Here is a 72,089-nt window from a genome sequence, read left to right on the forward strand (position 1 = left end):
TGATTGTTTTCTGTCATGAGCCTGGTCCTGTAACTGCTTCTATTCACCACATCATGCATAACTACCAAACCCAAACTAAAGCTGTGTCATGTTAAAATCAGTGGTTTGAGGTTGTCACTCTTTTTCTATTTTATTATACTACACTACTTTTAGTCCCCCAGGGTACTGTGCAGTACAGTACAGTACAGTACACAAATCAGCCACAACATGAAAACCAGTTACAGGTCTTCATGTTGTGGCTTAATTGTGTGACATCTGGGGCTTTTGGACAATCAGGACATTAGGTTTCTTCATATTTACTTCAAGGGCTGAAAGCTGGCAGTGTTTTTTTTTTCTTTTTAATGATGTATTGCTGTTGTTGTAGTTTCTGATCAACATGAGATACTAATGTTGTTAGCACTAGGAGGGAGAGGCCAGGAGCACCTCACTGATCCAACTGAACAACAAGTTGATTTATAAATACACATTAAATAGAGTTGGGCTTAAATTGCAGCTTTAACAAACACGTCCTCTCTGGGTAAAGAACTCAGTTTTCCAAAAATTATTTTCCTATTTTCCAAATTCACTGATTCCAGATCACTCTGTAATGGAGTCCTTCATGTCAAAGCCTTTTTTGAAATCAGTTAAAGATCAAACTGTCATTGTCTGGCGTTCAAGTTTGTTAATTAAAGTGTGGTGGACCATATAAATGGTCAGTGGTGTGGTGTTTTAGGAGGAAACCAATTTGGAGTGTTCATCGAGGAAATCTTGGTACAGTTATTCTGGAGCCAAAAGTAGAGCGCAGACTTAAAAACAGGATGTAAGTCAGATAAAGGCTGTTTACTGTGATAGTGATAAAGTCTCCGTTGGTGGAGCTGGGCAGGCTAGATAGTGGAGTGGAGCCAGACCTGATGACAGAGCTGAGCAGGCTGAGATGAGGGTGATAGGTAGACAGATACTGGTGAACCTGTGGCACAGGTAAAACAATGTGTTTACAGGAAAAATAACAAACACTAGTGAAACTATTCGGCCAAACACAAAGACGAACTGGCAAGCTGGTGAACAGTGGAATGCAGAACTGGTGTTTAAAAAGAGCTGCCTTTAGACCTGCAGGTGGGGTTGATCAGTTGACTAACTGCAGGTGTGTAGGACAATTAGCTGAAGACAAACTCCGTCGCCATGCCCAAGCTGGAACACACACACAATCAGGGAGTTAGACAAACAGGGGGACAAACAAGAAACACAAGGGAGTGGGAAAAACTGTTTGACCCTGAGAAACCTAGTGTCATTTTATTGACAAGGCTACAGAATCATTTGCCTAACACCTGCTGACACAGATGCCACAGTAGTTACTTGCACCAGATGTCAGAAAAATGTGACTGTAATATGACACTGAACAGCTTCAGCACTTCAGCCTGCATCTCTGTGGTGATACATAAGAGCATTTCATTTTTAATGCTGTCTGGGCCTCAGGCTTTCCTTAGCTGGATGGATTAAATCTGTGTGCTCGATTATTCCCAAGTAAATGGGAAATCAAGGGGGTTTTGGTTGTCTTCTTCTTCTATTGTTTATTTTTTTATAATATCTGATCTGAATTAATTTGATTTATCTGTATGTCTTTGTACAGATTTTCAAAATGTGCTCTCCAGATGTCACTTTCTTGGGCGAGTGAGGCTTGCGGCTGCTTTGCATTGACGTTGTTCCACAGATCCCAGAATAGATTTTAGATGCTGGCAATCTTAATATATTTAAGTTTCATGTGGGTACAGTTTTGCTTTCTGTTCCTAATTGTACTGGTATATTTATACTGGTATAAGTTTATTGTACCTGGTTTGTAAGTCTGGGTTGGCCGTGCTTTTGGTTTGATATTTTTCTCAGGTCTTTTCTGATTGTCTTGCAGTCTTTTGTCAGGTTTCTGTTTCTGTTTTCTAAAGTCAGCTTAAACAGCTGCCTTATGAAATATCCTGTTGCTGTCATCAGTATCCTTGTTTACACAACCTCTGGAACACATTGATTTTGGTCACATTATGTGCACATGTCAGATTAGGTGAGCTTAAGGCCACAATTCATTTGTCTCCACTGTCTGAGGCCCATCTGTGAGTAAGATTTCATTTATACAGCTCGCTGAGCTCTCCATTTTCTGCCTCTCATTTGATGTCAGAGTTTAAAGTACATATTTATTTGTGCTGGTGTCTGACAGTGAATGCATTGATAGTGGAGGGGCCCATGTCAGTGATTGTATAGTCTACTACACTAGATCCAAAGACTGTGAGATGCACTACCTCCCTGTCAAGGTTGTTTTGATGGGTGATGGTGAACAGGGGAGACACAACAAACACATAGGTGTTGCAGGTCAGTGACATCAGGTTCAGGTCCTGTTCTGCTATTCAGATTTCCAGTTTACAGTACATTTCCCTGGGCCTGGGAATATGGGATTTCTGAATGTAGAGTTTCAAAAATGTCCTCTTCAAAATGAGGAGAATCTATATAAATAAAATAACTTCAATCCAAATCTGCATTGACCTTGTTAACTGGTATCAGGCACATTTGTTTTAGTATTCATTCATATCATTCTCTGTCTGTCTTTCTCTCCTTCTCAAGCTCTATCTCAAAAACTGACTTGTCTCATATAATGTATGTTTCTTCATGCACCTTCAAGCCTTGTAGCATTTGTGTCAGGTGGAACTAGGTGTTCTTGATTTACTGTGACTTGTACCTCATTGGTATGTTGGTTTGGGGAAAAAAAGGTCTGCAAAATAAATGGAAATGTACTGTCACATCATCAGAACAACCACATAGTCGCCGTAATACATCAGGGATCGAGTATTGACCATTATTTTAACTGAGGCAGCGCATGAGATTTTGTCAGGTCAGACTCTGTTAACAAAGGTTGTCTTCTGGGAAAAGCTTCGCAAACACAAAGGCCATATTCAGTATGCTGGCGATCATCCCTTCACATCATTGTCTTATGCTCGCTCATTGGTGGCACTCTCACATCCACATGACTGCAACAGTCCAGGCTCATCGCCCACCAGTAACAAACAGGCTCTCAGTGGATTTGCTGTTCCAGAAATTCACCAGGTCTGTTGTCATGGGGATGAAACCTTAATAGTTTAGTCACCACTTGTTGACAAAACAGCACATTCACACTGATCCAGAGCTTCACTGTGGTTGAGTCAACAGGAGAGGTGAGACTGTTACAACCTCTTCAACAGTCTGCCTGGATTTTTGGTTTGCTTTGCTTTGTAGGAATGCAGTTTAATATGTTGATATGTTTGCAGGACACATTTCAGGATGTTTTAGTGTTTTAGTGTTTATTTTTTATCTTGAAACATACTGAAAAAATGCATTGATGGGGTAACTCATCTTTATATTGATCTGTCACCATTGCTTCTATCTGTCTGTCTGTTGTATCAATCCTGATTTGAAAAGTGGTGTGTGCACAGGGACGGCATGCTGGCAGCTCGTCTCACCAGCTGGGCCTGATTTGTAGCATATTCCCTTTCTCTTACCGCATTCTTCACAGTACTCAAGCGAAAATGACCCACTTTTGTTTTAATGTTTGGAAAGTTAAATGTGCTATTCTGTGAGGCTTAGTATTACTACACAGCTTGTGTAGTAATACTAAGCCCGGGAATAAACTGAGCAGACACAGAAACTGTGAGAAAATACACCATCAAGCTCGTGATGGTTTCACCAGGGGCTCATCTGAACCACCACAGAGGGTCTGGGAAATCCCCTCTGGTTTACTTCCACACTCAGACTAGTCAGACTCGCCATCTTGTGGGCAATTCAACGAACAACAAAGGAGTAAAAGTAAGCCATACAGTGGCTTTCAGCGAGTATTCAGACCACCTCTCTCTGCACAATACCTTACTGTATTGTACATTTCATTGAAAAGCTCATGTATACAGCTCATAATGGGAATAATGCTGACTAAGTGTTTTGGAATATGAATTTAATTCGTTATGCGCCCAAGCAGGTGGGTCAGTGGGTGGGGGTGGGGGCTGTAACTGATCTCTCTCAGCTGGTTGGCTGGAGGAGCTTGATCCCTCAGCACTAGACGTGTGGGTAGGAAATTTCAGATTGTGGGATTCACATTTATGTGAGGTTATTTCTGCAACAGATTTTTTTGTTTGTAAAACATCATTTTTTCACTCTGTGTGTTTTTGATACTTGTTCATTTAAAGACTGTACTATTGAGTATGAACCTCTCATCGTACAACACATTAACACTAACTAAGGAGCTAATAACATCTTAAAAAACTAAAGCAGTGCTGACTTTTTTATTTTTACATCCAATAAACTGATACAGGATTTCAGTAGATTTTCTGATTTAGTTCGGATGATTGAATTTTGTGCAGAACTAGTTCCATGCATTTATGACTATTTACAAGTGATCTGTACAAGAGCTACGTTCTGCTTGGCCCTTTATTATTTCTTTATCAAATCTTCATTTTAAAAATGTAGCCTTATGTTTTGTTGCCCAGGACCACTGAGTTTCATGCACTGAATTCTAACAGTGGTACTTTGTACATTGTGTAATAGGAATGTGCTTGTCTCTGATTTAGTTGTGTGTATACACTCTGCGTGTGTTTTTGTGTGGCTATGGCGTAGAGGTCTGAGTGACATTGGTAGGGATGACTCCAGTGGCCAGCAGGACGATGATGAGGACGATGATGAGGACCACCACCACAATGGCCACGATCAGCTTGACGTTCTTCCACCAATAGGAGCGAGCCACTTTCTGAGACGTCTGCTTGAAGTGCTGAGCCTGAGCACGGAGAGAAACAAGACAATCCACTGAGGCAACACACTGTGTGCTCCTGACACATTGGTCCACCCTTCTCTGAGATCCCAGACTCATGAATAAGTCCCTGAGAGTTAATTGGCTCAGTCCTCTCACAACACATGAATCACATTCTTTTAGAACAGCTTGGTTCAGGAAGTATCTGAGGAACGCTTATTTTCTGCTCTAACAAACTTTCCTCAGATGTACAGGTGATAAATACGTTTCATGCAAACCCACAAGTTTATACTAACAGACCTGTTTGGCTTGTCAAACACAGATGTAACTGATAACAAGTAATGGCTGACTCCCTCTCAAAGCTAAATGGAACACAGCCATCATAAATGTTAGAATATATACGGCTGTGCTTTTCCTGCTGTGACAAACCAAGATGTCAGCCTGAGACAGTTGGAGGTGCCAAACTTCCAGCAGCTTACTGTGAGGAAGTTAATGTGATGACAATAAGACTGTACTGTAAGAGACACATTTCCTGGAATGAAAAAAGAAGAATAGCAGGTAGTGCCTTTTACAGAAAGAGGTTCAGTCATAATCAGGCAGTTTCTGATTATGAGCATTACAGGCTGTGCTGTGACTCATTTGCACCCCAGACAAAAAGTTGCTGGGTTAATCACTTAATCACCTTCATGCACTGGTTTACTGGATGATGATGACGAACACTGAGATCATAGTTTAACAACCTCTTTATCTGACCTGGCATCCCACTGTAACTACACAGTACACAAGATGCATTAGTGGAAGAATATGTGGAACAAAAACAACCGACAACACAACCCACTTTCACACAAATCATAAAAGGATAAACTCCTGGAGTAAGACTGACCCCTGCTTCCATTTCCTCTGACTGGGTGACAAGGTCGGCCGTCTTTAATTCTCGTTCAATGATTCGTTGCATATTCTCCTTCATCTTGTCTGTGACTTCATCTATCTCATTCCTCAAAGTCTGTACTTTGTTCTGTGGTGCTGGCTCAGCTGCCACTGCTCCCTGCTCCTGGGATGGGGTAAGACAGAAAGGTAAGATGAGCATGCTTATTGGGCACTGAGGCCCTAAACATGTCTCATGAAGTTGAAGCACTGAAGGGGTTTGAAGTGTCTGCTGAAGGGTGAGAGCTGTTGAACCTTTAGTTTCATGAATAAGCCCTGCAGGCAGATGAATTGTCAGTTTGTATGTAAACACTTGGAAACAGGAGAACTGTTAGCTGAAGAATAAGTGATGAAAGCAACTAAACTGTCATTCAGAGCGAAAGATGAAAGCAGCTGAGATCCTAGCTGTCAGTTGAAGAGTAAAATTTTTGTGTGTCAGCTGATGTGTTGAGGCTGAAAGCAGAGAAGTGTGTGTGAGGGGTTATAAATGATATCTCACTGAATACTCCTGCTGAATGATCCTGACTGTGCCTAAGCACAGTTTCACACAGCTGTAGATACCTATAACTTAGGTAACCAGACTTTTAATGTCTTGCCACCTTGGCTTTGAAAGAATTTTTTTAAAATAACTCAGGACTACTGAATCAGTATCATCTTCGTATCACACATTTTCACTGTGTAGTTATTTCATCCTATTTGTTGTCCCTTCTCCTGGATTGATTTATTTATTGCTTTTAGATTTAGCTTATTTCACTTATGTTACTACAGTTGACTGAATGTTATCTATTAAATCAGGTAATGGAACAGAAATGACTTTTGATTGATCTTTCCTCAGCACTGAATGAGAGTTGTGCTATTGAAATGTACTGAGGTAAAGCAGGTTTCCCCAGATCACAAAGAACGTTTACAGTAACATTTGTTTCCTCTGAGGAAAAAACAAACAAAACCCAAGGGCCAGGATAGTAAATAAACAAAACAACAACCTGTGTAGCTACAGATCGGTGAGAACCCTGGACTGGTCTGACCTCAGGATCATTAGTAGCTTGACAGGTTTCTCCTTCACCTTTTGCCCTCAGAACCGTGAAAAGAAGCCAAAATCTCAGGAAGAGGAAACCAACAGCACAAAACTAGCACGTTCTCAGCATCTTGATTGTCAGAGGGGTGTAACCCATTTTGCTGGTGACAGCTCAGTTTAGCCAGAAATGTATTTCATATCACTTGTTAGAGAGACTTCATAAATTGGCTTCATCTTGAAAATATAAGAAATACAATGGACAGAGAAATTTACTTAGCTTTATGTCTTGTTTACTGTCTGGATCATGATTCCTCATGTAAATAAGCAGACACTGCAGTGGACAGCAGCAGTGCTGTAGATCTTTGCCCACAGATTATGAAGGATTGGAGCATATATTTTTTTAAAAAGAATTCTACAAAAACAAATATTCCTCTCTGTGTGTCTCTCTAACTTTTCTAATAAAATATTTAGCCAAATGAAAAATTAGGATGCCATTCACTTACCATGTCTGCCTGGTCTCCTGCTGTATATGTGCCAAGCCCGTCATGTATCCGGTGGATTTAAACCTGAACTGCTGGAAGAACAGAGCATCGTCAGTGCTGACATCATCCTGCATCAGTAAGAAAATAAGAAGTTCAACCAGTGGGTTAGTCAGCACATGCTTTTTTCTAACAAGCTCACCTTTTCACTCATCCTATCAAGTCTAACTGCCTTTCTCTCCAGAAGCGATGGTCAGTTGGTTTACATTTAGGACTGAACCCCCACCGATCTGTTTTAACAGGGAATGCTTCATATTCAGGAAGTAATCATGTCATTTCAAGGCATCTTTAAAATGTGTCTGAAGTCAGCCTCGGAAGCAGAGACAACCAGCCAACACTTGGTATATGATGTATAGTGTGTGAGGATCTTTTCTCTGTGTGGGAGATTCAGTCAGCGTCTCCTTATATCTTGGACTCAGATTTGAATGGTTTTCACTCAGCTGCTCATATGTATTGTTCTCATTCCTCACATTGTTTTATTGTCTTACTGTTTTTCATTTATGTGCCAGGGCATAGGAGTGAGTGAATGAGTGAACTTGGTGCAGGCTGTGGCTGTTGGACTTTCTGATCTCTTTGTGATTGCTGTATTCCCACAAAGGTTACAATTACAAAAGGTGGTCACATGACCACCCTAACTAATGTCAGCTTTTATTTCTTACTGTTGCTTTGCTGTGTATGTACTAACTAAAGCCTGGGATTAAAACAGAGGCATTTCTATAGTCTCAGGTCAGCCGGAGCGTCTGTCTCCATCTGGTGGCAATTCAACAAACAGCAGCGGGGAAACCATCACAAGGAAGCTGGAGTAAATACTATTTATTTCATATCAGACCATTAAAACTATTAAATGCCAGTCATCCAGTCATCAGTATAAGACCCTTAGTTAACAACATTGTAAAAAGCCTTTCAACAGCGACAGACAGCTGGAGCCTGTATGAACAGATACAGGACAGTGGTCACACACAGCATTGATCAGGTCAGAATCAGTGGATTAAAAAGGCGATGACATTAGGACTGCATCCCAGAAGCATGTAAAAAAACACAAACAGTGAAGAATTTGTTCCAGCACAGCTTCCTTTTATACCTACTTCTAAAAAGTGATTGAGCAGCAGAGTATTTGAACTGTCCTACTTTATAATGAATCAGTCTGGACTATTTGCTCTTCCAGAAATCACATCCAGCTTTCATTGGCCCATTTTTGATTAAAAACAAAAAAAAAAAGAATGAACATGAGTAACATAAAGCATTAAATAAATAGCCTCTATGGAACAGATACTTTCATTAACACACTGGTTAAAAGCTGCTGCAAATACACAGAGGTGAGAATATACTGACTATATACAGTTCATAATGGGTATCACTTTGACCTCTTTGAAGCTAAACTGGTACTGTGACAGCAGAGCAGGTTTTTTTTTTTTTTTTTTTAAGCTGTCCTTTGTAATTTTCCATTTTTAAGCTGCTGTAACTGTGAGGGCTGTTAGGTTGACACGGGCCCAGCAGGGGGAGCCATCAAAAGGACTGTAAATGATCTCTCTCAGCTGGCCGGCTGGAGGAGGCCGATCCTCCAACTTTAGAGCAGAACTTTAACAGCTCACCCTGGTTTTTGTTTTTTTTTTTCTTATTAAGTCAAGTACCAAAGCCCTATGTTCAAACTGCAATATTTCTAGAGTTAAGACACAATGAGGGAAAGAGCTAAGATGATCAGTAAAAAAGGCTGATGATACTACACAGCACAAATGTACAAATCTACAGTTCTGTGTTTTCTTCCCCTCTACAGGACCACTCACTTCAGGTGAGCAGAAAAAAAAAAGGCGTCGTCTTCACCTTCATGGCCCAAATTAAACTCTACGTACATTTAAAGATAAACTCCTGGATTCTGTGTGGTAGCCACTGCTGGTGTTTTAAATCCCAACACACTTCAAAATATATTATAATTACGTGATTTACGACAGATGTTTTTTTGCACATAAAAACTGTTTTTCAACTTCCACTGTGTACTATTGACAGAGCAGGAACATCTCCTCAAACACCAGTTAAGGAGCTATACAACTAAAGCAGTGCTACGTGTATACATTCAATAAGCTTCTCTTTTTTTTCCTAGACGTCTGAATACAAAGAAACTGGAAGCACTTTAAAAGGGATACGCCCACAAATGGTAACACACATTTCCAACACACAATTTCAGCCTTTCATTAAATAAACTGTGACCTAAAATTGTTTGTGCTTGGTGCATTTCTCCAAAGAAAAAAAAATCCTTTTAGACACTGCATTGTTCATCTTTTGAACTGTTTCGAACCGTCCTCTGTAGTGCACACAAGTGACAAATAGAATGTCTAGAAAGAGACTGGAGGCAGCCACCTTCATTATAAAGTGACTTCCTCTTTGTTAGGATTAAATAACCGCTGGTGGTGAAACAGTTAAACAAAGAGCTGACGGTGGTGTTATGAAACGTCCTTTGAGAACGGGGACAAGTGTTTTTCTTCTGCTGTCAGGTGAGGACCTCCGACCTTACAGAGACCTTTTGTTTAGTTCTGCACAGATTCAAAGATGGCTAAGACAGAACTGTGTTTGAAAGTTTCAAAAGTTTAAAGTTCCTTAAATCAAACCATGAAGTCCTTGGATTCCAGTATAAGCGTGAAAATTACCAGTAGAAACAAACTAAGAAATAGAACAGGTTTCACCAGACAGCAGTGATTTGCTTGAGTTTATATATTACTTTGTTTACTGTGCAAAAGGAATGTGTTTATGATTTAATTGTTTCAATATGTACATATGTGTGTGTCTGTGTTTATGGCTTGTGGGTGGGATTGACTACAGGAGGCAAAGGGGCACTGACAGGGATGACCCCAGTGGCCAGCAGGACGATGATGAGGACGATGATAAGGACGACTATCACGATGACCACGATCAGCTTGACGTTCTTCCACCAATAGGAGCGAGCCACTTTCTGAGACGTCTGCTTGAAGTGCTGAGCCTGAGCACGGAGAGAGAGAGAGAGAGAGAGAGAGAGAGAGAGAGAGAGAGAGAGAGAGAGAGAGAGGGCAAGAGAGGTGGCGTTGGTATGAAGACTTGCACAGCAACACACACACAACACAGAATGAATGGGCTGAAAAGTAACAGCCTGATAACACTCCTGTTACCACAGAAGAAGTCTGACATGTTACAGTAGGAACAGCGCAGGTGGAAATAATAAAATTAACATCAATCATCAAATTAAATATGGCTCTTGCTGCCACAGCTGAATGGAACCGATTTCACACATATCAAAGTGAAAGAATAAACTCCCGTGGTCAGACTGACCCCTGCTTGCAGGCCCTCTGATTTGTCCATGAGGTCATCCAGTCTCTCTCCTCGGGCCAGGATGCGGTCCACATTCTGGGTCATGATGTTTTTCACTCCATCTACCTGATCCTTCAAGGCCTGCACCTTGTCCTGGGGCTCTGGTGCTGCCGCCACTCCTCCCCGCTCCTTGGATTGGACAGAAAAGTCATTTCAGAAAATGAGCTGAGGAACAAAGTATAACATGTCTCGACTTTATCAGTGTATAAGAAAAAAACACACTGTGGAGCTGAGCTGACAAGACAAAGCTTATTTGGTTCTGTATAGTTATAACTTCAGGCTGGTGATATAGATTCAGTGTGGTGTCAGCACAGACACTGGTCTTTCTGTTACTTAGCCTGCTCTCATTGAGGTAAATAGGGTGGATAAAATAAAAGAAGCACCTGTCAGTTTAAAGCAATACAGTTCAACAGCATCTCAAATGATCATACAGTTGAATCAGCACCTCACAAACTGAACATTATAACCTTCATGAAGGAGGAGTTACTGCAGGACGGTTCTATCAGGCTGAATCCGTTTTAGCTAGGATCCAGGTTTGTTCAGAAGGTGGTGGCAAAAGATACTGTCATCAGAGTTATCTGAGTTTTCAACTCAGGTGTGCAGTCTGAAAAACGGGAGCGTTTAAGGAGCAGGGAAGGTCTAATGAAAGACTAGTAAACTGGATTGTGGATCGGAATGCAACCCTAAACCTAAGACATGGAACTGAATATCCTTTGCAAATATGTCTTTTTGAACTTGACATTCACTATGAACGTGTGTGCAGGTGACTAGATTTCTGCTGTCACAGCATGAGATGACTTTCATGAGGAGCTCAGAACAACTAAGGCTTTCTCATCGAACAGATCTCTTCTCCTGACACACTTTTACCCCTTTAGATCTTTAATTTGGTTTTTATTTCCTCTTCCCTTCTCTTTTATCCCACTGGCTGGGTTCATCTGTCAATGTGCTACCAGAAATCAAATCATTCAGTGCAGCCTTGTGTTTTCAGAAAGCTGGTGTTGGCTCTGAGAGTCCTTTCATTCCCTCGGGCTGCTGCACGTGACAGCACACCCTCCCGGCTGTCAAACCATTGTTTTTACATCTCTGGGAACGCCTGCTACAGCGTGTCTGCATTCAGCAGCAAGATAAGCTGGGATTGCACATGGTCGCAAGTGTAATTTCAAAGCAGAAATGTTGTACAGTGTGTGAGTGTGTGTGTTAGTGTACATACAGTAACTTAACAGTTCTATGGGCCAGCAGCAGACCACAAACAAAGCCGTCTCTAGGAAACAGAGCAGGTTTTGCTGCGTCATCTGCCGTCTACACTCGCTCCTGTTACCCTCCCTTTCTTCTGTTCCTTCCTTCGCTCCTTCTCTACCGTGTTTCTTCGTTCTTTTAATTCCGCCCCCTTTTTCTGTCCATTATCTTCCTTCCTTCATTGTTCTCTTCTTTAGTCTGTTTATTCTTTGCTGTTGGTTCAAGCGCTAATCATTTAATTCACCTCTCAGAACAACACTTCCCTCAGTGTAGCTGCTTTTGATCATGTGCATTTTGTGTTTGATTACAAACATATTTTTCTCTTCTTCCCTCTGCATTATACCTGCAGACATTTCATCATCGTTCCCAGACGCTTTGCTGTATCTCCTCTTTACCTCCTGTCGTTTAAATTAGGTTTTTCCTCTCTCTCCTTCTTCTGTACCAGTGACAGCAGTTCAGTGAGGCCCGCTGAATGGCTGACAGCTATCGAGTATCAACATTCACAGAGAGGAGCAGACAGAAACACGCGCAGCACAAGACGTTCATGCACTGACGTCTGTAAACTGTATCCTCCTCAAATATTTGAACTGATGAAGGGCTCGTAGAGGAATTCACCCAGAAATGTCTCTGCCATGCAGGGAAAATGACTTCTTGTCCTCCTTTCTTTCTTCCAGTAAGACTCAACAACTCAAACAAAGCACATGGTAAATATTTAGCGGATACATGAGGAAAAATGATGATACATAAGGAAAAATGCTGTCGAAAACGCGAGTGAGATAAATCAGATCTTTTTCGTGAAAATGTTTGACTGTGGCTGTGTAAATGCAAAGGAGGGACTTGATTTGCCTTGGTAGGCCACATGAAATCCACACTGCTCACATCCTAATCTAGTCAAATGTGAAGTCTAATGTGTGTACTCTAATCTGTGAATGCACACGTCAAGATCTGAACAGGCCACATGCAGACGTTAGACGGCTAGTTCGACTTTCCTTTGATCGAAGCGCTCTAACAAACTGCAGGAAAACGCTGTGTGTTGGTTCAGCTCTTGCCCTCAACACAGCTGAGTCAGTACGGCTCGAGTTCAAAGGTTTGACTGGACCTTCACAGTTTCAAAACCACACAAGTCACAGTGTTTAACTGTTCAGCAGAGGAAGCGACAGTTTCGTGTCAGTGACCTCCAGCAGATACGTTAGACCCTACAGACCCTGTGTGTGAAGATCTGTGTGAGATACAAGCTGAAAAAATGATCACATGGCTGTTTATAGCTCAGCAGAGAGAGAACACGGAAAGAAAAACAGTGAACACAGGTTTGTACTATTTCCTGCAATTCTGCCAGTTGAAATAAAATTAAATAAGGTTATTAATAATTCATTTTAGTCCTTGAAGATCCTGGGACTTACTGGAAGACTTTCAAGGACTTGAAGCCCTGATTGGTAAAGTTGGGTAAAAAAAAAAAAATGTTTGGTCAAGTTTGAAAAAGTTTCCAAATTCAAAATGAAGATAGGATAACATTAGGTACAGAGAAGTTTCTGAAGCCTCTTTTCAGTCCAAATATGTGAGCAAACCAGACTTCTTTAAACAGCATGACCACATGCCAAAGTCTCCTCTCAGCTCAGAGGTGTTCATACTAAATATCCCCTCCACTTTGATCCTCTCGTGTTAATGGTAACAGTCCTGAAAGTGACAAACACCTGGAGATTTATAATATGAGGAAAAGCTGTTATTTGAAAGTGCCTGACTTCGCTTTTAAGTGAAAAACACGTCGGTTTTACCACAGACTGTGTTTTCCGGCAGTGGATGTTAATTAGGCCATTTTGTCAGGCAACTCTGGGACCTCCTGTCTTACCAATGAAAACTTAATACGCAGACTTCACTCACTTCCAGAGCTGCTTTAACAGTTTTAAGTCAAATGTCACCTGTTATATCCGGAAGCACACCTGTTGCACGTCGCGCCGGACGTTAAACAGTCTTATTCAACAACAAAAAAACACAAGCTTCAGCCATTATCACCTACCGGATCAATGTCCATCTTGTTGGAAACAATGTCCTCTGACCGCAACACAACGGATCAACTTAGTTTTAAGTTGACGTTTTTATTTGACACCTCATAAAAACCTTTTTAAGGACGTGAAAGTTTGATGCTCGGCCGAAGCGACTATGTTTCCTCCTCTGTTTAACTTCCTGGTTGTTTTTTTTCCCCTTCGAACTGAATTCCGTAGCTTCAGGTGTCAAGTTGAACATAACACAGCCGCTATTTCCTGAACATGCTTTAACAATAAAGCAGTTGTTGTAGCTTTTTTTTTTTTTTTTACGGTTTTCAAGTACCGTAGTAGTTTTGTGTTCAGAGTCTGGCACAAAAACTTTTATCCAACATCCCCAAAGCAAAGGTGAAAATTAAATACTCTGATTACTCGTAGGATGGGAACTCTAAAACCTTTAAAATCCAACAAAGAAAATATTTATATTTTATAAAATGCATTTTCTGTAGTCGTATATTGTCATATTGTCTCTTTGTCCACTTCATAAAACATGTATTCCTGCTGCACTATGAAAAGCGGTTGTTTTTATTTTGAAGGCACCTGTCTGAATTTCCTGTATTGTTATAAAATACACCAACTTGAGGTAGCTCTACCTTTCATCCTGGGGGTGGCGTCACACAAAGGTGTTCCCACCGTGTATTGGCTGTGTGCCCGCTTACTGAATCACAGATAAACCTATCAGAAGATTTCATAACATGTTGAATGCTTCTCGGCTGCACTCGGACTTATGTCATCTTTTGTATTTATAATCAAACTAAAGGGTGTGAAGGAGCGCTGAGGCACACAGACTAATTCACAGGGAGCCCGCAGCAAGCACACAGCTACTACCCACAATTCAGTCCACTGTTACTAACCTAATGACACTCACTCATAAAGATTTTGATCAGCTGACACAATGGGATTGTTTCGCCAAGAAAAATAGTTCCTCCAGAGAAGTGTTTAAATACTAGAAACTAGTGGACTGTTTGATGTGATACTGTACTGCGTACTGAGAATCTACCTGTATAACATGAATGTAGCTTCCTTTGAATGCAGAAAGATTTTTTCTGGACTGGGTCTAGATAAGCTCAGTCTGTGCAGGCTTGACTTATAACATGCAACTCTCTGTGGTGCCATTACTGCATCAAAATAACTACATTTCCTGATCCTACAGTTTGTCTCCTGTTCTTTTATGTGATGTTTTTGTTTCATTGTTAAATGTTATACATCATCTGTCAGAAATCATGCAGTGAATACACCATCTTTTCAATGATTATAATTGTAGCTTTTACAATTTCTAACTCTTGAGGAGCAAAGGCTTTTTCCCGCTTGGCTCATCATAGACTCTTAGGCTGAAGACTTACACTTCCTTCACAGGAACACACCATTTCTAACTCTCTAATTTTCATATTAAGTATTTCTCAGTATGTTGTATTGCAGATGGCAAAATGAAATCCAGGCCCCCGTCAGTCCTGTGCAGCTCATTCCTCTGCACAGCTATCTGTAGATCAGCAGCAACGTTCTGTCATAGATCTGATTTTATTAGATAAAGCTGTTGTTTCAGTGTATTGATCCACAAGAAAAACTGTTAGTGGTGAGTGAAGGATTACCATCAGTCATTCCTATGGCTTTTCTAAATAAATCAGTGAAAGAGTAAAACTGAACTGCTGCCTCTGATGAACACCTCAGGACGGTGTGGACTCCAGTGTTTTTCCCAGCTGAGCGACTCCTCCCAGTTCCACAGCTCCTTGACGTAATGATGTTATACTGGGTCCCACCCAGCCAGCAGCAGCAGCCCCGACCAACCGGTTTCACCTCTACCTTGGGAGGCGGCGGCGAGGTTTAAATACTGATTAGCTGCTGTCGTGTCAGACAACTGCTGCAGGCTGCTCTGAATCACAAGCAGCTAAAAATAATCCAGGCCATTTTGTCCATTAGGAAAAACAATTTGCCTGCTAGGCATTGCTAAAGGTTTGCTAAAAATACTGTTCATTGCGTTCTTGGAAATATGAATTGTCCGGGTAAAAGGCCTAATGTTTTGGAATTAACCTCTACATTGTGTGTAGAAAAAGGCTTTTATTTCTTTTGACAATATACATTTCTGTGCGGTGGTTGAGCAGATAAATTATCTACACAAAGGAGAAGGATCAAAAGTACAGGATAAAAGGAAAGACAAATGTTTAAACCACTAGTCAAGGAATAAAGGCAGGTTCAATTTTCAAAAACTTCTTTTTTACATATTAGCTAGAAATGGATAAAAACATAATATCTAAAGAAGAGAATGTCCCAGAAAAACATCAGATATTACACAAAGTAAAAGAGATGAACAAGTAGAGAAGAGCATAAAAGAATAACAGTGATTTTCCATACAACATCCCACCATTCATTTCTCCTCAGTGGCCTTGTCTGATGATGATATCTGACATATCATCAACCTTCACCAGCTCCAAATTCTGTTAGGAAAAAAGAAGAAAAAAAAGAAAAGGCACTCAGTATCTGAAACACATGTATAACTCTGAGATGAATAAAACATGTAAGGCGTGTTTCCACTCCATATGGTTCCCTTCTTTCTACATCTTAGGTTTTAAGTATTTTATGTGGTTGAACGTAAACAACATGACTATAATGACATAAGAGATAAACCTTTAATAGTCCCACAATGGGGAAATTGCACATAACTGTGTACAGTAGTTTTATACAAAACATATTGGAGTGTACAGTTGCACTTAGAGAAAGATAAAAAGGCTATTTTCAAAGCAGCCATTTAACTTAACTAAGCACAAAGACTGGAAACTGAAACCGATAGCCTGGCTTTGTAGGAAAGTAAAAAAATCCACCCATCAACACCTCTAACGCTCACTAACACATTCTATCTTGTTTGTTTAATCTGTACTAAAACTGGATTGTAACAGTGATGATTCACAGTTTTTAGGGCATTATGTTCAGTACTATTTCTTGGTCAGCAAAGAAACTGGCACTTAACCCTCTGCAAAACAGCAAATTACACAGAGCCAGGCGAGCTGTTCCCCAGGCCTTTGACCAACAGAACATCATTTCAGTTACTCAGATAGGAAATGCTATCTTTTATGCCCAATAAACACCCAGCCGTAATGTTTAAAATAAACAGACTCACTTTTTCATTGGCAAGATGAAGCAAAGCGACAAACGCCAGCGGCACCGACAGGTTCTGGGCCATTGTGTTGGGCAATCTGGACCACCACAAAGAAAGAGAGGGGAAAGAAAGAAAAACATATATTATACATTTTTACATTGGTTCAATTATGCTGTTCATATCTAGTGCCTTTAAGGAAGCTGTACTTTTAAGTTCTGCTGCCAGCTGCTTCACAGCAGGATTCAAATTATCTGCCGGGCTAACACACAAAAACATATCCACCCACACAAGTGTGTTGGTTCACAGGCCACAAAATACAGGGCTCCTGCACAAGCCGGTGTCATTCTGTGGATGTAGATTATTCTTCACACACATCTAGACATGTTGGAGAAGACACTGTCTTCTTCACCCCAACAACAGTGAAGAAAGGCAAAACACAGCACGTACACATGTATTTACATGCACTGCTTTTCTGGTGAGTGCTATTGAGACATTATTACTGCTCATTAGTGGCGTGCCATGGCTGGCATGGTGGGAGGTCTGCTGGTACCTTTGAAGCAGAGCCTTTGTGGTTTCACTGAAGACTTTCTCCCCACACACCTCTGGTTTCTCCACAGTCTCCACCACCTGCAGGGAACATGAAGGCAGAACTAATAAAATGGACCTGCACCCACAGAATCACACAGAGCAGAAGAAACAAAACAGCCTGAAACTGATGAATTTAACATCTTATACACCTGCAGACATAAAAGCTGATGCATAGCTACTCTGTCAGAGTCATTTACCTCTGTGGGTTTTTCTGGGCTTTCAGTGAGCAGAGTCCACATGTTATTCTTGAGTCTCTTCATGTCCATTTTCTTTGCCGTCTTAGCATAGTTGATTTCAATCTTGTTGACCTACAGGAACAAGCAACAACATGAGTACAAAACTACAAAGCAAAAACCTAAATTCCAGTCAGTTCCAGCCCATGATAATCTGAGTTTTGTTATGTTCAGAGTTGCTGACTCTAACTGATGCCAGGTTCAGGCATTCAACTGTCAGGAAGAACGTTTGACTAGAGAAGGTAAAGCAGCTTTAGTTCCAGCCACTACTGTGCAAAGTTTTCCCATGTATCTTGAAAAGATGATTACAGAAGCCTCTGAGCAGAGATCTGCTCCTGTCAAAGATCCATAATGCACTATAACCTGCACAGAAATCTCAGGTTACTCACCCGGTGTGGTTCAGGAACCAGATCCTCCTCCCCATAGGTGGAGATGCCCTCTAGATCTTGAGAGGGCGGAGGTATACTGTCACCTGAAGGCTGTGTATCGTCTGAACCAGCAAACCCTTCAACATCATCATCGCTGTCGCCGCCCTGAGGAGGAGGATGGACAAAGGCACACCAAAAGGATGAAAATTTGAGACGTGGTTACGTATCAGGTTTTGACTTTGCTGTGAGAGCCTGCTGGTAATACTGCTTATATCATGATATTTCAGATGCTGTGTTTTGCTGTATTTACATGATGACTGTACAAAGTGAAAGTATTGTTGCTGTCGGTTTGGTTGTGCAAGTGGTTTATTTACATTAAGCTTGACTCATCACTCAGCAAGGCCACGTACAGCATCATCTGAGAGCTAACTGACCGCGAGACGAGATATGAAAAGATCCGATTCAGCTGAGGTGGCCATGACTGATCGATCAACACCACAGTGCTTGCCTAATTAATCTGACTTTAACCCTAAATTGGGAAAAGTAAAGTCAAATGGCTCAATCATTTATATTCAGAAGGTGAAGCCAACCTCACAAGTGGAGGAGCACAAAACACTTCAAACACCAGAGTGAGTAGCTGGATAATCACCATCCAGACACATCTGATCGGATTATAATGTGAACAGAGTTTAAGTTAGTTATAGGTTTAAACTGATCAGCTGGACTCAGCTAACTAACAGTACAGCAGGCCCATTTCATGTTTTAAGATTATCACCCAGCTCTACTCCTTAGATAAACAAAGTCTGTTACAATACAGCAAAACCAAAATAAACAAAAGCAAATTCAATCCAAAGTCATATGAAAGGTGGGTTTCAGACCTCAAGACCTGGACAGAAGTTGGCTGTGTCGTTGGCGTTGTTGTAGTCATAGTCCCCGATGCCTTCTCCAAGCTCTCCAGACAGCCTCTTCTGTCCTTCTTGACTCAACTAGGGTAAACAAAACCAAATACAGGACATAAGAGATGTTTATTTAGTCGTGGGTACTCAGGGCACATTACCTGGTGACTGTAGTCTCCATTTTGCCAAATTTAGTATAAAAAGCTGATGACCATGAGAATTATGTTCCAACAGCTGCTGTTGTTGTACATTTTTTCTGGTCTTTGTATGGGCTGCACTGATAATGTGGTCCTTCAGCTAACATCTGACTCATATGTGATATCAGAGCTGAAGAGGATTTCAGGCAGTAGTATCTGACCCCAAAGATCCACATGTAACCTGTAAATAATCAGTCAGGAAAGCTATTTCCTATGTGTGCACTCATTATATATTCTAGACCACTACAGGGCCAAAAGGAACAGTGTCTCATTTCTATTCAGTGGTGCCATACTAACTCCAATTCCCTCCCGGTCTGCAAAAATAATGGACCACACCGGTGTTTGCGATTCTACAAATAAAAAGAGTTTGTTTGTGCATCTTTGCTTTCAATCTCGTCAACCAGCCCTGTCAGCTGACAGGAGCAGTGAGGTCTCACCGAGCTGGAGGGTTTGAGGCTGAGCTGGGAGAGTGTCTCTGGGGGAAACTGGAAGTCTGCCGGTAGAGTCGTCTTCTTATTACTGGCACTGAGGGCAGACTTGCTGTTAGTGGTGGCAGCCTGCGAGGGGAAAGCAGACAATGTCAGACTCAGTCCAAACGTGGCTGTCCTTACATGTTCATGACGAATAAAAACTCTTTGGTGGGAGGAAAAATGTCAGAGTGTTTTAAATTCTGAAATGCTGTCAGGTCCGGTTCACAAGCTGAACACCCACACTGTTAAGACCAGCGTCATGCTGGTTTATTAGCTGTAACGACCACACTGCTCCTGCCATCTTTTTTTAAATGGTCAAACCATCATTTAATCAGACACACAACAAAAAGTGAAACTGTTTCTGTAACTTTTCAACAGCAGGTAGTATTACTGATGACAAATTCAGCTAAACTTTATTAAGTATTCATGCTGGTCAAGGCAACAGCTAAAACCAGCCTCCCTAAGCTGAGACATAAAAGACTCCCTGAGCTGATAACTGTGACACCAGCTGGATCAGAAATAAGTGCTGAATGCTGTGTTGCTATGGCTACTACAACAAAAGTGCCATGTTATAGCCTTAATGCCTCCACATTTTGACAGATGAAACCTGTTTGAACAGACCACCTCTGACTCTGTAGGTAGATGTCACAGCTCTGGACTGCAGAACATAAAGCCCGTCCACATAAATGATGCTAGAGCTTCATTCTACCATCACATGCCCATTACAAGTGCAGAGAATCAACATCGTCGTTAGCATGAGAAAGATGAATGTTATGATGTGTAACCTGTCCATTAAGATGTGACACATTTTGTTTGACTACCTACTGTATTTAACAATAAGAAATCTTTAACCTGTAACAGCTCTGATGTGACCTTTTGATTAAATTACACTAATGCAGTCTTTTAAACTACTCGCATCCAGGTTAAGTAAATTTTCATTCGCATGAATACTGTGCACTAACCAGCTGCTGACTCAAGATACACAGTTGCCCTACAGATATGATGATGGTATCAATTTTATCTTGGCAAGAAAGTAAATAAGTATATTTCCCCATATGCTGAGCCATTCCTTTAATACTAAGCACTAAGGTGATCACCAGATGATTTTCTCCCACACGGAATATGATGTGTCTGGAATAAAAAAAAGCAGCAAAGCTTTTTACCCTTGTGGTACGGAAGTAGGTGTCAAAGTTGACATCGTCGCTGAAATCTATTTCATAGGTTTTCTTTGGCTTCCTTTTACGTGTCTCCTTGTCAGGCAAATGGTCCACTATAGGAGATTAAGTACATGAAAAGACAGACAGACAGATGAGACAGATAATTGGTAGTCTGCACACGTCCAGCAGGGGAGGACAACCATTAGAAAATCTCAGCTGTTAGAGAAAATGTGAAAGCCTAATTTATCCCCATATCCCTCAAAACACAAAAAAAGCCCAATGTGTATACATCATGCTGTCATTATAACACAGCATCCACACACACTGCTGCCATATTTATGGCACCATATAAAAAAGGGATGGCTACTGACCCAAACTGAAAACAGCCTGGAAAGCTCCAGATTAATAACAATAAGTAACATATCTTTCTAAAGGGCCCTGTCTCTAATTACGTCTTAAACCATGAATTTCACTCACACTTGTGCTTCGGCTTGAACTGCCAGTAGCCTGGTCCAGCCCATGTGGCCATGGTCTTGGGGCTGAAGTATGAATACTCCCTGGGCTGAGAGGACAGGTGCAGACACATAGTGGCGATGTCTCCCTCTCCGATGGGAATTACATCTCTGGACCACCAACCATCACACCATCACACCCACACCCACACACACACACACACACACACACACACACACACACAGAAACCTTCAATTAGCAGAGGCTGACAGTGTTGGACTTTGACCCATTAGTGTGTTCTAATGAATTAAATACCTACTCTCCTGGTGATAATGGGCATTGCCATTACTTCTACCACATAATTAAGTAATGCATTTTAAACATGCAGTCTTAAACAGGCATTAAGGAAAGGAAGCTCTTTTTCTGTGTAGAACTTAATGGAGGCCTTGTTCCAAAAAGTGAAGCAGAGTACAAAGAAGAGAGACATCATGAGAAACTTTTGCCCATTTGCCCTAAGACTATAGAAATGACAAAACAAAAACAGAAAAAAAAAATCAATGAATCAGAAGATTTGTAGTAAAAGGGAGAGTTCTTCCATCTCTAAGCAGAAAAAAACCCCATCACTGTTCAATTGCTCTGCAATCCATGAAATTACCTTCCTTTGCCGGAGCCAGAGGCCTCACAACCCTCTCTGTGCTCCTTGGATCCCTCCTCACAGTCGCCCAGTCCGTCCTCATAGTCTGCGTCAAAATCAGGGCAGTCGTCTTCTTCAAGTTCGGGCTCGGGCTCAGCGTTCACATCAAACACGTGTTCGCCCTGCTTCATCTTCTCCAGGAGCTGATTCATGGTCTGAAAGAAGAGAGACAGATGTTAGATGACAGATATTACATTTTTTCAGTACTTCCTAGCAGCACAGAACAATAATTCCTTATGATGTAATTCATTCAATTAATGCAGATCAGGGGTTTAAAGTAGATCGAAGGATTAACTAATGAAAAATGATTCATCAAGAGCATCAGCTTCCTATCGACTGTAGCCAGCAGTAACAACAGTGTTTGCAACAGATGTGATGGTGCTGGCTGAAACGCCAGGAAAACAGTTTGAACAGCTTCCTGCAGCTCAGTCCACTGTCTCTGCAATCCAACTTATACATTATAGGTGTATAATGTCTCCTGACAGCCCACAATCACATTCAGAAATATTTTATAACTAATGTTACTGCTACAGCGGGCAGGAGAAGACTTCAGTAAATGAAAAGCAAGACTTTTTAATACATTCTAAGACTTTTTTCTGAGGGAACTAAGTTTGTTGCTTTTTGAGACCTTTCAGGACCAGCAGATACACTGTCCAATGACTTTTTATGCAAAATTTGCAGCTCGTAAAATAAAAATATTGCACACACTTATTCTAAGTGAGTGTGAACAAAGTCATCTCAACACACAGCCTTAATTTGAACGTAGTGATGATACAGACAGGAAACGCAGGAAGAGAGGGGTATGACATGCATCAAGGGTTCTCTGGTGGGGACTTGAACACTAGATGTTGCTGTCATGTGTATGTCCTTTAACCTTTAAGCTAGGCTGCTGGGAAACCCCAAAGATGGTAAACTTTTGAGAACAATTGGTGGTTCTATTACCACTTAATCTGAGTAATAAAAAAGAATTCCTTCCGAATAATTCACAATATTAGTTTCGGTGGTTATGTGCTTTCTCTGACCTGCTCAGGGTTCCAGCTAGTGAAGGAGAAGTCCTGCAGTGAGGGGCAGATGGAGCTCTTCTCCTGGGAACGCTGTAGTCCGGCTGGCAGAAACACAGCACAGAATTATGTGGTTCAACATACAGGAACAAGCTCAAAAGATGAGACACAATTAATTGGCAGTAAGGTTCAGACAAACACCAGTTTTTAATGGCTACCTAACAATTTATGTCAATGGAACAACACATTTGGTAAATTCTTTTTACCCATGAATGGAGAAGCTGGGACTCCCTGCGGAGGTGGAGGAGAATAGGAGGGTCTGGACTGAAGGAGGGTCATATAGGAGGGAAAGTGCAGCTCACAGCGACTGTCCTCACTGAAGAGAACTGACAGGAAGACGCCAGCTGTGCTGCTCTCATCGAAAGATGAAGCCATCCGCTGAAACATGGGGTCCACCTGGGAAAGGGGGACAGTTTGTTATGTTCACAGTCATATGACAACAGAACTGAGGTCAAAAATAACTTTAACTGTTGAGTAAAATATCCTTCATTGATGTTCATGGCTTTTAGTTATATGAGCATGAGGGTCTTGAAAGGTGATGCAGTCATCATGGAGACGAAAGATATAAAAATAAATAAATAAATAAAAAAAGCCCCAGAAAAGACAACATGACCCATGACTAATAACTGATGTTAATCGTCAAAGATTAACTTATCAGTCATCAGTCTGACTCAGCGGATATAAACTGATTATGAAGTTAGATCAATGACAGAATGATATAACTGCACTGCAAACTGTTTTTATATTTACTGCTGTATATTTACTGTGAAGCAGAGGTGGAAAAGGAGAGTGAAAGGACACCTTACCTCACACCTCCTCTCAGACTCGGCACTATTGATGTTGCTCAGGTTCTGCTCCACCGTCCTCTTAGGAGGCCTCTTCTTCTTCGGCTGTTTCGCGGTCAATTCAGCCCCGGCAACCCCCTCAGCATCTCTGTCCTCCTCCCCAGGACCACGGTCTGTTTATACACAAAAAAATTAGACCCCCCCCCCAAAAAAAGCTGAAAACAATAACATTTCACATTCTGTAGGACGAAGCCCAAAAACTTGCCTCCTAGCTCCAGTGTAATACAGTGTATTGAAATGAAAATCCAACAACACAAAGTGCTGAGGTCCTCACCCTCTCCAGGTTTGGTCTCAGCCCCGAGGCCACCCAGCACCCTGTAGGCATCGGCATGAACAGCATCCACCCTCACAGCATAGATTTTTGTACTGGCATCCAAAGTGCCAGCTGCAACCTTTAGTAAGGACAAACACACACAGAGGAATGCATCATACACAATACCTGTACAATAAATCTTACAATAGTCATCTTCTCATATGAACCCTGGTCAATGTCTAGAGATCATATTGGAGTATTTCACACATGATGCACATAACCGGCGACTGTTCGTGTGAGATGTGTTTAGGTGAGAGGTGACGCCTGGGTAGAGTGTACAGAAACACTCACTGTGAATTCTCCAGACATTGACCTGTTCTATCCACACATCGGGTCAGTCATACAGTACAATGACATTAGACTAGGCAGCTGACAGGGTAAAGTCTGTCTGCAAGACTCAGCAGACTGAACAACCATTCACACTTGGCTTCATGTGACTCTAACAACTGTTACAGCAGCAAGCAGCACTGATGTACAAAGTGACGTCAGTGGTTAAATAGCTGGGACTCCCCATCTGTCTTCAAGTATCTACAACCAAGACTTTTAAAAATGAGTTCAAGACTTGAATGCTCTACTTCACTGGATTCCAGACCTTTAAAGGAAAATATAAAACCTTTTCAAGATCTGCAGGAACTACCGGTAAATCTAACCAGGCCAATTATTGTGATCAGTGTCTTCAAAGTAAGTCATTTTGATGGTTATCACCTCTGATTTGAAGAAAAAAAAAAAAAAATCCAATCTACATCTTTAACCCTTTTTTGCCAAATGACCGCGAAGTCTGTTTCAGATTACAATGAGGGAAATAGCTCCAACAGATAAAGTATGACACATTTGATTCAGATTAAATAAATTAGTCAAATGGTCAAAGACTTTTGGGGAAACACAGGGAGTTAGCCAGGGCTCATAAAGTGGATGAAACAAACGAACAAAAAAAAAATCATACCTTGAAGTTTGTGAGCTCAGAATCCTTCTGTTTGAGAATATCAGCCATGTAATCAATCAGATGCAGCCCAAAGGCATTTTTGGTGGTGATTTTCTGCCACAAACAAAAAGACACACATTAGTCTTTGATTTTTCCTTTTAGCTCTGAACACATACTGAATCTGTTCTCTGTGGTCCAGACGCGATATGCGATTGCACACAGTATACATATACTTACGTTCTCTGTGGAGAGTTTTATGCAGGTTGAGTAATGCTCTGAGATCTGTGCATTTGACAACTTGGGCACGGCAGCAGGAGTCCCTGTGGCGCTGCATACAAACACAAGATCATCTTTAAGCTCTCAAGATACATACCTCGTATTAGCAGGGCAGACAGAAATTGGCTGTTAAAGCCATGATTTAAAACGTTTTTTAGAAATCAAAGCAAGACCAGATTTACACTTCAAACGCCATGTGACAGACTACAACTGAAGTTATGCTGAAGACAGAGTCAAGAGCATGATTTGTAAAACCTCCATCTCTACAGCTTACCTGTGAGATGCAGAGTCATTGAAGGAGGAGTCAGTGGCAGTTTGAAGGTCAATGACTCTCGACCTTCTGCGCTGACGACGTTCCTTCTCATCATCGTTGCCAGGGAAGGCTGCAAGCAGCGGGGTGCTGCAGGCTGCAGGGGACAAACCCTTGTTCTTCAAGGAGGATGATGTCCATCCTGGACGCACCCGAGAGACAGGTGTAGAGGCTGCACTCATCTTATCTACAGATAGATAAACACGTTTCACCTAAAAAAAAAAAAATAGCTGGGACAACATTTAAAATAAAGCTTAGAAAGATAAAAAATAAAGTAGGTAGCAGATAGTTACACATGCGTAAAAGTTTCTGTATTTCATCTGTGTTGTATAAGATTTCACTCTTACACAACATGTGCAGATGACATTTATTTTAAAATACTTACTAAGCCTTGATTTCTGAAATCACACTTCTAAGCTGTGAAGCTGAGCATGTGAATAGAAAGAAAGGATACTTTTAGAGCAACATGCAGTATTTTGACTGTTCAGTTCAGGGTTTGAAGTGTGAACGTTTTACAGTGGTCTTTCTTGGGGGAGAAGCTGATTTACAGTATTTAGTCATATGTAAACAAAACGATTTAGCTGGAAATTGCGAGAGAATCACATACGGAATCTATCAGTGTTCACATTATATTTAATTTTCTTCCTGTAAGCCTTATTTAATTTCTACAGTCACTTTATGAGGAATCCACACTTTAGTCAATAAGATATTACACAGATCCTTTCACTGTTCACTAGCTAAAATCTGTTCACTTAACAAAGTTCAAGCGATATCTATCTACCTACAGCATTTTGAAAAAGTTGTGCTTTGTGAGTTCTACGTATGCAGATTGTGACTTGAGTCGTATTTTCTCTTTAACTTAGCTTTAACTTTGTCTGACCGTCACATGTAAACAAAAGGACTCCAGTTAAAAAAAAGCTTCAAGCTAGCTAAAAGGTGATATAAACTAACGGTAATGGGCGTTTTGAGAAATCAAACGTGAGCTTAGCACCGCAAGTTATCTTGCTAATCAGAAGTTGAACTAAACAACCACAAGAAAATCGTTTCACCAGCACAATGAGCTGCTAACGTTACCTACGCTACTTTTACACGCAGCTGAGCATAACAACGCTTAGGCTAGCATTAGCTAATAAAAACGGACTCTCACTATCATTGTTTGCTAACTGGTTTACTGACACACAAAAGCTTTACCACAACACTTGCTTTGTCTACTCAACATACCTCCAAAGGTGTAATATCCGATGTGACTTTACTGCGACTCCTTATAATTTATTAAATGACATGGGAGGTCAGACAGAACAAGCTGTAGTTTATCTTCCTGTTCAGCGTTTGAATTTTTGCGCCGAACGGTTTACGTAACACCACAACACGTCATTACGTTAAACCACGCCCACGCGGATGCTTTCTGAATAACTCGCCACAAAAAAACAAAAAACAAAAAACAAAACAAAACTTCAGGCTCTCAAAACTCAATTCAACCAACCAAATACAGTTTCAAAAACCCTTTGGATCTCTATTATTATGCAAAGCAATTGCACATCTTACTTTCTTATGGCTTGGCTAAAAAAGAATGAGCTTTGATTGCCTCAAAGCAAGTTTATTTTCATCACTTAATTACTGTATCCCCCCCCCCCCTTCTTATTGAATGTGGTTTGTTTATTTTATGATGATGTGTTTTAAATAACACTTGAAAAATCTGACTATTACGTTGTATTTTACATGTAAATATGTATGTAAAATAAAAATAGATAACTGCTGATTTGATGAGTCCTGATTATCAGAGTGGTCTGTTCTTTCATCAGAACAATTACTGGGATATTAATTAGAGGAAATGAGCGCGTTTCTCATGTGCAGATGTATACTGAATCAGTGTTGTTATGAAGCCAGATCAGGCACAGGGGTTGGAGGGCACTCAGCAGTGAATCAGTAAAACAAAACAAATACTGTAGCCCATATCACAGTAGAACAGAACACACACATAATTCCCACATGCAGCCTTATGCCTTGTTTCATCAAAATTGTCTCCAAGAACAAGTCAGCATAGACAAATGCACCATCAGTGTAATTTTGAGTATGTCAGCATGCTGCAACAATGTCATGTTGTAGCTTCAGTGTTCCCTTACATCTACCTTCACCAGGATACAACAGATTTTCTTTTTTACTTCTGTTAGATGAAGCTTAATGAAAGTGGAATTAGCCCAGCATAAATGCACTGTCTCTTAGAGCTTCAGTGCATCTCTAACAACATAGATTCACATATAATCAGTTTAAGTAGAGAGTGGAAGTCTGCAGATCTGAAGTTCAGAATTGAACTGCATGATGATGTTTCTTTCAGGCTCATGGAAAATATATTAATGACTATTATGCAAAGTGAAATGACATGATGGGGATAAAATCCGATGAAAGTTTGTGTGAATGTGGATCAATTAGCTTCTTTTTGTTCTATTTTAGATAGAGAACTCCAACATGTGTTGGAAATGGAATAGAGGGACAAGTTGACAACAATAAAAAAATCAATAGCTTCTCACTAGATGGCAGTAAAAAATAAGGCTCCATTGCTGATGAAGTTACTACAGCAGTGACTTGGCATTTGTCTGTCTGTTGCATTTCGCCCCATTTGCTGTGAGTTCAATAATCTCTCCATCAGGTCAAACTGACTTTGCAGTCTAAATTTGATTTTTGCCAATGGGCTCTTAGTCTTTGAATTGTGATCATGTCAGCTTTGTTTCAGAAAGGATTCAGATAATAAATCCTGATAAAGCCTGCCAAGCTGTTTCACTACTCATCATTTTCTTTTACAATGTGTTTTCAATGATAATTATGAACTTTTCTAAGGAGAGGCCTTGGATCTGTTTTGGCTCTATATTGCTCTATACAAACCACCCTGCTTCTTTAAGAGAGCTTGTTTTCAATGTCCCACCCAATGCCGTTATTCTCCTTGATTTACAAATCTCCAGAACTCATAGAACCATGTCATTTAAATTTCAAGTTATTCAAAATTTGTCTTCAGTCCCAGAGAAAAAGCGAAAGAAAAACTGATTTCTATTTCCAGCAATTTACATATTATTTTACATCATATCAATCAAGAAAATAATTCCTTTTCATGTCATGATTTCCAAATGAATGATAGTCTTTTAGGAAAATAGAACTGCTTACTAAATTATTTTTTATCATCATGATTATTCTTGCTTAAGACTTCATACTTATCAAATGCATATTGTCTGTGCATCATCAACATAAAGTTCACTGCCCTTTACTGCCATATATACAAAATATTTGGCTTCTGGCATTTTTAAGGCAATACTGAAAAATATATACTTGGGTTCACCCACCCCAGGGACGAGTTGGGTGTAGGTACAACAGGTGAAACTCAACTCAGATGAGTGGTTCAACATTTTTATCTTCTCCTCTCTTCTCTCATCTGGACAACAAAAGCTGGACCATGGGAAGATGCTCTGCTCCCTGACATTTAAAATTGAGGGCAGCAAAAATATAATTGTGAAAATTTAAGGGGACACTCTTTAGACTTATGTATGAGTAGGTGTAAGTGTTTGAAAAAACCAAAACATCATCGGCCCTCTGACAGCTCTATGAGCTATTCCCTGTATATATCCTGACCAGCATGAACAGAAATAAATGCCTTTCCATTATGCAGTTAACATAGTCATTTCTAAAAATTCACACTCTATTAATTCTCTGGTGGAAAACTGTCATAGCCTTTGGTTCTGGTTTCAGCTAAAACACAGGCAAACCCCTGAGTACGTGTGTATGTGAGCTGTGAAATCTGCACTGCCTCCACAGAGAAGCACTTCACTGTGATATATGGATATGGCATTAAAAACTGAAATGATGGTGTGTGTGTTTCGCACATCCACTATATTTAAACCACATATACACAAACATAAAAACACACTTTCACATACATATTCATGTAAATATGCAGTAGATAAATGAAAAGCATTTATCTCTCTGGAAGAAACCTTCAGCTTGTTTTAACCAGCCATCTAGCTAACAATATGGGATGCAGGAAGAGTCTATACTAGAATGATTTGTTAACTTAATTCTGTCTGGCAGGAGAAGGCGAAGGCGAAGACAGGCCGAAGTCCAAATCAGTGGAGGAGATATATATATACTGTACCGGTCCAATGCTTTTAATGAAATTACAAAGCGAATGAGTAGACAGGGTTGTTAAAATAACTTGCTGGCAATGTCAGATGGTCAGCAAGGAGGCGTGTCATAGTAAATAAGATAGTAAAAGTGAAATGGAAATGCAGACTCTACTGTCATTTTACGGCCGACCCCCCTGGCAGATGAACTGGATGTCCCTGGCTTTGTAGCAGCAGCTCTGAGCACTTCTAAAAGTACAACTTGGTATCTGATCAAAAATAATATAAAAATGTAATCAGTGCTTTTTTGACCAGGAATTGACAACACTTGCTTTGGTACATCTGATTGTGTTTTGAATTTGTTACTGTTGCTCTTTCGCCTTAATATGAGCTCAGCCACCACGGTCCTGTAAACACATCTGATTTTCACATTACAGATCACAGGCCAATCAAACAGAGAACAATTGGTGACTATAAATTGCCTGTAGGTGTGAATGTGTGTGATTGGTTGTCTGTTTCTACGTGTCAGCCCTTTGATTGACTGGCGACCTGTCTGGGGTGTAAACTTTGCAGTTTGAAAAATGTTCAAAGAATTGGCCTCACATTGTGCGTGTTTCCTCTAGGCTGGGAAACATCAACATAACTGTGTTAACAAGAAAACCCTTCAGGGTGCATTTAACATAATAAACTCAAAGAGTTTCAAATGGTGTCTTGGAAGCACGCCTCCATTCCTGCCATTTCCCAGGGAGACTTATAGTGGATTGCTGCTGATACCTCTGGGAAAGCTGATGGCTCTCTGGTAGAGAGAGATGGTAATTCCCTGACCTCCACTGTGTGTCTTACATTTTGTCACCTTTTCATCTGAAACAGCTGAGGCCTGGGATTGTCAAATAACCAGCTGAGGAAGGTTGGTTGACCTGGAGAAATAGAATAAAGTGTGACAAAGAAAATATATTTTTTGGGACCATGTCTGTCTGTCTGTCTCTGTCCGTGTGTCTCTGTCATACACACTCACAAAATACATACATACATACTCACACAGACCCATAGATGTGGGGTGACACATGCACACATACACACAAGGACTCAGATGTGAGCAAACACCTGCAGATAAGCATTCACACAGTGCGTGCAATATATTTCCACATTAGTATTTATGCAGTGTTTACTTGGGAAGCAGCTTTAATCCATAAAAATTAAATGACTTCTACCAAATTCATACATCCTCTCAAATATTTTGCCATATAGTTGAAGACGAATGGAGCACACTCTGGCCCATAGAATCCCATCAGCCACATCTGAATCACACAAAGTGGTTCCATGAATACTGATGGCTCATATCAGGAAAGCAGGTGGCTGCAGTCCAAATATTGATTTGAATTCTTGATCTACTGGTTAGAGGTAAAAACTGTGATTAGCGAGACTGATGTGAGCCTATTTACTGTCCATCACTCACATCACTGCTTTATGGACTAACCGGCAGCAGATCACAGGGACAATGCGACTGTTTGCACTGTGGATGTTTTTTTTTATAACAGCCATGCAGTTAGGATCAGTGACACATCTGTGTGCATCCTATAGCTCTTAAAATCAGGCCAGTGCTGCCTGAGATTTATTGATGATGTCATTTGTCTTTTCCTCTGTGATTACTGACACAAAACACATGCTCACATGCATTCACATGCAGCACCTCCATCCTGGCTTATAAGGAAATGTACCTGTACTTTATCGCTGCCCAGAGAACCAGGCTTGTTCTATTGTTGCTGTTACTTGTGGTTACTCTGAAAGAGAGATACGGAAAATGCTTCAAGCGTAAAAAATAAAGTGAATATAAAGGTAAATTACATCAATCCAGTGTGTAACAGAGAAGCTTTAGTTCCCAGGCAACAGAGCAAGATGAACAAAGGCCATCCTATTTTCTTGAGTGTGTGGGATAGGCCAGTGATGGAATATCCACAATTTCACATCAGAGGGGGAAGATGGGAGATAAAGAGGAGCCCCATAGCTACAGTCTTGAATGTAATGATACAGAGGGGGGGAGAGAGAGAAGGACAGCAGGTTTGTGTGCAGCCTCTCGCCACAGGAAGCTGTTAAAAACCTGGTCAGGACCTTTACACTATTCATCTTCCATGATTTGTCCCCGAGGAATGAAATAACCCTGCGGTGTAGTCCTCTTAATTAAAGGATGAGATGTAACACATCGGCAAAAAACTGTTCCATCCTCTGATTACAACAAGCATGTATTAAATTGCTCAGGTGTGACTGTGTCTCCCAGCATGCTTTTTCCCCTTCAGGATGTGGTGTGCTAATCTTCTGGCCTCTGTGGGGAGCAGGCATTTTTTTAGGGCAGATAGGACTCTGGGGAAAGTGAATAGAGGAAGGTAGAAAGAGAAGGTGAGCGACAGTACGATAGTAGCCATGAGGAAAAAAAAAAAAACAAGAAATGACGATAATCAGTGAACCAAACATGCCAATCAGGAGCAGTTCATGCCTGTCGTACTTGTTATCACTGCGAGGTGGTAATATGTTGAAGAAAACACGGGGTGTTTGTGGTTTAAAGCCCTTTGGCCACAGTCTGCAAAGGATGTCCACCTTTATGAGGACATAGGTAGTTTTGGTCAGTGACTGGCAGATAAAGCTCAAGCAGTATTCCTGTTATTCATGCTTGGTTTCAGCAAGGGAAAAGATGAGGTTTGTATCCACCTGTGTGAAAACTTCACTGTCAAGTTGGATTAAAAAAGCCTGTGGCAGTACATTTTCATTCATGTCAGTATCTGGTGTTTGTACTTCAACAAACACAGAGCTGAACAGAAGACGATAAGGGCCCAGCAAAAACAAACCCAACTTTTTCTGCAAAATGCACACCTTATCCTAAAATGTTACAGTAAGAAGTCTCCTACATATATAATCTCTGTGTCTGTGCTTTATTTCCAGGTACTGGGTGATGTGCAGGATTCAAATCTTCACATTCTGACTGAGACTGAAAGACAAATATTAGAGTAGGTTCTCACAAACTTCAGTTACTTTGTCCTAATTCAGAATTCTTTTTCATTCCTATGTAGGCCCAGACCTCATCAATAATAATGTTCAGATTATTGTACCCAATTATTAAACACATTTATTACATGCACATATGGAAAGGGGTTCATCAATGCAAGCTTCAAAGAATAAATGAATGAACAGGAACGTATTTGCTTCTGTGATCCTTGTGTGATTCCACTCTGTTTTTTCCCCTCTTAATGTTCCAAACACATTCTCTGTCCACTGATCGCATTGCTAGGTGACGCCTTCCTGGCTCAGTACATTCATCGCGTTCTGGTCTCATCAGCGGCCTGACCAGGTTCAAATAACAGGGGCGGGGTGTCTACAGGTGATTCTGAACAATCAGTTCTAACCATTACCTTACAATTTCATTGTCTTATCGTCTGAAACACATGCAGAGTCAGAGGTCAGAAATTTGTATGTGTAATGTGTCGTTCTGCTTGGTTTAATTATTCCCAGTGCCTCTTTATCTACATGGTAATGAATGGCTCTCTTATCTCCCTTCATAAAAAACACAGACCATGTGTCATACATTGAATGTGCTCTGTGTTTAAATTGGCAAGATGTTGATAATTACACTACACTACATGCAGGATTAATTGAAGCGTTTGGGGTTTTCACGGTGGGTGGGAAAAAAATATTATGTATCTCTCGTTCTCCCTGCAAAAATCAGGGTGTAATTTGTGTCAATCACTCATTCCCTATTGATTGAGGCTCAGTAGTAGATGAAGACAGTTGTGGAATTGCACTATTCTCACTAAAATATTCACCTTCTCCTCCTCTTGCAGCTGCTGCCTTCACCCTGTCGGTGTACTCACTTATCTTTCCAGTGATTACTGTGGGTAAATTTTCTAATGCAGTTTGATACCAGACGGTGATGAGCTGACCTGTCTTTCTCCAGCATATAGCCAAATGTATGCAAGACAAATTAATGGAATACATTGGTACATTTGGAGGGCATGAATTTTATGTCTTACAAATCAAGTGAGAATAACCCTCATGTGCAAATCAAGCTGGACTTTTCACTGCTTGGCCCATCAGCTTTCTAACAGGCTCTCAGACGGCAGCGGGAGCACCACGAAAAATCAAGAGCGGCGCTGGTGCTGAGACAAGTGCAGTGATTACAGGCTAAAGTGAGTGAATGTGCAAGTGCTTGACCTTCTTTATATTTTGACATTAGGGGATAAAACATATCACGTTTGTCAGTGGATATCAGAGAGCTGAAGGAAGATGATTTTACCGGACCGCTGGGAAACCTAGCAGATTTACTGTGTGTCAGTCTGGTCAGATACACTGAAATATGTTGAGAAAATCTGCAGCAGTGAGGTTAAAGGCTAAGGCTTGATTCTTACTGCATGGTGATTATTTATCTCTGAGATGTTTTGCAGAGATCAACATTTAGGGAAATTTCTGAAAAAAAGTTTTATAGTCATTATTAAGGCTCCAGAAGTCAGAAGTGCTTGTAAGTTTTCCAAACTGCCAGTCTGACATCTACTCCATGCTGTGGTTGGTGAGCTGTGCTGAGGTGAGAAAGAAAGCTGGGCTTGAACCTTTCTCTTTTTAAAATTGTTACATAACTATTTCTGTCACTTGTCACGTGAACAACATTGTGCAACTATGGAAGTCTTCCAGAAGAGACAAAATGTGCACAGTTATCCCTATATTAAAATGATATGTCATCTCCCTCCTCTCTGTGACGGCTGGCTTTTTATCCCATCTTGAGCTGTGGCTGTTTGACTCTATTATTAACCCTTGTTAACCCTTTTGTTTTCCAAAACAACAACTTAAACCAGCTCAGTGAGGGTAGGAGTCTGTGTGCCAATAAAGTTAAGGCAACCTTCAGTCGCCTCTAACTTTCACTGTTATCATCCATTTTAAATGCCAATAGAGCCAAACACACAGCAGAGATGTTGTCACTAACCTGGATTTATGCTGACGACATCCAGACCATGAAGACTGGTCAGCGGGGCTGTCTGTCTCACTGCTTACCAGATTGTTAGCTGTGATGCACTTTTGTTGTTTGTCAGGTGAAAAGGAGGCGAAGAAGAAGACATTTACTGTTTTCAAGTTGTTCAAGTTTTACCCTGGACTGAGGCCTCCACAAAAACAACCTGTAAACTTTGATGTGGAGGCAAATCCTTTTCACACAAAAATGTTTGAAAATTTAGACTGTAGTCATAGAATTAACATGCAGCAAAAGAGCAGAAATGCACCCCCTTGTTACTCCAGGTTCTCTGAAAACTACAGTAACTCCTATTCCTACATTCGGGTATTAGCTTGTTCTGTTCAGACCTGGAGGGTGTTAGAAACCAGCTGCTTCACTGGTAGGCTGGGACTTGTGGAACATTATGTGCACCGGGGTTTAGCTTTCTGTTGATGATGAGTTCAAATCTCTCCAAACTGTTGGACGGCTGCTTGTCTTCTGTTTCCACGTGTTAAATGTGGTAGATGTTATGTTTGTGAGGAGGCTTTGGATTTGTTTGAAGGCAACTTTGAGATTGACAATAAGTTATGTAATGAGTAGCTAATTACTTTTGCTGACGAGTAATGTCATTATTTTTAGTGAGTAATCTATAATGAGTAATTGATTACATTTTTCAAGTAATTTACTCAACCCTGGTTGTAAATGAAGAAATAGCACCAAGAGCCAACAAACAAATAATGAATAGGAATGGGCCCAGCATAGATCCTTGGAGCATCCCAGGGGAGCATCCCATTTAAAATAAAGGTAGTATATGTGAAATGGTAACATCACAGATAACATGTTATGTTTTGGCAGGTAGATTGGAGTGGGCTGACCCCTGAATACTTTCACAGGCTCCAGCTGATTCATTTTAGAGCAGTGAGAGACTGAGACATAACAGGAGACTTGGCAGGCTGAAAGTGAACCACGGGAGCTCTCCTTTTTCTCATCAACTGCTGCTAAAAATTGCACAGGGAGCACTGACCGGCTTGTTGCTCCAGTGGAGCTGCTCTGAAAACTCCCAGGTGTGAGATATGTGTTTATGAATTGCTCTCTCCCCTCTGCAACAGTGCTTTTGTAAAGTTGTTACCATTAATAAAAAGTAATCTCAATCAGCCTGACAAGCTGTAGCTGTGAAATTGTAATTGCTGAACTGTTAATGTTTTTCTTATTTTGCTCTTTAACTCACTCTCCATGTTTCACTGCTTCTTACTGCCTGTATTCTTCATTTATCATAGTGTTTACAGGTGCACTTTGTGCCCCTATTGTTAATTAGAGAATACTGAGCCCCTCCCTCCTGACATTTACGCAGGGTTTGTGAAAGGAAAATCATTATCCATCAATTTCCCTCTTCTTCCCTCCTTGTCATGGAACCTATCCTCAGCACTTGTGCAAGGTTTTCCTTGTCTTCATCTGTCTGGAACGCCTCTTATTTTCAGTGGGAGATTCTTTACGGCTCATCAGTGGTGAACAGTCACATCACGTACTCTGACTGAGTTACACCGTAGGTGAGATATTGGCTTCCCACCATGAAATGAAGAAACCCACTTTTGTGTAGTACGATGGAGCATCACATAATTGTGTCTCCACTCTTGTCCATGAATCTTTCCAGGTAGATTTAAGCTTATGTACTATAGACTATGTATCATTTTAATCTGTTATCAGGCTGCTATTTACATGTAACTGTAAACTACTGCAAAAACCTGCAGTGAAACCCAAAGAACAGCTAATTTAAAAGGTGTCAGTGAAATTATATGATTACTTGATTACTTTTTTTGTTTGGCATTAAACACACTGGAAAAGTCTAAACCCTGCACACATTTTCTTTAGCAACAATCTTTGTCTTTGTGTTCACACAGTACTGCTTTTCAGGTCACACTGAAAATCTCTCAACCTTCATGAATATTAAATGCATTAACTTTATATAAGACAAACCTTCTTGTCTTTGACATAGCATTATACCTTAATCTAAAAACTATTCACAATAGGCAAAAGTCACCACCACCCTTATGGGTTTGCCTATATGCTGGATATCATTACTAAATTTGACAGGAAACTGAGTGTCAGCGAGATCAGCCCCTGCTCTGATGAGATGGACAAGCGCCGAGCGCAAGATGCAGGCGAAGTTAATAATGATAGATGTTAAGGCTTGTTGTCAGTTCATGCTGACAAAACTCATCTCTAGGCCTCCATTTCTGTCTGACTCCAATTATCACCTAACTGCGCTTCACAGGCTAAGAACCAGAGCTCTCGGATATAACGTCACAATCAGGAGATCTGCACTGCGTCATCTCTGCAAGTCGTTACATGTTATTTATTACTCTTTTACTCTCAAAAACCGAACAGTCCTGTCTGAACAGTCCTGTCTATCTTAACTTTGTATGATATGTACCAGTGTGTGTAATTTCACTAACTTTCAATTTGGTTTCACTTGTTTTGCCTTATGAAGGCTTTGGTGCTTCTCTAGAAATAGAAAATGTTTGCTCTGAAGTATTTCAGACAAAGGCAGTTTAGTTTTTTTTTTATTTTTATGGATTGTTCTGTGCCTCTGCATCTTGCCAGCATGAAATGATTCTTTTAGCCATGCAAGACTTTTTCTTGTTACAGTAGCTCCCAACTTCTGCTTATAGAAAGAACAAGCAAGGCAAATAACACCACACTTCAGAACACTCCAACGCAGAAATCCAGCTGAAACACCCTTGTTCCAGTTTCCCTTTGAACAGCTCTAAATTACTCAGGGATGGATAATGCAATGTGTCTGCCCACCCCCAGACTCAGCAACCAAGTCCATCCCCAGGCATACTGGGGCCAAGTGTTTTTAAGCTTTGTGCTGCTACATACAGGGATTTGGATTTGGATAAACTGTGGCTCTGACTCTCCATCACTCAACTCATGTTAGCCCTTAGACTTCAAGTCAATTGCATTGACATTTCCTGTGCTCTGTGTGCTTCAGTCCTGTCGTGGGTGAGTGCAGATGTAATTAACAGGCACCTCATTTCATGGCCTATGTGACCTTATCTTGAGAAGTGCACGGCAAGGATTTGTACATCTTGACAAGTCTTCTTTTTTTAGAGAGACACTTGACAGGAACGTGCATATGGATGAGCTTTTAATTTTTTTAAACTAAATTTATTAAATTATAATTTTTTAACCAAAAGAAAAAAAAAATTATAAAATTATTTCTCTCCTGCTGGGAGAAACAGTCCAGAGGGTTTCCACAACTGCAGCAGTAGCAGTAATACAACAAGACTCAGGGTCCTCAGCCATGCTAGTGGTTCTGTGTGCTGTTCAGCAGGTATAATGTTTACTGTCTTCACCATCATATCTCAAAGTACAGCCCAGACTGATAGTGCTGGAGGAAAAGTTAAGGGATCACAAACTCATTACAGTTCATCCTAAGAGGACACAAATGCCTGTAGCGAATTAATTTTATGGAAATCCATCAAATAGTTGTTTTTCAGTTTGGATTAAAGTGGTGGGTCAACACACAGGCTGACATTGTCGTCCCTATAGAGACATGCCCAAAAATGCCATCTGCATCTTAAACATGTAGATGTAGATTGACTTAAAGGGAATATAATTTTGCAGCTTTTTTGTGTTTTCTCCTCAGTTTTCTGTTTAATTTCTAATAGTTGAAGTTTATTCTGAACTGTTCTCACATTTAGAAGGAAATGTTTACTCGCTGTAGTTTACATAATGCAGCTTCGTCTTGAAGCCAGAAACAGCTTCTTATGCATGAAAACCTAAAATATGAGTGGAAAATCGACTTAAACCAATCTGCTCCTCAGAGAAGGTTTTGAAGGAAAGTCAATGAAGACAGAAAATCAACAGTGACAGAAAATGATTTCCCTAAAATTTTAAGCAAGCGTCCAAAAAGGATCCCTCATATGGACCTTTCTAACTACTGGAATCTCACACACTCTACCTGTCCACTTCTGGTTTCACCTATAAACAAGGGTTTACATGGATATCCTAGAAATTTGTTCACGCCTTTGTCTTCCTCCTTGATTAACTTGCTGAATAAAATGTAGGAAAGATGCTACAGGTTGTAAAAACATTTGAGTTTCTCTTCAAATCTACACACACACACACACACACACACACACACACACACACACACACACAGCTAATTTAAAAACATAGATTTTTGAATTGTTGATCCTATGGGAGCCACATAGATTGTTGCCCTCTGTGAAGCTCCCACATGATCTCCCTCCCACACACATGCACATGCAATACACATCACAGCCATGTTCTGACACCTTTACAGCATGTCTGTAAAAAATGCATGAACCCCTACCCTGCCACCTCCATTAGCATTTAATAGGCTTTACCTCCACCTGGTCAGCTGACCCGACGCTCCATGTGGGCCCATGCAGCCTCCTCTCATTACGCAGAGGCCTGCAGAGCTATGGCAATTAACTTCAGCACGCTGACTGATAATGACTGGCAGCGCTTTGGTGACATGTCGAGTCGGGGGGTGGTGTGTGTGTGTGGAGGCTGTTCACTGTAGAATGCTCTTCGTAATACGCTAACCAGTAGCCCCTCATAGTGATAATCACTGGTATAGTCAATGCCACGGAGAGTAAACCCCACCATGATAATATTACCCGAGGTGATAGTTATGTACTGTGCCACAGTTTGGTGCTTTCCATTGACCACTGATGAGAAATAAAGGGGAAAATGGATGTTCTCCCATCCAGGCCTGTTTTAGGCTGAGTTTAAGCAAATGTGACCTGTTCTGCAGTTACCTGATGCGCTTGGAGGGAAAGTTTCTGAATTTCTATTACAGTCATTACACAGTGGACACACACAGATTTAATTTTCATTTATGGAGTGCAGGGCTTTTATGGTCATCATCCAGCAGCTTAACGTATGTCAGAGCAGGAGCTGGACAGATACACTATGGAAAGCAGCAGCACCTCTCTCTCATCTCAGGTTAGCTTGTGCCAGACAACCCTAGATCCAGTGACACGATGTATTGTTGCATCTCTTTCATTTTTTTTTCCTGAAAAACTCAAATATGTTAACTGGGGATTAATAATTTAGGAAGAGGTGGAAAATAAAACATCTTCCCTGGTTCTCAGTATCCAAAGTTGGTTTGCTTTGGCCCACATATGCAGCCCAGTGCCCATACGTGTTAGTATCCCTGTGGATTTTTGGATTTTTGTGGATTTTTGTTGCAGTACTGGGAGTGGCCACTGGGGCAAATTGGCAGTAAAAATGCCTCACTGTGCCAAGACCCCAGGAACAGAGGCTGGACTGAAAGTTTTGGTGTAGTGGTCAAACTTGTTTACTACAACTTTCATGTCCATTGTATGATCATTTTTCTCATACACAATCTTCAGAAAAGGAGTGGATGTAAAAGAATGAGGACATTTTTTTGAGTATCACACTGTGAAATGATTCTTTTCAATGTCAGAATTTGAGATATTTGACCCGATACAATTTGAAAAGCCTAGAAGAGCCATACGATTAAATTTTACAGGAACAATCGGAGCACAATCTTGGAACACAGTGTTTTCATCTCTAATAATACTTCTATGTTCATGACATACAACAATATTCTGCAAGAAAGTATTGTGACCCTCTTGGGACGACTGTCTCTTATGCAAGCCTCTCCTATTCCCACTGTGCCCATTTTTTTTTTTTTAAGTTCAAACCTGAGTCTGATTGCCCCCCTACAGCTGCTTTGCTTTCACACATGTGTGTTGTGCTGTTGAACTAATCTGTGGTACATTTACATGAATTTCATCATCAAAGTGCAGCTGTTGGGCACCACTGCCAGGAAATGAAGTTGGCACCATGTACACTGCCCATAAATCAATGAGGCATTTCATCTTTTCCATTTGCCTACAACAGTCCTCTTCTGGCTAACAATGCAAAAATGTCAGTAATGATCATACCATGAAATGACCTGGATTTTCTTCTAGTTGGGGAATGGATTGTGGTCTGACCACACACAAACACCCAAACACACACACACATTAACACGTAACCGGTTTTAACGCTATCTGCTCCCTTTGAGAGTTTCCTGCCGTGCTGTTTTTCTCCTGACTATGTAATTCATAATTGAAGAGGTCTTGGGAGAGTTGGTGGGGGGAGCTTGCTGAGGATGGCTGCCCCACAGCATTTCATTTCAGACAAACATGATTCATATTGAGGGAAATATGCTGTAAAACACAGCACTCAATACTAATACACCACAATAGAAAGGAATACATGCTGGCCAGCTGCCAATCTGGTGACAGAGATGAATGTGACGGTGGATAACTACAGTTCCTGATTTCAAATAGCAGCTACAAACAGAATAAGCCAGTGGACAAGAACATACAACTATGGGACTGATTGTAGGGTACTGATGGCAGGCTCTGCTTAAATCTGTCTGCAGATATTTCTTTTCCATGTGTTCTACATCTGTGTCTGTGTTATATATGCTCCTGTAAGATTTCATGACTACGTATAACCATATAATCCTACCTTGTAGCCTTCATCATGAAAGAAGAAGGAAAGGAAAGGAGAAGAAAAATCCACCCTAAGACACTTCAATAATGGCTAAGCATGGGTGACATTATACGTCCAGATACTGGCAGCAGCTAATGGAGTCTGACAGGAGACAAATGTCAGGCGTCAGTCAAAATCTAAAGGTGTGATCAGGCTGAATGCAAAGTGGATTTTAGAGGCGCTGTCAATGGAAAGACACAAGAAGACATGAACAGATGCAGAGTTACCTGAGAGAGATTAAGAAAAAAAATTCTGACAGAGTGCTCAGAGCTAAAGAGGAGAAGCAGCACGCAGTGGTACTTTCTAAGGGGCCACATACTGTAACTAACAAAGTACATGGTTTTCTGAAGGAAACGTAATGACTCAAATAATTTTATAAACTATGTAAAATATTTTATATAAACCCAAATAATTCTTTAAAATAGAGTGAGGTGTCCTCACATTTAGATGAGTGGGACATTGTTTCCCCATTGAAAGGTTTCACACACAAAACTTCAATTCAAAAGTAGTCCTTCACAGACTGCTGACAGTCCAGTATGTGGATCATTAACGGCATTTACACTTAGGCCCCGTCGTGGCATCAGACACATGCATCTCTGGTGATCCGACCCCAAGTGGACAGCTCTAAGAACAGGTGTGAATGCACCCAAGAGGACCACATATGGTCAGGTCAGAGTCTGGGCCACATATGGCCACATTGTTTAAGGAGTGTGAACACAAATGTGTCCTGGGCCACACTGAAGGACCGCCTACTCAACTGATGTCCTGTGTGTAAGAGGATGTGCGTGGTCATTCATAAACAAATACAAGTTGTACAAATGGTGTGAGCTGGCTTTGTCCCCAACATCTGAAAATATCAAAAAGCCCACAGAGACATATTAAGAGTGCGTGAATCATTTTTGGGGATTTGGTTTGCCTGGAACACCCCAAGGAATAGACACAGTCTGCATGACTTTGATTTCTTCTTTTACCCTACAGTGGACAGTACAAGGACAGTGCATTGCTGCCTTTAAAAACAACAACACATTCGGTCTTTGCAAGCAGAATTGATGTACGCGCTTATTTGCATATAGAGCGGGGAAGTGAGATCCGATCACAAGTGGCCACTTTAGACACGTGCGGAGACGCACTTCAATGCCAGGTGTGAAGTGACGTACATAGCTGTCCACTTGTGATCGGATCACCTGAGACGCATATTAATGTCAAATCTGAACAAGGCCTAAGTCACCTCATGCATTTTGGGCAGTTGAGCCAAGTGTAAATGCATTCGAAACACATTCAGCACAGATTGAAATCTGAGGTTCTACATATGGTCTAACCAGATGCTGAAAAGGTGCGTTCATAATCTTTACTCACAGTTTAACTATGTAGTGCATCTCCCCAGCTATCTGGGCAGGAAACAGTCACAGCTTAGTAAGAAGAGTATTTTTGTCTAGATAGTTAGACGAGTCTTTCAGGATACTGAAAATCTAAATGATGGTAAGTGCCTTTCAACATGGCTGTAAACTCTTAGTATGTCTCAACATATTAGTTTGATTTCAGATTGTTTTCCTGTCAAAGCTAGATACCTCCATACCAACTACACTGAACTACTGTGTGATGGTGGAGTATCACATAAAAAAAGTGATATACCCCTTTTTAAGTTACACATGGGTTACATAGTCATGTTATGAGAAATGAGACAACACCCACACACAACACCCCCAAAACTCTCTTTAACAAATATTTTTGTCAAGAAACTTTCTTTTAATTAGCTAGTGAAATTTCATCGTCATACGTTACAGCGACCTGAAACCAGGTAAGTTGTCGTCGTGTGTGTCACATGGTCAGACGTGTTGCTGTGTTTGTCCTCGGGCCACGACGGAAGTGAAAATTAAGTTTCACAGCAGATGATTTCAAGGAGCTCTGTGGTCAATTATTGTTTAAACTGTCATCAAATGCGTTACAGAGAGTGTTTGAGTAAATGTTCCACAATAATCATTCAGGTGTTAAACTGTCAAGCAAATAATTTAGATTTAAATTAATCCATTAAAAGAGAAATGCAGAAAACCCATCAACATCTGAAAACCACCTGAATACCAGTGTTGCGGGAGATAATGTGTAGTTACACAGACTTGGTTTCTATTTGCATATTAAACATCACAGAAAAGATGTTCTGTATTTTTTCTTTTTTTTTTTTTGAGGCATAATTGTGTTGTCAGATTATCTAATAAGCAAATCACTCACTTTCCCTCCTGACCTCTGAACCAAGTGCAGGCTGTTGTGGCAATGCCTGGTCTCTGTTTGACTGACAAGTGCAGTTGCCAGGTTAGATTGTACAACCTGCAAACCAAAGAATGAGTCAGTTCAAAGAAAATTAACTGTCAGTTCATCAGGAGGATATTTAGCATAACAGCTGAGCTGTAAGTACCTCTCTAGCAGCAAAGTACACTTTCCCTTTTTAAGATCTAGCACCATTAATAAATACCTATTTAATATTAAAGTATTCAATGGCTGTTGAAATTCAAATCTCTTTCACTTATGCATTTTCAGAGGCGTTTTGTTTGGAAAGCTCATGATCAATCAGAACGTGCTTCTACTGCTCTGACTTAATGAAAGCATTTCACATGCCTACCCTTCTTTTAAGGTGAACAGCAAATTGTAGCTTCTGACTTTTAGAGACATGTTGTTCCTGACTGCTGCTTTGAGAATATTTCAGTCTTCCTGTTGAATAAATCTGGTGGAGGAAATGTTTTCTGTTTGCATCTCTGAATCAACACCTGCACTGTATATGACTCAATCTCTTCTTGATTAATACAAAATTAAACAGTTTATTAATAGAGTGGAACAATTCAACTCATTCCTGTGCTGATTAACTTGAGTATTTACTTGAACTTGGAGAGGTTTCCTTTTCTTTTCTTTTCTTTTTTTGACACATATGTCATATATGAAAATGTGAAATGTGAAACTGCCTTGTAAACATGTAAAACAGGTTGTTCAGCTGTTGGACAATCATATTTCCAATGCCTGGACTGACGTGTAAAATGTGGATGTGTAATATCCATTTTTTAAAAAACAAGTACTGCTAAGGTGCCCTTGGGCACGGTGCACAAATGAACCATCAGCTCATTCAGTGCAGTTGGTCTCTGGCCAATAGTCAATGTGATTAAATGGTTCCAGCTCAGTGTGAATGTGTGACAACTTTTGAAAGTCAAGCAAAGTCCATCTTTTTGGAAAGACTGTGTTACTGAAAAAGAATACTATATTTTAACATGAGTTTAGTGTAAAACATTAAATATGTATGGTTGCTGATATGGTAAAAGATACACTCAAGAAGACAGAGAAAAACAAAAATATAGAAGCCAGAACTGTTCCAGTGTTTACAGAAAATAGCGTGAGTCCATCACTCATAGAGCTGACAGAGGAAATATTATTTAAGGGTTCTTTGCAATGAATACACGATTGTGTGTAATCTGAAAGGGGTTTCATGTAGTGATAAGCCCCGGGAAAATCATCAGCTGACTGCAGTTCTTCTGAGCTCTTTCGCATCTTTCAGCTTACAACCTGAAAGCCTGCTGCTTGGTTGTTGTCACAGGTCTCATTAACCTCTTCTTAAGCAGCTCTTTACTATCAGTTGTGAATTTGCCTGGGGTGGAGCAAACCTGAGCGGAAACATTATGCTTATCGAGTCACGTACAGAGATGTGAGGAAAGTGGATGGAGGCTGGGGCAAAAAAAAAAAAAAGGGCGAGTTTTGTGATCAGTCAGAGGCTGAGCTTAACACAAACACACACACACACACAGGCACACACTCCCATGAGTGCTCACTGAGTATGTTGCAGCTCATGTCTGCACAGTTGGTACATTGACTGGTTACGGCAAATAAACGCAGACTGAGTCCAGTTCAGAGGTCAAAATTTCACGAATGATGCAAGGCAACAATTCACTTCACTTCACAACAACTTTCTGAGTGACAATATTTGTTCTGCTGCCCCCAACTGGCCAAAAAAAAAAAATAATAATGTTGATAGAGTATGATAGAGTTGATAGAATATGAAGGGTTGATTAGGTAATGGGTATGGGTGTGTGACATTGTGAATCTTTTCCTGACCTCAGCTGTTGGTGGCTTGTAACATCTGCGCTGTGGATTAGGAAACAATAAGCCTTTAATGGGATTAATTAATCAATTAACCTAAATGACTGAATACCATACCCTGTACAGGATACACCACCAGGACCAGAGTGGGCTTCTTTCACTTTGATGTGCACCTCTCTAATTCATGAATACATAGTGAGTTGTGGATCAAGTTCTGGGATGTGAGTTGACATTTGTGGCTGACTGAATATGCCACTTGTTACTGAGAAGGTTTATACAATATGCAAGGGTCAGTTTTGCATGAAAAACACTGTCTCTAAATAGCAGGAGTTGATTTGTGCAGGTATAAAGGAAGATTATGGTGGGTGAGACGAAATGTTATCAGACTGCATTATACTGAATCTCACTGAGGGCAGACAGAAGAGTGGGTGTGCCACAAAAAAGTGTGAAAAAAATCATTTGAGCATTACAGACAACATTTCCTTAGAAACCCAAAAAATCAAGCAACCACTTATTTATGAGAAGAAATTACAATTTGGCAACTGCAGACAAAAAGGAAATGATCAGTTATCCTGTGAGGCCATTAAAATTGAGCTTGAGGTTGATGTTCACTGAGCAGCTTCTTTACAGTAACACCTGTTTCATTAACACAATGGTGGGTTGATTTTTTTTATTTTTTTTTAATGAGAAAGCTTTTCTCTTCTTTCTATGTCAATAATTGTCATTGCCTTAAAAGTTTGTTTATTGCAGCCTTGGTAAACATTTCCCTTCATTAAATAGTACTTTGAGATCAGCAGTTCTCATGTAGGCTCCTTCTGAGCTGAGCTGATCCCAGACTAATGGCATCATTTTCTCTGTCAGTCTCAGAGAATGAGGGTCAGGAAAGCTGACAGAAATTAGAGACTAACTTCTTGCAGATTGCGTGTGCAGACTGAAGCAATGGAGCAACACAAATTCCATTGCACTCTCATGACCATCAATCAGTTGTTTTTCTGTGGTGGCTTTCTACGATACACTAAGTTTTAATGACAAGAGTATCTCATAAGATGACAGTGACAAATTTGAGAAAAAACATAACATAATGTGATAATTATTAAAATAAACCATTTGAAATGGAAATAAGACAAGAGCCTGCATCCTTACTGCAGCTGTACAAGGCTGTGGTTAGGTATAAGTGGTTCTTTGAACTAAATGCTAACATCAGCATGCTAATAGGCTCACAATCACAATTAAACAGGTTCAATGTTTACAATGTTCACCATATTAGTTTTGCATTTTACAGCTGAGGCTGAATGAACTGTCATTATGTTTACCAGTGTCTGGTCACAAACCAAAGTATTAGACATATTTCTTTTAAAATTCTTTCTGTCTACAGTATCTGCAGATGGTGACTGATATGGTTCAGGTAAGTGGAGGATTGTGATGATAGTTGAGTGGTTAGGAGTCATTATAGACAAAAGCCAAACTTGCAAAAATAAATTTAAAATGTAGTTTTAAACAAACAAGGCGACAGAGCGAGCTTTTCCTTTTTCTTAATTTTTCCACTCACATTGTGGAGAGCACATTGGTCTCACACACACTGACATGACTGAAGTGATACTATCCAATCAATTCAAAATCACTATTATGAAACACTTGTTATTCAGGAAAGACAGCATAAAGAGGGGAGGGAGCTCTTTGGCTTTATTAGCATCTCTTTATTAGCTTTCACGCCTGGTGTGAGAATCAGAAAGACACAATAGCAGCTCAAATCAAATGTGCATAAAAATGTGTAATCACACACACACACACACACACACACACACACACACACACACACACACATTTGTTTACTCTAATATGCAGATGATGCCTCCCTTGCTGCACATTTAAAACTGTTCTTCTTCAATTAGCTTTAATGGATATGTTTCTGACTGAGGAATAGAATTTAGCCCCTGTAATTTAAATCCATTGGCTTGAAATGGTGAAAATACAGCTTGGAGTGGAGAGATGCCAACGTTCAATACCTGCATAGAAAAAGATGTGATTGTCTAAATTGCTTCTGAGCACCTACTGAAATACTAGTAATTGCTCCTCTTGACCCATTTGAATAGTTTTCTTGTGCGTAGAGGAGACATGAAGCAGCCCCTTTACCCCACATAGACTGTGGGTGTGTGTATGATCAATAAATGCAAAGTATGATTTATTATCTTTGTTTATATCTAATTTGTGCAAAAATGTATATTGACACTTTGGAAATGCCCTTTGACTTTCTATGATGCTAAATCAATTTAATTAATCCTAGTCCTTTCCTGATATTGAATCCATATCACCTCCTTCACAGTCTGGTTCTCAGGGCCTGGCCCTGTTCAGCTTACACAAGACACAAAATCCCACGCTCATTTCTGATTAGATGATATGTGTGAGCTGAAGCAAATCGGCGCTTGATGTGTGGCTGATAAAATGGTAATAATGGGCAAACAGACAAAAGGCATTTCAGTGACTCTGAAATCATTAACTCTTATTTGATTTGGCAGGTTGAAGAGAGCACATTCTCATTTTAAACACACAAAGAGGCTTGGCTGCTAGCAGGGTGCTGGGTAAATCCATAAATTAACACAGATCATAACACTGAACATAACATGTCTGTTGCTCATCTGCTAAAACTGTCATTTCGTGCTTTGATTAAAAAGGTCAATCAGTGGGGAAAACTCCTTAATGATGGAAAGAACATCCATCTTAAAATGTCATTTTGCCTCATTCTCAACATCTTTACTTCTGCAGTGCAGTGAGAAGAATCACTCCATTAACAACATGATCGTTTATCTTGATTTAGGACAGCTCTTGAAACAAATTCATTTCACAATGTAGTCGATTAAAGCAGCACCCTGCTGGCAATACACTTTGAGGGAAATACAATTATGAATATAATAATGCAATGAATAACACGTTACATGGCTTATTATGTCTGTGATTTTAGGTGCACTGAGGAAAAGAAGGGAAGTACGATTTTCTCTAATCAGTTTTTAATTGTCTGATTTGTTGTTGTCTTTTTGTTATACCAAACATGTGAACAGGTAAAGCCACTAGCTGACAGTAAAAAGTGAAAACTACTTAATGAGGTTAAAGCAGAAAACACAGGTTGAAGAAAAGTGAGTAAAACAAAAAAAGTGTGTAGTGTTGTTTAAAATGGCAAGATGGCAAAATGTTAAATAACATGTTAAAATAATGAGTTCTCCATCTCCAAGCACAGTGCAGTACTGAATCATCCAACTGTGCAAATCTGCTCAGTCAAAGTTAAACGTGTTTGACCTGAACAGAGATGGAACCAAGACAGGGCGCACACAGTTACGTGGGCTTCAGTTGGAGTGAATGAGGGACACAACTATTTTGGGCAGAAGACTGGTGTGACCGGTCATAAAACTGGTTGTAAACACAACTATGCAACCGATGTGTTGAAATAATCTAAACTCAAAGGTCTGCTTGTTAGCTTTGTCAGACATTTTAACAGCAATTGTCAGATGTGGTCATCAGCTACTTGCTATCCTCAATGTGATGTACACTGTGCTTCTTTTCAGTCAGTGTTGCTCTCCCATGGATGTTGACAGTCTGGGGCAGTGTTGCCAGGCTGGCAGGTCCTCACATCCAACAAAACACTGGTACAAATTAGGAGCCATAGTAGGCATAATTTGAACAAACAAAATCTTAAAAGTTGATTTCTTGTTTAGACAAACTCAAAACTATATACTGTGAAACAATCACAGTTGATTGTTGTTGTTGAGTTTTATGAGCTCATGTAATTCTCTGTGAAGCTCAGCCAAAGTAAGATGAAAACAGCCGTTTCTCCTCTCAGAGTAGATTTTGCCATATAATTAATATTGGGACTATGTGATTTAACTGTAAAAAGGACTGGATCTTTCTTTTCTAAAAAATAAAAAAAAAACCTGCCACATTTAGAACAAAATGTATTGCATTGGGTTTAATAGGGTCTTACTGTTTCCAAAATAGGACAAAAGTCTATGAGAAACACTAAATATTTCTTTGTATTGGCATTAAAATGCTGGCAGGTTGGCCAGGAGATAACTGGAGGGAGCTGAGCAGAGAGCCGGCTACCACTGTCCATTTCAAATCAAGTGTGATGGAAAATAGCAATAATTTCCTTGCAAACTGTGTTGTATTTATGGTGTTTGCTGTGTATGTGTGGTATGGAAATTGTTGGGCTGAATGGCCGTCAACAAAGGATGTTTTGTACCACTGCAGGCTTCGCTGGATTTGCTGGATAGTGCAGTAATTAGTTAAATGTGTGAGAGGACTTCTGTAATCGTTTCAAGAACAGCCTCCTATGCTCCTTTGTGCCACATGTCTATGGCTCAGAGGCAGAGCGGGTCTTCCACTTATCGGAAGGTTGGGGGTTCGATCCCCAGCTCCTCCCCCTTCCCTCCCCAGCGCTTTGAGTGGTCAGAAGACTAGAAAAGTGCTATGAAAATGTAGTTAATGTATATGCATAATCAATGTAGTGCAAATGACGACATCAGTCTAATCAGGCTGTCAGTTTGTCTTCATTGCAATTTGATGCAATTTTTTTTGTACGTGTAAATGAAGAACATGACATTACTTTCTGCCAGTGTGCTCTTTCCAGTGATCGTTGGAGTAAACGTGGTTGATTTCGTACAACTTCTCTGCATAAGATGTTGACATTTAGAGCCAGCTGCTCCTCTGGTGGTGAAGAAATCATTGGCAACTGAACAAAGGAAATTACTACAAGAAACAATAAAAACATTGTTTTTTGACAAGGCTTCCATGGGAGCTTTGACTTACTCTGCAGCAAAGAGACCTGCATTTTCAACAGACGCTCTTTCAATTCTGAAAAGATGGAGGCATGCAAAAACTGAGCACAGAATACTAGAGCAGCTACTTCTGAGAATAGGCTGAAGAAGGAGAGAAAGAAAAAGAAATTGCAGCTGTCATGTCAGACAAGTGTCTGCAGGCAGACAGAGGCCATTGCTGCTTTTTAATCTGAGCTTGTAGGTGGATGGAAGGATGTGGGGAAAACAAGGAGATGACAAGAGAAAGTATGATGTGTATAACTTGGCAGTCATGTGACTTTAGTGTCCCTGTCTTTTTCATTCCTTTTTTTCTTTTAAAGGCGGCTTCTTGGATTTGTGCCTGCTACCTCCTTCACCTTGCAGCCGAGTCAATGTCAAACCAAGGCTGTCATGTTTGAAACAGACTGTCTGTGAAAGCTTGGCTGCATGAATACATCTTTAATTCTTTTACTTTGAAAGAACTTTCAAAAGAACTTGAAACAGTCAGTGAAGTGCTACAATCAGCAGCCAATAGAATATAAGAGGCGTGTATTTCCTAAACTTTCATTACAGTCACAGGTCAATCACAGCTGACCATTGGTTAAGACCCACCTCCAGTAGTTCCTGTCTGTCAAGCTCTCTGTTTGTGAATGACACAAGATGAGTCATGTTGTGAAAAGGTACTTTACATTTAACCTTGTGCTGATAAATCAGTTTCCAGACCAACAAAGTTAAAATCATCTGGTTTAGTGACTGTTTGTAAAGAATGCAAATAAATGAATAACCTGCATCAACATACTTATGTTGTCTTCACAGCTCGTGACATTTTTCACCGCAGGATCAGCTGCTGCAGTGCGGTAAGCTGGCAGAGCTACGTGTAAGCTAGTTAAGGCCGAGCGTAACTTTGGGCCAAAGAGTTGTGTTTTGTCATCTAACATCTGTGATGGATGTGCTGCCTGTCAGGTCACAGAACCTTCTCAAAAATGCTTTACCCTTTACATGTGCTTATTAGGACCAGTAATGAGAAAAGGGTTGGGCCACATAAGGTCAGTGGCTACAGGTCACAGACACTCAGTGGGCATCATCTCCAGTGTTGATGTGTATTGCAGGGTAGTTGGTGTTATAACAGAAAACATACCACAGAAAAACATGCTTGGGCAAGCCACACAGCTGGAGTGTAAATGTCCACGCCTCGGCTCCCACAGATTGGCTCCAATCCTGTAATTTTGTAATGTAACCTTTAACCCATCAAAATAATGTAGTCAGCTAATGATATGCCTTTTTCCTTTGGAAATAACACTGGGTTACCCTTGTGGGTAGTAAGCTAGAAAGCAAACAAACACACAATTAAATTCATTCTGTTTGTCATGTTTTTTTCTCTTGTTTTTTGATTTTCTAAAGGCTAAAAGACAACAAAATACCAAATTCTTGCAGAGTCCAGAGGTGTTTTTAACAAGCAGTCAGTTGCTTTGAACTAATGATGCTGGATGCGTTATGTGTTGCTAAATATGCCGGTGGCTTGGCTGGGTTTTCTGTCCCATCTTAGGTGGAAAAACACATATCTGGCAGCTTCCAGGCATAAAACCCAAAAAGGAGAAATGAGTTTTCAAATATTTAGTGATGTAGGCCTAGATATTTACTATTGGATTATTCCCTGCTCACAGAGGCACATTTTCAGCTGTGGCCAACTGCTTATTCCAAAGCCAGCGTAAAAATATTTATAACAGGAGATTATCAGCATTCTGTTTGTTTGACATTATAGCCAGTCTCACAAATCATTTGTTCTGGTGGTATAATTCACAAGCAAAGAAAGATTTTTTTTTAAGAGTGACACACTGTGAAATGAAAGGTGAAGCCTTGGCTAGGCTCCGCATCCTCCCCCACCACCACCCCCATTTCCCCACTGCTTGAAGCCGACTATTTCCTCTCCTTACTGCACTTGTGTATAATGTCAAATGGAGCTGAGATGTGTATACAGGAGGAGAAGGTGGAGGGCTCTTACATGATTATAGAAACTGAATTAAATCTGCTTTAATCTGAAAAGGGAAATTCATTCATGGTCAGTGGAGAGATAATAGATTTGGTCTAAATGCATACCGCCTGAAATAAGTGAATTTATATGTTTCAGCTCCAAAACCTTGAACTTCAAAACACAAACCTCCTGGTCTCCGTTTATCATACAGACATTTACAAATCAGTCGGCTTGTTTTATACCTCAACAAAAAGGATTTTCAAATATTGTTCTGTCCCATAAATATTGTCACATGAAACTAAAGTTCATGTATTTCACATGTGCTCCATGCAATATTTGTTCATGTAAATTAAAACATGATTTTTTAAAAATTTTCAGGCAAATCAAAGCACTTAGAAAGAGAAAGATTATGGTCTTGATGAAGGCTTGAAAATTCAACACTGCACAACACATGAGATGTTTATGATCTTCAAAGAAACAAAACATTTTTTCCTATTCTTAAAGATGCTGTTCATCAGTGTCGTTTCCAGCACCCAGTACCTCCATCCCTCCTACACAAAAACGAGACACACAGGCTGAATGAGACACAAAAAGATGTGGTTGTTTTGTGTCTCTTTGTGGTTATTATTTCCTGGTAGTTTTGCGTTATATTTTTTGTCTTTGTACTTCTCATACATCTTGTTTCGTGTCTCTTTGTGGTTGTTTGATGTCCAACAAGTTCAAGGTCTCACCAACAACATCAGTGGCCTGAATCAGGAAGGGTTTCTGTGTGAGTGTGCATACATGTGTTGTTTAGTAAATGTGAGTGGATGTGTGTTTGTGTGTGCAAGAAAACAGAAGAACTACAAGATACAGGTACATGTTTTTATGTCTCCGCGCTGGCGTTCTTGAATATGGTTTCACAATTGTAGGATGTTCAGTCCTGTTTTAGGATGTTGAAATTGTAAGATGAAATAACACATTGGAATCTTGGAAATGCAACCTCAAACAACAGTAACTGTAACCCATTAAGGTTCTAGAGTGTGAAATCAATATATAAGAACAGTTCTTTTAGTTCTAGAATAGTTAATAATATCTAGTTCTGGAATGTGAAATCACAATTGTAGAATTTTTTATTCTTGTTATTATTGTTTTCTTCTCTTTGTTATTACAACCAAATGACTTTGTTTTCCACCTGCTTTTGTTAATGACTGACGTGTGTTTTGGAGATATTTACGTACATTTTGTTGCAGTGGTGAGATCAAAATTGGAATAAACCCTATGGGAAAATATATAGAGTCACACAACAGTCAGTTTTGATTTGATAATATAAAATGCAATGAAAAAACTTGAAAATGAACAACAGGTTCAGCAAAGAGATAGAACACTGCTCAGTGCCAGCATCTGCTAAAAGGGTTGCTAGCCTAGGAACTTAATTCCCCACCTGTCTTCTGTAAACACACCAGCACCAGTGGAAGCCCTGTGGAAAGTTTCCATAATTGGAGCGGCCTGGGAGTGTACACCATGCATTCTGGTTGTTGTAAGATTTTATGCTTTAGAGCGACAGGGATATACACAACCTAATTCTCAGCCTTCCCTGGCTTTGAGGCACCAATTTCTAATATATCTGCACGTCTACTACAAAGATGAATTAGTTTTAAGAGATGGCTCCCTTTTCCATTGGTGAAATTCCCCTTTAAGTACACTGATGAGAGAGAAAATAGCCAACAGTGGTAAAGATTTCCTGTCAGTGTCCAAACCCAACAACAGAATTTAATATTGGTGAAAAAGGAAAAATGTTCTGCACATTAGAAAAAAAGAAAAAACCCTAAAGCTTTAGTTTAGTCGTTAAAAAATGTAAAGCATATAAGTAAAGTTTACAAAGTACGTACAGTAGATCAGTGTCCTGAATGCTGATTTGCTGCATGTCTTTTAGATTTAATATATTCTGTCCTGCCTGCCCTGTGTCTACTTCACTGTTAACTCTGGACACCAGTGGTGTGGGAGCAATGGGAAACTTAGATCAGCTCACATCAACACTAGATCCTGTCAATCAAAAGTGAATCTGTCCCTAACTTTTTAACTTTTCTTTAAAAGAGTAAGACAAGCTGAGTCAGAACACTGACCATCATCTGCTCCTGGGTCAAAGACAAGGACTGTAATAGTGGTAAGTTGCTTTCTCATGCTGATAAAGAGAAAATACCGCTGTCTGCATCCCAGCTGCTCTGCTGTGAGCCACTTCCACCGTGCCTGTTGTAATCGAGATCAGGGCCTTAACCTCCTCTGCACTCCAGCGAGCTGATCACTTGACACCTATCTTTAGCATCATCTTCTCTGTGATCTTTTCCTCATTCTGTGCCACTTGTGCTGCTCAGCCCTCTCTCTGCATTGACCTGCAGTGCCGTGGCCTTGGCTCTGCTGCAAAACTGCCTTTACTGGAGGAATGTGAGAGGAGAAGGGATTGGAGTAATTTTGAGTTAAATTATTTATAAGTGGGCTGCACTCTTCCTCGGCCAAATACCCCACAGGCTGGGTGCTGATCTGGAATCGAGCCCTTGACTGGCTTCACCATGGATTGGATCCTCTGAGCCTTCTCCCTGGGTAGGTTCTGTCATTTCTAGGTTCAGCAAATCTTGTTCAGCGACCACTCTGAAACTGGATGTCAGGGTGTCAGCACCACCTCCTCTTGGCCGCTGACTGTCAGATTGTCGAGAACCATATTGACTCAGCATGTCAGTCTCCTCTCTCATTAGTGAACTTCTTCCTTTCTTTGAAATAGTGACACAATCCAGTCGTCTGTTATAGCTGTCAGAGAGAATAGGCTGTAACAACTGGCTGTCTTGGGGTGGATGTGAGTGTCAAGTAGTGACTGATCATAACACAAATACACACAGAAAATAGTGCCTGCAACACATACTGTACACAATGCCAACATCACGCATCTGAGAGCAAAAAATGTTTCAAAAAACATAAATTCTAATCACAAATTAGTAAATTAATTTTCCTTTTTGCAGTCTGATTTATTTAGGGTGGATATATTGCAACCACCATTCAGATAAAGAACAGTAGTAGCCTGGGTTGCATGATCATGTTTAAATTTGCAGTTTCTAATATTTAATACATAGAAACACACAATTCTTGTCAACACTTTTGATGGATGGTGTACTGTCTTCATATGCACTGTGCAATCTCCTGAGATACCTAGGTTGGTATCAAGTTGTGTATACTACATGCTACACAGGAGATGGGTAATGAGGTGTATGGGGGGCCACCGAGCGGTCGACAGGGTGCCTCTCTGCCCACTTCTATTCTATGCTAACCCACATCTGTCGTGACCCAGCTCAGAGCGTTACACATTGATGACTTTATGTTTGTCTTCATTTATGTTGTTCACCCACCTGTTTATATGGTATGTAGTTTAGCTTAAGCACACTTCAGTGTATGTGTGTATATACTGTGCATGTGTGAGTAGGTACATGTTTTTTATTCTCATGCTCATGGGATATTTCACATAGAGAACATTCCTTTCCTTTACTATCACCTTTTTATTTTGAGGTTAGTGGTGTTGGACTATGTTGTATAGTAAAGGCTTCTGTATGTAATTTACTTGTGTCTTGTAAAGCCACAGAATAGCTACTCTCAAAGCCTGACACACACCTCCCCCTGACTGCATTACACTTCTGACACACTACACTCTCCAGGAATTTTGTTGTACAGTACATACTGTAAATGTTGAAAACTGCACTCATTTCCATGCAGTTTATTTTCAGACATTTATAGTAACAACAACAACAATAATATATAATAATATACAATAATATATAATAATTCTCTGTGCATTTTAGTTCTGACCTCTGGTCAGAGTCAGGTGGTCTATTGTGATAACCAACGGGTTCTTTTTGTGGACTCAAAGAACAGCGCTCTGACACCAGCAGGCAGTCAGAACAGTCTTTACTGTGAAAAGGGGGAGTGGGTGTCAGACAGGCTGTGTGTGGCAGGGCAGTATGACCACTGAGGGGAATCCAGGTAGGAGAGAGTCCTGTGGGTAGGACAGCAACAGGTGGGTCAGAGGAGGTAAGCAGCAGACGATGGAGCAGGCAGGTATAACAGATAACCTTTAAGAACATGTATACATGATAAAAGCACAAAAATCTCTGGAGCTAGGTAAAGACTGGCTGGAGAACTGGGCTTTATATACTACCTGGCTGATGAACGTATGAGAGGCAGGTGTGTTGGCGGGTGCAATCTGGAGGTAGAGATGATTGGAGCAGGAAAGGTGTAGGAACTGCTGCCACACCCAGAGACAAACTCACACATTCTGGGTTATCAGTTTTCTTCACACAAACACACATTTTAAAAAAATCCTTAACCTGTCTCAAGAAATGTAATTGATTACATTTTCATTTAATTACTAATAATAAATTATCAGATTTATACACCATTATAATTGATACCATGACTTTTCTAATAAAAAAAACAACAACCTTTGTTAAACATATTAAATGAACAAAATAATTTCTACAAGAGACAGGTGTTCATATACTGCAGGTAAGCAGTGTGGTTGATTGGCTGATCAGGCACAGGTGAGCAGTGGAACTGACGGGAATCTAGAAATAACCTGGCTGTGACACACACAGACAGGAAAACAGACAAACAGGGGACAAACACCAGAAACATAAGGGATAAACAGAGACTGTTTGCTCCCAACAGTTTTCTAGTAAACACATAACTCACATATAAACATAGACTTTTAATGAACCTGTAGATAAATATTGAAACTGTGTAAAGATGCAGCTGCACTTTGTTCAGGGCTAAAGGGTAGAAGTATTTTACAATATATACAATATAATTTATAATACACAATATCATATGGTGTAAAATCTACTAATGTAGCCAGATTTCAGTTTGCAGAATGTTTTCTCCTTGAGGTTAGCACCTCGCCATTGTGTGAGACAGACAACTATCATGAACTGACTGATGATAACAAAGGAATCTGTCAGAGCTGTTTTGCAATTAAGATCCACAGAAAAGCCATCAGAAAAAAACAAACAAAAAAAAAACAAAAACAAAAAACAAAAAACAAAAACAAAAACATGAAAAAGCCAAATATATACTACTTGAATGGAGTTCAACATATCCACAGCAAACCCAGCAATAGTATCAACTCAAAAACATACCTGGGCTGTGTGTGTTTTCAGGTGTCTCATCAAGTGTTTTTTCAACATCCTGGATTCTGTGCAGCCTGAAAGACACAGACATCTCTGAGTCCAAAGTCTGCCGTGTATAGTGCAGATCACATGGAAGTGATGCTGAGACAATCAAAGGTTGATGTGAGTGTTGCCTCAACATCATACACCTATCAGCTGGCAGGTGCTCTCGCAAATGCTAGACATGTGATGTGTGTTCAAAAGTAAAGGAGGACTGTAAAAGTCAAATTCAAGTGGAAATGATAAACACAGAACCTTACTAATAACACAGACGTGTTATTAGTCTGAATGAATTCTGAAATCTTATTTGACTTTTAGTCGACTCAAACTGAGTAACTGCTGATCTCAGGTTAATCTTTGCTACTGAGAAAATCTCAATGGTAGAAAGTAACTAAGTGCATTTACAGTAGTACTGCACTCACGTACATTTTTTGCAAACTAATTGAGCAAAACAAAAAAAATGTGCCCCAGTAGAGAAGACCATTAAGACTTTTTTTTACATGGAGTATTTTTACATTGATGTACTGGCACTTTAACTTCAGTAAATGATCTCAGTACTTCTTCCACCACCATAAATAACAAGATATTTAATTTATGTTTGAGCTGCTGCTGTCACAAAGTCACCAAGTTTCTTCCTATTCACTTCTCCCAGTTGATTTGACCTTTTCCATGGTGCTGCACAACACACCGGTTCCCTCTGGTTCCCACTCTGAATCGTAAAAGGCATTACAAGCAAGAGAACAAGACAATAAGATCATGCAGCTGAACTCTTTAAGAGGTGCTTCTGCTGAGCACCTGATATCTGCTATTGGCTTCATAAATCCAGGCCTGTACATTTTTCTCATCCCATCAAGCACAGTGTGGAATTACAATGCGACTGAACAAAAGAATCACCAAAATATGAGAGCTGTGGGCTTCACCTGACAGCAGCAGTTGATGGCCTCCTCTCAGGCAGTTTCTGCATAGCTGAGTGCTGTGTTGCATTAGTCACAGTGGTAACAGGCAGCAGGCACAGTGCATTTCCATAAATCCACTGAAAGCTTTTGATTAATGTAATTGGCTTGGCTTCAGTCACTGCACTTTTATGAATTTATAATTATATCAAGGGGACAGCTGCTGTTTGCCACATTTCTTTAGCAGCCTTTATCATGGATGATTTAATGTATACATTTGATTCCATAATGACGTATTTAATGGGTTTCTTGTGTAATAAACAATAGATCATCAGGAGGTGCGGTTAGTAAGATGGGACTCGCATTAAAAGCCGAGGGCTGAATTTAAATTTAGCTCCACATGTGGAAAATATTTTGCTCTCTCGCTAAGAGTCAAATCAGAAGATCGATACCACTCTCATGGCTAAATATGAAGCTATAACTGCAGCTGATTAGCTTAGCACAGCTAGCTACGTGGAAACAGGGCAACAGGGGGAGACAGATAACTTGGCGATGTCCAACCAAAGGAGACTTGGCAAATAATAGCTAAAACAAAACAAAACAAAACAACAAACAAACAAACAAAAAAACAGACTCACTACACAATGTTTCATACTCACACAGTTCTTCAACAAGGCTAACCCCTTCTCCCTGTTTCCAGTCTTCGTGCTCAACTAAATTAAATTAAATTAAAATAAGCTAAGCTGAACTCGCATGTTTTCCCAAAATGCTGAACTGTTCCTTTAAAGCAAAGTGACAACAGGTGGTATGTATGAGCCCCAGCCCATAGCATATTGTCATCTTGTGAAATCCATTTTTCACTTTTACTTGGGATTATTCTTTAGTGGGATGATATTTGGGATAACCTAGGTTACCATTTCATCTGGCTAAAACACAAAACAGGGATACAAAGTTTTTTGGTCCAGCAGCCATGATATTTGAAGTTTTCCCCTTTTCAATACCACCCTGTTAATCACAAATGCTTCAGCAGTGTCATTGACCGTGAGGCAGTTTGTCTTCCTGACATTTAGCTCAATTCTCAATCAGTGCTGCCATCCCTCCAAGGAATTCCCTCTGTTATTTGTCACTGTTATGTAAACTGAGCCAAAACCAATTCCAAAACTGCTGTCAGTAAAGCTTTCAGTTGTTGTCAAGCAGCAAACAATTTTTCTTAAATTCTTTGAACACTAGCAGTATACCTCTCGCCCTTCACAGCATGAAAAGCACTGGACCTTTGTTGTATGGGTCTAAAGAGAACAACAGTAGGGTTTAAATTGGTGAATTGGTGGCTTGAGCCACGTTGTGATCCCTGGACCAGAATATCACACCTGCTGCCCATCTGTTATCTTAGACTGAAAGGCCCGTGGTGCAGCAGGTCTGGACCGATGCAGATCTCTGGAGTAGTGATGTTCATGCTAATGCTGGTCTGTGTGTCAGCTGTCAAGTGACAGTATTATGTGCATTGGTTGTTGTCTTTGCAGTGACTCTGTGAATCAGATTCAAAACATAGTGGGCTGTAGGACAAGGAAATCTAAATCCTGCAGGAACTAATAGTATTTAGTTCTTTGGGAATAACATCTAAAGAAATCCCAAAACATGTAAACATTACATACGTTCAGAAACCATACCAGTATTATGTTACTTAATTTGAGGAGTAGAAGTGACTAAAGTAGAAATCCATTAAATTCCATACTAATTACAGCTCAATACTTTTAGCCACACAGTTAAACTGTAGTGTTGGTTGGTTCACTTCAGTCCAGACTGAAATATCTTTAAAAAAATATTGGCTGGATTCTTAATGAATTTTGTTTAGACATTTGTGGTCCCCAGGAGATGAATCCCATTCACTCTGGTAATCCCCTGACTTTTCATCTAAGGTTGACTCTTGTGTGTTTAGTGACAAGTCTTGACAACTACTGGATGGACTACCAAATAATTTTGTAAATGCATTCATGGTCCCCAGTGTATGCTTCCTAATGACTTCAGTGATCCTCTGACTTTCTCTCTAACACCACATTTGTGGTTTTGATCTTGACAGCAAATGGATCATTCCCATTAAATTCAGTTCAGACATTCATGTCCATCACAGGATAAACTGTAAAAACTTTTGATGCTTAAATCAACACTGTGCCACAGTACAGCAACTATATGGGCCTTGTGGATTTGTGTCACCCTCAGCATAGAGATTTATTGAACCTTCAACATACATTCTCCGAGGTACAACTAAATAAATAATAAATCTAATGCAGTCCAATACAACAGTCCTGCAGTAAATCCTCCTTCAAGAAGGTTATAATGTTCAGTTTGTGTTGACACTCCTTAAAGAGGCGGTGATATTCAAATTTGAACTGTACTGCATTATACAAAGAAGTGTGTCTGCTGTTTAGCCTACTCTCATTGGTTTCAATGGACGGGACAAAATGATAAAAACAACCATCCACATCCACAACACAGTGCAGTTCAACAGCACCTCAGGCTACATCCTACCTCCGTCCTGGTAAAAATGTGTCCTCATAATTCATTTAAAAATATTATACAAAGAAATGCAATATGTTCAAGATGACATTGGAATGGGATTATGAAAATAAATAAACATTTTATTTCCCTGCCATTTAAATATGAACTACATCAATAAGTTACTGTGTGTTAATTCAATAATATACCTGAAGTAATTAAGAACAAGGTTTTTTAGGTTTTTAAGTGAAAGCCTCCCACACTACACTGGAGTGTTGTTCACTATTCAGGAAAGAACCTCCATCATGTTGGAGGTGGACAGACAAAATGTCACTATAAGCCTGGGATATCAGCAAATCTGAACACATATTGTCGTAATTCTCCAGGGTGGGAACAGTGTGTGTGTGTGTGTGTGTGTGTGGAGGAGAATGGGGGGTGGTGATGCTCCTGGATAGTATGTGATTATGTCCTTGATTTGAAAGGCAGCAATGCTGCTGACAGTGACGTGAAATGATAGTCCTTCAGTTTGTCTCTGGAGACACGCCTTCCAGGATCCAAGACTCTGTTTGGCTCTCCACCACCTGCCTCTGCTCTCTCTCTCTCTCTCTCTCTCTCTCTCTCTCTCTCTCTCTCTCTCTCTCTCTCTCTCACACACACACACACACACACACTTTATAAGCACACACATTCACTTGCCTACGAATGTTGACACACGCCAGCATTAATGCACAGACACACTGAATAATCTCAAACTTAAATGTGGTGCATATACACACATTTGTAACATTCAGTAACATTTGTGATACTGGTCTTGTGAGGACCTTCACTGTCTGCATGCCATTCTTCAGCCCTGCTCATTCCAGCATTTCAAACTGAAAAATTTAGCATTCATATATTCCAATAGAATATAAATGGATTCACTCGCAGGGGGCAAAGTACAACGAGCAGTCTTGACAGTGGTGACCTTTGACAGAACGGAGAGCTGGAGAGTCCACAACGCAGGAAGCTATCGTAGCTTATTAGCTGTGTTGCACCATGCACTTTTATTTAACCTCCTCTGAGGAAGTGTTTGTAGTCCGTTATGAGACACAGATTCTAAGGCTTATATTTAAATAAGATGTTTGAATAAACTCAGAAAGTATTCAAATTCTCAGCTGCTAACTTGGCAGCTGGTAATTTTACTAGCTCTGAGAGTATTTTCCTCCCTTCACTATCTCTTTATTGAGTAAAATGATGTACAATCACAGACAGTCCAGTATTGAGAAAATAGAAGGAAGCTTAAAAAAGCTATTGAGATCAAAAGTGAAACCATAACTCTGGGTTCTATTGTGCATCTGAAAAAATCTCTTTCAAAATCCAATGACTATTGTAATAAGAGAAATAAGTAAAAATCCAGCCCTGGGATATTGCCTTACCAAACAGTTTACTGTGGCTGACAAGAGTCTTCATAAACATGATGATAAATAAACAAAAAAAAAAACTCACTTCCCAGAGTTGAGAGTTCAGAGAGGGACTTCATGTACCTGTGAGCCTCTTAAATGAATGAGGACATTAGAAAGATGTCAGTGTGGAGGCATGTCCCCCATGTCCCCCATGTCCCCCATCGTCATGATCCTCAGACTTGCAGCAAAGCACACACACAATTTCACGGCAAAACTGAGTGTGACAATGAGGCAGCCAGTCTTTTGCCTGTCTCAGCCAAATCCGCCCACACTCTGACACCCGTTACCAAATGTGAAAGAGGGACAGTTGAGGAGACTCAGGACATATTATCATGAGCTGGAGAGCTGCAGGTGTTACTCGGTGACTGATGGAGCTCCTGAGATGTGATGATCAGCCTTGGTGAAAGCTCACCGGGTTCATTTCCTATCCACTTCCTTCCTCCTCTCTTCTTTTCTTTTCACAAGACCATCCTTTCTTTCACTCTATCATCCCTCTGTCTTGACTCTTTGCTTCTCTTATTCTCCAATCTCTCATTCTATCTCTTAAGCACCTCTTCTCTCTCCCCACAGTATTTCTCCCTCATGTCCCCTTCCTCTGACTTCCTTCGTGGCTCTCTCTTTTGCTTCAGTCGTCTTCTGGCTCCCCTCCTCTGCTCCTCCCTCCTCTCTGCTCTCAGCCCTTCAATCTCCCGTTTCATGTTGTCATTAATAGTTTGGATCGCCTGTCATTCTCCTGCCATCATCTCATTTTGCTGCTCTTCTTTGTATTTTATATCCTGTCTGTTTTAATTGTCCCTCAGTGCATTTGTCAGGCAGCCTTGACTGATATTGAGGAACAAACATCTCATTACTGTCTAAAAGCTGATTAATGTTGAACTTAATGACAGAACTTTCCAATTACAGAAATGGCAGTGCTTGTATAAATTAAGAGGTAAGTCAGTGAAAAACTTAGCCTGTTGTTATTTTAAACGTCAGGCTGGTTTCATGATTTTGAGAAAAGGATGGTGTATCTCACATGATACAATGGTTAGAGATTTTACTCTGAACAACAAACCAAAACAGAGAGTCTGCCATATGATGCAGCTTTCATTTAATGTGAGTTTCTCCTTTCTGGTTGTGTGCCTGTGTCTGCATTTAAGACTGAACTGGAGTCAGCTGATTAGTGAGACAAGATGAAGTGTCCTTTATTTATAGTCTGACTTTGCTGAATTTTCTCAGCTTCAGCTTGAACACATCAAAGTCTGTTTACAGGTGTTGTGGAGTACGACTGCATGTGTTAAAAAAAAATTGTGAGTGATGTCACTCATGTCAACGCTGATTAGATCTGAAGATTACAAATTTGAAAATGACAAAAATCTGGACATGTGGGGTTAGAAAGAGCTTATTGAGCTTATCAGATCTGTGTAGCTACTTCTGGTCTCTGTACAGTCAAGAGAATCAAACCAGTATGGGTAATGCAGGCCCAGGTTTTGACAAGAAAGTAGAATGCATGGAATAAAAAAAGATGATACCTTTAATTCTGCTGCTGCGATACAGAAACATTTTTTTTTAAAATATCTGCCTTTATTCAGACAGAGTTACAGGAGTGTAGCTTTAAATCTGTGAAATGCTTTTCTAATGTCAGTGTGTTTGAAACGGGAATGTTATTATCGTCACTCCCTGCTGTGCTCCTGAGCTTGGTGTTTCCTTTTAGGGAGTGACAGAGGCCTAGACACTAAAGGTTAAAGCTTGTACATATTCTACATTCACATAATGATCAGTTTTAAAGTGAGTTGGCTGACTGAAATAACTTTGCCACACTTTGCAGTGTCGTATAACCTGAATTTTGACTGTAAATAAGTTTTTGTATTATTTTGTGCAGATCCCCATTAAAATGCTCAATACTGTAATAAAAGAACTTTTACAGTGGTACGTTTGAATGTAATGTACTTATTAGTCTACATTGTCAATCTGATTAGAAGCATCTTGTTGTAAGGTAATTTCTGGGATAATACATATGTTTCTCAAAATCATCAGCACATTTTACTTTATTATGAACCTTGATTAAACAATTACTCAGAGAGTTTTGTGCTTGTCCTCTCAGTCCCCATAGTCTGAGTAAAGTGTTTAATATGGAATAAGGATAAAAGGTGGGAAGACATGAACAGCAGCACAGATGGTGCTACCTGGAGGTTGTGGTTCCTCTGACAGACTTTAGACGTTTGCTCGCTGAATCGCTATCTGCTGGTTTGGAAAGTGACAGGAACCAGATGCAGTGCAGGCCTGGACTTCCCAAAGGCTGACAGCAGACGTGATTATTATGACCTTTTATTAAAAATTATACATTGGCTCTGCTCCATCTCTCATCTGATTGGAGTTCCTCTCTGACCACATCCAGTGGTCACAGGAGCTTATTTCTGTATCATGTGTCTGAGCATTATTCCAGAACCTGCAATAAAATGTCTTAATGAGCGTCTGGTTTTCAGTGGAGACATTTGCTGTCCCAAGGTGGCCTAAGCTCGGTTTTAGTAGGAGTTTTTTCCAACCTGACAGTAAAACTATTCTATTCAAAACACTGAATACTTTCAGGGGGAAAGATAATCGGTTTTAATTATATCAAACATTCACATAAAATGAATCAGCAGCCTGAGAGACCATACCAGTGGTCTCGAATGTTTTAACCAATTTACTGTAAATCAAATCTACTTTATATTTTGTACTGCTGCTTTTTTTCAGGTATTTGAATTTTTTTAATCTTCCCAGGCAGTCAATGGTTTTCATTCATTTCAAAAGAGATATGTGAGATATGTGCTTGAGATGGTGAACATACAGTCAGTGTTAGTTTTCATAAAAGAAAAGAAAATTTACTGATGAAAATTAGATGAGCAGATTAATGCCACTCTCTTGTCTGTCTGGTAAATATGAAGCCGGAGCCAGCAGCCAGTTAACTTAGCGTAGCATAAAGACTGGAAAGACACTGAAACAGCCTGATTCTGTCTAATGCAAAGAAGATGTGCTTTCCAGCACCACTGAAGCTCATTGATTAATAACACCAGTGCTTATTTGCTCTCGGCCAGAAAGCAAATAAGCAAAAAATTTGAATTGTTCTTTTAAACTACTCACACACAAAAATCAATGCAGATTTTGTTCCCAGTGAAGGATCACTCAAATGTGAGCAAGTTGAAGCTGTGAATTGATTTGGGTGCAGTGACTTTGGGCAGAGGCAGGCTAGCTGACTCCCCCCTGCCTGTACTCTTTGTGCTAAGATTTGCTGGCTTCAGCTTCACGCTGTATCAGCCAGTTATGAAACAGATATTGATCCACTCATGTAACTCTCAGCAAGAGAGCAAATTTGTACATTCCCCAAAATGTCGAACTATTCCTTCGCTTCAAGTATACAAGTTCAAAAAACTGATTTGTATAATTCTACTGGTGCAAAATATAAACTCACTGCATTTGATGCCATTCGTTAGATAATCAGGTCATATTCACTACTGAATGTTAACTGAGAATATTATTTGGTTAGTAAAATGAATTACATGGTTCCAGGAGGATCCAATAGCATGACTCAGACAACAGTAAAAGTCTGAAACAGTTCTTTTTTATTTTTATTTTATTAAGGAGGCATGGGCAAACAGCAGGCAAATTAAGGACATGGACAGTGGATGGTAACAAGCAGGCAGATTAACCAGGAAAAAGGCAAAATCCAAACACAGGCAGGCAAGAAACAGACAGAACAGGCAAGAAAGGCTGGAAAACTATGGAGTGGAAAGCAGAATAGACAATCCAACAGGGAATGAGTGGAAATGGTCAAAAATACTAAGATGTATCGCTGGGAAAAGGTTGGGTGGCTGAAGGGTGTTACAAAGAGCAAGGTGGTTGGTGTGAGAGGCTTCTATCTGCTGCTCACTCCCCCAGGTGACTGCTCCCATGATGCAGGGTGAAGGGATGATGTTTTCAGGCTGGTCAGGAACTTCAGACTGGAACAAATGACAGGGCACTGGGCTTCATGTATGAAAGGTCAAAGTTTAAAACGGTTTTTAAAAAAGCAGATTCCATCTAGCCTGGAGGGAGTTGATACACTTAACTGTCCGATTTTTGACAATTCTGGTTCAAGAAGAGTCTGCAGGCTCCCAGTTTTTAGAGGTAGCATTTAGGTGGCTATAAAACAAAAAACAAAAAACAAAAAACCAGGCAAGAAAGTCTTGAAAACTACATCGTGGAAAGCATAATGGCAGGGAATACGTGGGAGTGGATAATGGTATAAATACAGAGAGCTGATTAGTGAATTGGGAACAGGTGAGTAGGGGGGTGGGGAAGAGTCAGGTGGCTGAAAGGCAGGAAAGCCACGGCTACTGAAGAGCAGGAGGGCATGGCGAGGTCTGAAAGGACAGCAGAGTTAGTAACATGGAAAAGGCAGGCAAGGAATGAATGAATAAATGCATGAATGAACTGAGACTGTCATCCAACAGGTCTCCACACAACATCGACACTGGTGCTGATTCTATCTCGGTTTTTCAAATTCAGATGGGCTTCACCAGTTACTTTCACGTGACTGTTTTTCTATTTCATTATATAAAGAACAAGTTCAAATTCAAGTTCAGATTGACCCTTGCAATCACGTAATACATGACAGGGAATATCTTTGTATTAAAACCAAAAGCAGGATCAGGCCCATAAAGGCAGCTGAGCTGTGGTTTATTATGCATGTGGTGTGCTCTAGCTGAAGGTCCAGTGCATCACACGGCATGTTTTTATCTGACACCAGCAACACACTCAGCCTCTGTTGTTTTTTCGCCTATTTAACCACACACAGACACACAGACACACACTCAGCCTCCTGTCCTTGCTGGTTCTTCCTCGTCCTCCTCTCTCTCATCTCTGTGCACTCACACTGCAGGTCAGGATTCACAAAGAGAGAGAGTGAGCTGTGGCAGACACATCTACAAAGTAAATCGTTTTTTGGTGTAGACCCTCTCTGAACATGACTGAAGCCGTACAGCACTTCCTGTACCAGATGTATGTTTCTACCCCTTTGTCACAACTGTTGTTTGATCTGGAATTAATTAAAGTCCACAGACATGCTTTCACACCTTTTGTTGCTTGAAATGAACATAAACCCAGTGTGGTGAGTTGTAAATCAATGCTGTAATTACTCTATCTGTTTAATAGAAGACATTAAAAGTGATATTCCAATTTTGGCAAAGAGCACAGATAAAAACACTCACTGTACAGTAAATGGAGGCAGAAACACATACACAGTTACCTCAGAGCAGTACTCGCACTGAAAAAATACACAAGATTAACTTTTTTTTTTTTTTTCAAATGGCAAAAGCGTGATTGAACTTTTGGAGAAACAGAGATATTTAAAATGTTATTTCAGCCTAATTCTCTTTCAGGAATAAATCAGCATGATAGAAGCAAGCAAAACACCAATACAATATAGAGCTCAGACTGGCATACATGACTATGTCTGACAAGACTATGTCTGACAAGTCTGTGTCAGATATTTTATCCACCCATAAAGTATGTTGAATCACATATATGATCAGAAATGTCTTTTTTTCACATACTGCACAGTATCAGTTTGCTCTATATTCCAGCACATTGGACTTCTAATGAAACACTGTGAAGTTAAAGTGCTGACTGTCGACTGTTGGGTATTTGAGGGATTAAAAAGAAAATCTTGGGGTAACAGCAGGAATTGTAGCTCCATACCCTTGGGGGCTGCATTCAAAGGACTATAAATTCTTCATGGCTGATTGGACGTGAACGTTCAGTAATCGTCCTCAAATTAAAGCCGAGTCAGCACTTTAAAGGGTGAGGCTGAGGTTTTGTTTTTTTTTTTATTGTCAACAAATTCAGAAAATCAACAATGCACTAATCCTTCTTGCAGAACTTTCTGATGTCCCTAACCTGTCTGGGGAGCTCAGCCAGCCCCAAGCCTATTTGCTTGTACTGCAGTTGTCCCCACTATTGTACTTTTTAAACTGGGTTTCAGTTTGTTGTTGGTTTTTTTTTTTCCATGAGACTCATTAAACCTGGTTCCAGAAGTCTCTGAAATATGAAAAAATGTGTCTATTGATGGTGGTTTCTGTTGTTTGGAGAGACTGCCAACCAGTCAGTAAGTAGGTGGAATTCATGATGGGAACATTATCTTTCTGTACAGTTAGGTAGCTATATTCATGAAAAACAGCCTCTGAACAGTGGCAACAGGCATGGACGAGACAGATGCCGCTGTACAGGTTAAATTAAGCAGATGTACAGAAATAACAATTTGACATTTTTTTGGATTGTTGTGAAAAACATTTGAGTTAGCTGCTCCTAGCAATCACTACCACAGCTTCTGTACTGACTGGAAATAATGATCAGATGAATACATTACTGTCTACTGATTAGCCAGGGCAAATCTCTCCAAGCAAGAAATCACATTACAAAACAATGAAATGTCAGGTTGGATGAATGATATGGAAAAGTCTCATCATCAGGTTAGGGACTTGCTGATAATAAGAAAAAGTTAGAACATTCCCAGCCTCATCCTTTAACTTAAAGTTTTATTTCTAATTAAATGAGCCAGAACTAAATTGTCTGAATATTCACTTCAACACATGGAAACACTGACTGTAAATCTTCAGATTAAATTTAGGACATGAAAATATCAATAAAGCTGTAGTATGGCAAACCCAGTATGGCTGTTAAATGCCAGTGCAAAGCTAAAGTAAGGCTAATGCATGTAGATGTGAATAAACTAATAACTAGAGGCTCACCCTCACACATGTGGCAGATACAGAAAAAGCAGCGGTATTTTTGTTTTCAGACACAGCCCACAGCAGGGCAACAGAGAGGTATATGACCATTTGGACTGTAACAGGCACTAGTACTGAAAGAAGATGTCTTTTCATGGCACAGAGATGGCATCTCATCTCATCTCATCCTCAGAGTCCAATCCCTTTTTCTCCAAGGACGCACAGTCCAAAGTCCCATGTGCTGTGATACTGTACTGTACATCTTTCCATGGATTGATTAATTTTACAACACACAGTTACAGATATTTCTATATCACAGTTCAAGATGAGTTTCTCTTTTCAGTTCAAAATGTCACATTCAGAATTAGGATCACAAAAGCGACCAATGGAGAAGTTGGCGTTTGTACAAGATGAGGAAAACTATAGATAGAGAGTTTTCACAAAGCAACAATACTGAGCCTAACTGCAGGAATGTACATGTTTACACTGACCTTACATCGCAGAGGCTGTTCTTCACTGCAGCTCAGTTAGTTTATATTTGCAGGGTGTGGCTTTGACCCATGCAAATGAAAAAAAAAAAGTATATACTGACTCACATGATGTATTTACTCTGAATGGAGCATCATCTACATGTGTGGACATTCTTGTAAATAACATACATTTTTCTCAATGAAGTGCACTGTGAGTGGTGTATCAGTGAATGTCAGCACATTGAATGACAAGCTATGTTGTGTGTGGCTCTCTTAAAACTACTTAGGTCACCGGAGCAGATAAGTATACCAATCTGTTCCCACTTTCACACACGCACCCATGTCACTAATGTGGCAATCTTTATATTTTCACCCCCTTAAACGATGAGACCTGCATGCACATATAAGTGTGTGTGTGTGTGTCCTTGTGTGTGAGGTGCTTCTGCATGTGTTTGGCTTGTTGCCCTCTCCACTCCTCTGCTGTAATTAGCATGATTGGAGAGTGAGGGATGGATAGAAACACAGGAAGAGATGGTGCTGATGAGGCTATTCACCCCGCTGTGTAGCCTGCCTGGCGCCTCTTCTCAGCAACAAGCTGGCGTCTTTTGTCTCCATCGCTACAGCGCTCATCAGTGACGACTGTGTTAAGAGTGTGTGTGTGTTAAAGAGGCAGAGAGAGCAAGAACCTGCTGTATGTTCAGCGCTCGTTGAACAAAGTTGATTACACATTCATTAAAGTCCCAGCCTCTCGTTCGCCAGCCCCACTTGACCCGACCAAGTGATGGGCGGATGTAAGAATATACTCTGCATTCAGGACACACGGTGTGGATTATTCCTGGCTTGGTGGTAGCGATTAGCGTACTGCAGTCAAATTAAAAATAAAAAGATAAGGAGATGATAAAATGTGTTTTTGGAGGGTCTTTGTTACTCCTCTGGTGAAGGCTATCCCTGTGAGAAAATCAAAACTCTAAACACATCAGGCACCTGTGGAGATCAGTAACTGCACATTTCACTCCCCCCCCCTACAAGGGGTCACAAGATTAATCTAAAAAGTCATGAGATGGCTTCTGTGGTAGAAAATGAGAAAAACCTAAATACTTTTTCGGTATCTTCTCTAATCTTTTCTTTTTTACTTTTAACAAGATATAGTTTTACCTCTGAAGGTCTATGAAAATTATTCAAATGAAACCATGTAAGAGGAATCGCTCTTTGAATGATGTGCTAACAACTTCTAGATGTGTCGTGTGACGAGGGGCCACACAAGGACTTGATTGCTTCTCATCAAGGGTTCAGAAATAGAAAAGGTTGGGAACCACTGTCACAGATTACCAGTGGTCACTCAGTGGTCATTACCAGAGCGCAACTGTAGCCATAGCCACAGTGTGAGTGAGTGCACCCTGTGGCTGGCTGGGAGTGTGAGTTGTGCCTGAAATAAAACATCATAACTTCACAAATTCATAGCAGTTGGAATGTATCAGGTTTTGTGACATTTCAGTCGTCATGCAAACCTGTGCTCTAAATTGCGGTTAGCTACTCAGGAATGTGGTAGCACTCATTTTTAATAATGGTAGCTATATTTTGCTAACCATGGTCACTGTAGGTAACTTTGCTGCAAGTCTGTATCTTTGCAGCTGATGTTAAAATAACTAGTGAAGAATTATTGTTGTGACTAACTGCGATTGTGACTATGCACACGCATGTAGCCTCAGGCACTACTGTGATTATGGTTATCAAGGCTGAGGCACATTAGTTTTTAATAGTGAAACACTAATAAGATGCACGTGCACTGAAATAGCATGTTGATTTGGATGGGTTGGGGTGCAGCTATTCCCAAAGTCCTGTGGCGTATTTGTAACATCTGCCATGTCTGATAGAAGTACCTGCTTCACATCCTGCAGGGAGTGTTAGACTTCATAGCTCTGTCTTGGTCAACGTTACAATGCATCTTAGATGCTGTTAAGATTAGACAATTGATTAAAGACAACAACAGCTACCATTACAGCTATGGTAGCTACAGCCATGGCAGTAACTATAACATAAGCACAGGGTGCACAGAAGAAGAATCACGACCACATAATAATTCACTGTCTTGTACATTTACCGTATGAGCTAATTTACTTGCAGCATTACACACAGACACAGAATATTTTCCTGTCCGGCTCACTGACTCCAAATCATCCCATCAGGGCAGGAGGCATCACGGGTGCAGGTCTTGTTAGCAGTGTAAACAGATAAGTATGTTTTAATAACATCAACTGCGATGCTCTCACTCTCTGGGCGTCTGTGGTTGAAATATAATGATACTGAGTTTCCCAGCTCTCTTACATAACCAGTCCAGCAGATGGCCATTTAGCTATGTAACAGCATTTTAGGCAGATTTGTATCTTTGAATACATCTGCTCAAAAGAATGAAAAAATGATACATAAAAACATTTTTTTTGCCACCAACACCATTCCCACTAAACTACTGGCTGTGAAGTTGCTAACTCTTTAACATACATTCCACAGAGCTGTACTGTGGGCTCAAAGACTTGAACATTGCATACACACTGTTCAATTATAGCAGACACTTTGACATGCACTTTATACTGCTGTACGCGTTGAACAGTAGTGGGCTTCTTGTCAACACTTCAGCATATAAAGTGCTATGTCCACACATTTCTTGACACCGTGTGCTATGTCCACACATTTCTTGACATCAAGACCAGTCCTGTTCGTCAAGATACAGATGAAAAACAAAGCATTA

The 72,089-nt window shown here is 40.3% G+C and overlaps 3 protein-coding genes across 7 annotated transcripts; all 3 read right to left on the bottom strand.

The window, feature by feature from the left end:
* Positions 1 to 3,425: 3,425 nt before the first annotated feature.
* LOC121184814 (vesicle-associated membrane protein 8-like) lies at positions 3,426 to 7,202 on the bottom strand. The gene is made up of 3 exons (XM_041042702.1): positions 7,169 to 7,202; positions 5,610 to 5,777; positions 3,426 to 4,753 (listed from the first exon to the last, which is right to left on the bottom strand). Exons 1-3 carry the CDS (start codon positions 7,169 to 7,171, stop codon positions 4,586 to 4,588), a joined length of 339 nt encoding a protein of 112 aa, XP_040898636.1. The 5' UTR covers positions 7,172 to 7,202; the 3' UTR covers positions 3,426 to 4,585.
* Positions 7,203 to 8,002: 800 nt separating this feature from the next.
* On the bottom strand, positions 8,003 to 13,987 carry LOC121184739 (vesicle-associated membrane protein 8-like). Its single transcript, XM_041042580.1, has 3 exons — positions 13,791 to 13,987; positions 10,502 to 10,669; positions 8,003 to 10,175 (listed from the first exon to the last, which is right to left on the bottom strand). Exons 1-3 carry the CDS (start codon positions 13,803 to 13,805, stop codon positions 9,990 to 9,992), a joined length of 369 nt encoding a protein of 122 aa, XP_040898514.1. The 5' UTR covers positions 13,806 to 13,987; the 3' UTR covers positions 8,003 to 9,989.
* A 1,872-nt stretch (positions 13,988 to 15,859) lies between these two features.
* Positions 15,860 to 27,018, bottom strand: ncaph (non-SMC condensin I complex, subunit H). 5 transcript variants are annotated; one of them, XM_041042352.1, is made up of 19 exons: positions 26,911 to 27,018; positions 26,075 to 26,114; positions 25,654 to 25,876; positions 25,341 to 25,431; positions 25,125 to 25,217; positions 24,143 to 24,260; positions 23,830 to 23,981; positions 23,230 to 23,419; positions 22,985 to 23,067; positions 21,924 to 22,117; positions 21,293 to 21,438; positions 20,822 to 20,928; positions 19,626 to 19,745; positions 18,974 to 19,081; positions 18,117 to 18,260; positions 17,692 to 17,802; positions 17,457 to 17,533; positions 16,928 to 17,003; positions 15,860 to 16,247 (listed from the first exon to the last, which is right to left on the bottom strand). In XM_041042352.1, exons 3-19 carry the CDS (start codon positions 25,869 to 25,871, stop codon positions 16,188 to 16,190), a joined length of 2,088 nt encoding a protein of 695 aa, XP_040898286.1. In that variant the 5' UTR covers positions 25,872 to 25,876; positions 26,075 to 26,114; positions 26,911 to 27,018; the 3' UTR covers positions 15,860 to 16,187. The 5 variants fall into 5 exon arrangements, with proteins under 5 accessions (XP_040898286.1, XP_040898289.1, XP_040898290.1 ...); XM_041042355.1 differs by having other exon boundaries at positions 25,654 to 25,901; XM_041042356.1 differs by having other exon boundaries at positions 25,654 to 25,919.
* Positions 27,019 to 72,089: the final 45,071 nt, after the last annotated feature.

The sequence above is a fragment of the Toxotes jaculatrix genome, chromosome 7 (genome assembly GCF_017976425.1).
Source record: "Toxotes jaculatrix isolate fToxJac2 chromosome 7, fToxJac2.pri, whole genome shotgun sequence".
Taxonomy (NCBI): domain Eukaryota; kingdom Metazoa; phylum Chordata; class Actinopteri; family Toxotidae; genus Toxotes; species Toxotes jaculatrix.

Excerpts from the sequence above, each read along its gene's own strand:
- LOC121184814 (XM_041042702.1), bottom strand. Across the intron at positions 4,754-5,609 it reads CAGAGGAAATGGAAGCAGGG|GCTCAGCACTTCAAGCAGAC; the intron begins GTCAGTCTTACT and ends CTCCGTGCTCAG.
- LOC121184739 (XM_041042580.1), bottom strand. Across the intron at positions 10,176-10,501 it reads CAGAGGGCCTGCAAGCAGGG|GCTCAGCACTTCAAGCAGAC; the intron begins GTCAGTCTGACC and ends CTCCGTGCTCAG.
- ncaph (XM_041042351.1), bottom strand. The coding sequence starts at position 25,871 with ATGAGTGCAGCCTCTACACCTGTCTCTCGGGTGCGTCCAGGATGGACA. Across the intron at positions 25,218-25,340 it reads TAAAACTCTCCACAGAGAAC|AAAATCACCACCAAAAATGC; the intron begins GTAAGTATATGT and ends TGTTTGTGGCAG. Across the intron at positions 17,004-17,456 it reads ACAAAGGCTCTGCTTCAAAG|ATTGCCCAACACAATGGCCC; the intron begins GTACCAGCAGAC and ends GTGGTGGTCCAG.